The sequence below is a fragment of the Salmo salar genome, chromosome ssa20 (assembly GCF_905237065.1).
Source record: "Salmo salar chromosome ssa20, Ssal_v3.1, whole genome shotgun sequence".
Classification (NCBI taxonomy): Eukaryota; Metazoa; Chordata; class Actinopteri; order Salmoniformes; family Salmonidae; genus Salmo; species Salmo salar.
The window spans coordinates 17561849-17615107 of NC_059461.1; the positions used below are offsets into that span (position 1 = coordinate 17561849).

The window sequence follows — 53259 nt, forward strand, 5'->3', positions numbered from 1 at the left end:
CCTGCTAAGCAGTGGCAGTAGTAGGCCTAGGCTACACTCAACACTCACTCAGTTTATAAAGTTAGCTAGCAGCAATCCTAGGGTGATATGTGAATGAGCATGCGATGCCAATTCCTTCACAAGCTCCCTTCAGCACATTCACGTTGTTAGCCTCACTACTTCATAATATTACTTGCAATTTCATATGAAAGTGAATTGGTATAAAATTGTCAGAAACTTAAAGTTTACTTTCAAATCGTTGCTTGGTTGAACGTATCCAAATACAAATCATTAGCTAACTATGTAGAGAACATCAACGGCAAACATATCGAACGTGTTTTAGTTTGTGCTGTCTTATTATGGTGCTTTAAAGTAAAACACTGACCTCAGCCACACGGAAAGCACGCTACATTTTAACATCATATACAGTCATTGACTTTAACACGCCCACCAGAGACCAAAACGACGCCTTGTTCGAGTTAATTTGAATCTGGTAAGGAGGGAGTGGAGGTCTTCCGCCCGTCCTCTGCACTGCGAGCTGCTATTTCACCCGTTGCCTCAGAACACCACAGTCGATTTCCGTTAGGCACCGACTGTATGGGAAGAATAACAGTTTTCTTTTTGACAGCACTAAGTACCAGTATTTATTCTAATCGAAGACAGTTTGCGAGTAGATAGCTACATATCAACGAGCAATTTTATATTCCTTTCAAGTGTTGTCTGTAGTGAGTATGAGGCAAAGTGAGAAGTAGCAGTTATCTTCGAGGAAATAAAGTCAAAATAAAGATCAGAACCTACAGACAGTATTATCGTTAGTGTTATAAGTCATTTCAAATTTGCCAAATTAGCTAGTTTGATAGCTGGCCAGCACCATGACTCGGAGATCATGTGCAATTTACGCTACTGGGATTCTCTGCGCCCATCTGCTGATAGTGGGCATCGCATTGGTCGTGGCTCAAGTCTTCCAAACAATGATTTACAATCGGCTTAAAAAGGTGAGTTGTAACTTTTTCCCACTTCAAACATGCATTTTATAGTTTTTTGTTGTCTGGTGGCTTTAACTTGTTAACGTCTGTTGTCTTTGCACTGAACAGCAGACGGTGAGTCACATTTCCCATCCCTTCTCGTTACTAGTTTTCAACCTGGACTCAGGAGTAGACGTAACATAGACTCCCATAAATTCACATTGACGATCATTATTTCGTGTGATATGTTATGAATTACAATTTGTATGATATGTTACGGATTACAATTCGTACAATATGTTACAGATTGCAATTCGTACATGTTTGTTACAAATTCTAATTTGTTGTGACTAATGTTAGCTAGGTTGCAAGGTGGTTAACTAGGCTAGGGGTTAGGAGTTAGGTTAAAGGGTTAGAGGATGGGTTAGCTCCCATGTCAAGTAGTTGCAAAGTAGCTAAAAAGTAGTTAGTAGTAGCAAAGTTGTTTGTGATAAGATGCGAACACACAACCTTTTGGGTTGCTAGACATTGAAGTTATACCTTATGTCTTATGTAACCATACCAAATGTAACATAGCTACAAATTTCAGTGTCCTGGTTTACTATGTTACGTCTAGTCTGAGACCAGGCTGGAGCTTTAAAATTATGTTTGCTAGCTAGCTACAGCATTGAGTTCACTCAATCCGCATCTCCAGTCATTTGCCCACCCAACATGGGTCAGTGCAACATACCATGCATTCCAAGGTCGCCAATTTATGTGCTGCATTTTTTTTACCACCAACCAGTGATGGTTTTTGTGGTAGGATCGCAACATTGTATCATTCATAAATCCGCAACATTGATTCAAACCTCTTGAACAGCTCTGCATGTAAACTCAGTGTATTGTAGTAGCCTATGGATGGAATCTCTGGCAGATTTACAATGCGGGGTATGCTCATGTCACAGTGCGTGGTGGTAAAACCATCACCATGGATGGGTGCTCTCAGAGCAAGCAACCTGCTTTATTCCATCAGTACAAAACCCACTATATATATATTTTTAAATCATACTCAGTCAAGCTTTATTATACACGATACAGATTATTTGAATTAGAACTGCTGCACCTTCAACTGCAGTGTATTCATCTTATTTACACGTGTGTCTCACAATATAATTGATTTGGGATTTAAAGTTTTATATGAGCTTTCCAAGTGGCTTATTGGGTTTATCAGTCAGGGGTTGTAGTAGGGTAGGAATCCCGTCAGGGGAGGGTAGGGAGGTGTGTGTGTGCGTGCGTGCGCATGGGTGGGGGGAAGGGAGAGAGATCGTGAAGGCTCGGAGTCCAGCTCCCTTTTGGAATACTTTGCATTTCATTCTTCCCCGTCTTTGCTGACAAGGTTAAATATCACGCTATAAAATAATCTCCCCCCAAAATGTCCTAGAGATCTGAACAGGTTCAATTTCTTTTTCTGAAACTGCGAACCTCAGCAGAAATGTCAAACTGACAGTGAGATTATACAGACAAAAACAGCCCAAGGTTCCCTGCCACAGTTTAATTGCTGTTGTTAAATTCGCTTCTGGGTTTATTTTGGATACGGTAGTGTCATCCTAGACCTAGAATACATAACATCATGAAATGAAACAAACAAATATCAGCCTGATATCAAATATCAGCCTACCAGGCGCTTTACGTTCAATAAAGTGCCCGGACATTGCCGGTGACTGAAAAGATAAATAAGAAATAAAGAAGTTATGTCCATCCACAACTGTACCACTTCTAAAACGGATCTGATGTTGTTTCATGTCATGGTGCACTTTTAGAACAACTTTCCAGTATCCTACCTAGAGGACTTCTGGTAAAAGGGCGTGGATGGGAGAGGAGTGTTAAATTCATGTAAGGAATCTGACGGACTCCTTGGCCTGGAGGCAGGATATTTTTTGGTCAGACAGCAGTCCTCTGTTAACTTGTTGTTTCAGCCCTGGCCTGATCTAGGTCTAGAGGACTGCTCTTCCAGGAAGAAACCCTCTGCCCCTCCTCAAATTATATTTTGGAGGGTAGAGTAAAAAACCTTCACAACAAATTCATGGGTGACAAACCTGTTTACGTTAATTCAAACAGGTTTCTTTCATAATTCATAGATGGGGGAAAAACCAGAGAAAAATATGGCACTGAATGTAATTTCGTATTATATTGAACAGTTATCAAACCACAACTCCTGCTTATATTTTGGCTTAAGTTTTAATTTATTTTTGAGTGACCCTAACAGTTGTTATGTTTTCATGTCCTTACCACTCATGTGACCCACCCCCACCCACCAGCTACATGCACATAGTGAGTTTGATTTATGATAAGATTGATAAACCGCAACCCTCTGTCCCTGCTTGCTTGTGAGATCAAGGTTTTAAGCTTTTCTAAGAGATAAATGATGTGGACATGATGTCTTTAGGTGGCCTTCATTTTTCAAGGTTGGTAAACACAGGACTTCTTTTAATCTAGACCTTGGTTTTAGTTCAAATGTTATACACACAGAAACTGTCACTCTTGAGTTGTATCTGTTTGAAAGGGACTCAGTTTAGTCTCGAAAACAGAACAAACTTCACTGATTGCAAAATGTGGAAACTTGGTGGAACACTCCTGATGACTGAGTCACGTGTTGGTGTTTCCCTCACTCTCTCATATCCTGTATGCAAGCAGTGTTTGGCTTTAAACACATTCAATCCAACCCACAGCATTGGAATAGCTAGCTTACTTTGGCTTTACTTTTTAATTCACACCATTCAGGTGACTCAAATGATCTTGTAAAATAAAAGGAAATGTCTTCAAAGTATCAAATAGGCTTTTTGTTGCCTTTTCCAAAATAACTTGGATATTTTTTCTTTAATGGGAAGCGATATTTGACTCTATAGCAATCATAATTTGCTGTACAGCATTGATTATTCAATTTGAGTTGATTCACGTTCAAGGCTCTAAAGTGCGACCATGTTGGTTGCATATGCTCAGATGTTTTATTTTGGAGTACCAGTGCGACCAGGGAAAAAAAATCCCCCAGATAATAATTATTGTAATGATAGGCTTCACTGTGCAGTTGTTTCCCCGAGTGCCCTAGAGAAGAAAAAAAACGTGAATGCAGATTTGTTCAGTCAAAAGCCTAGATTTTAAAGAATGCATTAGTGATTTTTGTATTTCTTGTAACTTTCTGAAGACATAATGGCATGGGAATGCCTCTGTCAACCACAGCAATGCTGAAACAGTCATTTCTAAAGGTTTTCTCATAAAACATAACAAATTAAATGTTAATTGCAAAGTAGGCTTACCTTTTTGAATGATATGATATCATAAAGATCTGTATCAATCGGGTCGTCTTTTGTTTTGCAAACTCTGCTATTGCGCATGCAGTACAGAAACACTGCCAGCCAAACACCAGCCTCTTGAGGTGTGCAATTGAAATTTAAAAGGCAACAATACCCTCCAAAATATGTTTTAAAAATGTTCTTCCCTAGACCTCAAAAGTGTATTTCAAAACCACTCACGGGCATTTGTTTACACCTTGTTCAGTAATGTTACCTCATTAGCTAGCTTTTGTAGCTAACAACCTGGTTACTTTACCAGTATATCTGAACATTTGACGGCACAGAAAGAAAGCAAAAGGGATAGTTTCTTTAGAAGATTAATGACAATACCAATGAATGAATGACTGGGCTCATGTCGTCACTCAAACTTTACCCTGTTAACGTCAAAGTGTAGAATTTAATGTAATGCATCTCAATAGGTTGCTCTTTTACACAGTGTAGAAACGTAATATTCCACAAATGACTAATTTCAATGACCTGTTTTTGTATCAACATTTTAGCTTTTTATAATAAACAAATGTCTTTACAGAGTTAAATATTAGTTTGTAGAGCACAACGTTTGCTTAAAAAGTAGCTAGAATTTATATAGACCAAATATGCTACATACAGTGCATTCGGGAAGTATTCAGACCCCTTGAACTTTTACACATTTTGTTATAATACAGCCTTATTCTAAAATGGGTTAAATAGTTTTTTTCCCTAATCAATCTACACACAATACCCCATAATGACTAAGCGAAAACAGACTAAGATTTTTTTTTGCAAAAATGAATTACATAAGTATTCAGACCCTTTGCTATGAGATTCGAAATTGAGCTTTGGTGCAACGTGTTTGCATGGATCATCTTTGAGATGTTACTACAACTTGATTGGAGTCCTCCTGTGGTTAAATTTAGGGTCTCTCTGTACTTTGCTCCGTTCATCTTTCCCTCAACCCTGACTAGTCTCCTAGTCCCTGCTGCTGAAAAACATCCCCACAGCATGATGCTGCCACCACCATTCTTCACAGTAGGGATGGTGCCAGGTTTCTTTCAGAAGTGATGCTTGAGATTTAAACCAACAAGTTCAATCTTGGTTTCATCAGACCAGAGAATCTTGTCTCTCGTGGTCTGAGAGTCCTTTAGGTTCCTTTTGGCAAACTCCAAGTGGGCTGTCATGTGCCTTTTACTGAGGAGTGGCTTCCGCCTGGCCACTGTACCTTGTCCTTCTGGAAGGTTTTCCCTATCTCCACAGAGGAACTCTGTAGCTCTCTGAGTGGCCATCGGGTTCTTGGTCACCTCCCTGACCAAGGCTCTTCTCCCCTGATTGCTCAGTTTGGCTGGGCGGCCAGCTCTAGGAAGAGTTTTGGTGGTTCTAAACTTCTTCAATTTAAGAATGATGGAGGCCACTGTGTTCTTGGTGACCTTCTATACTGGAGACATTTTTTTGGTACCCTTCCCTAGATCTGTGCCTCGACACAATCCTGTCTCGGAGCTCTACGGACAATTCCTTCGACCTCATGGCTTGGTTTTTGCTCTGAAATGCACTGTCAACTGTTGGACCTTATATAGATAGGTGTGCCTTTCCAAATCATGTCTAATCAATTAAATTTAGGGTCTCTCTGAACTTTGCTCCGTTCATCTTTCCCTTAATCCTGACTAGTAATTTTACCAAGCTAAAGCTAGCTACCACAGAAGTTGCGGTCAAACAAATTATGCTTTATTACCAGCACGGTATTGTAAACACATAATTCGTGGCCGGTGTTTGCTTGATTGCTGACTTTGTTGTACAGCTTTGACAGTGCTACTGTATCTTTTTTGACACGCAAAGACCCAAACGGCGTTCCGTAGTATGTATGTCGTGAAGCTAATAGCAGTGACGCTTTTACTGTGTAACTCCGGTAGGGCAACATCTGAAAAATAGCGCACTTGGTCGTGTGTACCGGTGCTTGACCAGTCGGCGAAAGCCAACCTTACCCACGACAGAGAACGGTTGATTGTCAAGGGCAATGAATTCCATTATCTTGGCATTAATGGATTTCGCCTTTAAGTTGTCTCGCTGAAAATGTCTTACTCTTTCAAATGACTACTCAATCCACACAGCAGACATTGTGGGCTCGGTTAAGAATGCTGTGCTGCACGTGTAGCGCAACATTTTATGCGGCGTCATTACGTCATATACCTACGTTATATAGGTATGCACGGTTGCTTTAACATCGGTTTTTAACATCGGCGTTAAATTAGATGTCGGGCCGATACCGATGTTGCCATTTTTAGCTAATATCAGCCGATTCCGATATGTTCACCGATATATCGTGCATCCCTAGTTGTGCTCCTAACTTTTTATTAGAACACTGTTTACATGACTTGTGCTGGAAACTAGCCTATTTCACTGCTGCAATATGCCCACTCGAAGTTATGATCATGTTTTAAAACTGACTGGAATCTAAATGAAGCAATAGGCTTCTGTTTTGCCCCTGAGGAGTAAGCCCCCCAGTTCAATGCTCTAGCTAGGGAGTTCTGACCTTTGGCCCAGTTGTATAGAGTGTGTTTCTCAGAATGTGTGTGTATGAGCCAAAATACTGTCCTATCATTTAAGTCTCCATAGGGAGTATGCACCTCCATTGTAATGAGTCATTCTACCATCTTAAATCATGGTTGCACTAAAGTCTTGACAGGAAAGAAGAGTTTGTGCATCCCTGTTGGGCCACACCTTAAAATAAACATCCTCTTTCAATCACCGAGCTTCGCTGAGCTTCGCTGAGCTTCTCTGAGACTTCAGCTGAGTGAGCTGTGTGAATGGTAAAGGCCTTTCTCAAGTACACCTCACTTTACTCAGAGGACAGAGAAAGCAATCAGGAACCCCTTACGTAAAGGACGGGGGAAGTGAGACATTTCTCACTTGAAGTTAGTAATACCGATTTCTCTATACGGTAGGCCCCATTGGCGTCGAGTACTTACCAGTATTTTATGGATCAACAGACCGCTTAACAGTAATTTGCTCTTTAGATTTGGCAACCGTGTTTCAACACGCTTCATTCATTCAAGGTGTTGAATGTCACTGCGTCAGTTTTAATTACAATTGAGTTACCTTGTTGAAGCGACTGTCTTTTCTAGTCCAGGCATGATGGCTAACTTTAACCGCTTTCCTGTATTCAGATGATGACTAATAGGACAGTGATGCTAGTCCATATTGTTTATTCAAACTGTCACGCTGCCACTATGGTGGGTGGTAATTTAGGCTTTTTGAAGATTGTCCTGAGCAAAATGCAAATATCATTCTCATCCTGCTGAAGTCGACAGAGACTCCCCCTGGGCAGTTTTCACTCAGGTTTTCTGCTTGTACTGACAGTTATTCAGCTGTGAAGGACCTTTCCCCCTTACCCTGTTTTGGTGTGCTGGCATAGGGTGTACGCTACATTAATTGCAATGTGTGCTCTCTCCTGGCATAACCTGAAAAGGATTGTTGGTGGATGATGCTGCCGCAATCAATAATGTAATTGCTTTTGAAAGCCAATATATCCTTAGTTTAGAAATGAAAGAAATTGTTTTAAATAGCTTTTTAGGCTAAATAGCTTTCTATCCCTCCGGAATGTACTACCGTAAACAAATTATGCTTGGAGATATCATTGTTGTTTTGGTCTGTCCTCCATCATTAACTGTATTTCGCTCTCTTTTTTTGTAGGAATTGACCTTGACTGAGGCGAGCCGAGTATTTGAGTCGTGGAAGAACCCACCACCTCCAGTCTACATGGAGTATTACTTCTTCAACGTGACCAACCCTGAAGTGTTCTTAGCAGGAGGCAAAGCAGCTGTCACCCAGATTGGACCTTACACTTACAGGTAGATTGACCACAACACTAACTGCTCTCCTTTCAAATGAGATGGCCTCAGTTCACAAAGGGCTTGAGATCAACACTCGTAACTCAGACTTCAGTGGAACTCCTATATCGATACCAATGAAAGGTTTTTGCTAATATTTGTGTTTCGTGTGTATATCTCAAGTTAAGATTCGGTCCACTATGTATTTGTTTTATGATCTGTTTGTTTGATCATGGGAAGCTGGTGATGCAGGTCTTGGGAAAGTCATATGGACTGAATGTTATTCCATGCTGCTGATCCTGCTCATGGACTTGTTTGACATGGGGGGGGGGGGGGGATTGTTTGGAACGACAACCTTTCTACCCACACCTTTCCATAACAGGGAATACAGACCCAGGGAAAATGTAACTTTCCTCGAAAACGGAACCAAGGTTTATGCCCTGAACCCCAAAAGCTTTGTCTTCGTCCCAGAGAAGTCCCGGGGTAATCCAGAGGTCGACATTCTGAGGACAGTCAACATCCCAGCTGTGGTGAGTTAGTGTGTGTGTCTCTCGGTCTCTGCTTGTTACCTCTACATACTTGTAGTCTTCACACATGCACTTTATCTTAGCTGCCATGGACATGGTATATCCGCAATACAGTGTGTTGGGCTGCAGATGGACTAGTGGTTAAGAGCATTGGGTCAGTAACTGAAAGGTCGCTGGTTCGATTCCCGAGCCAACTAGGTAAAACAAATCTGCCGGTGTGCCCTTGAGCAAGGCTCCGGGGACGCATTCAATAATGGCTGATCCCTGGCCGTGACCCCACTCTCCAAGAGGGTCTTCAAGGGGGGAATGGGATTTGCAAAAAACACATTTACAATTCACAATCTTGGTGACTTGTTCCTATAAGCTTGTTACTTTATCACAGAGACTTTTGTGGACTTCATCCAATTTCCAATGACAAGGACCAGACCAGATGGCAACAAAAGCTATGGACTTACAAATGTTGCTAATGATTGTGTTTAACTCTCTCTCTCTCGACAGGCGGTGATGAACGAGCTGAACTCCTACTCTTTCCTGCTGCGCACCTTCGTCTCCATGTGGATGAACTCCATCGGTGTGGAAATCTTCATGACCCGCACCGTTCACGAGGTGCTATGGGGCTTCAAGGACCCCCTGCTCTCCAAAATCCACGCCATGAAACCAGAGGTGGACGAGATGTTTGGACTGATGTGGAAGGTAAGCACTGTTTGTATTCAGTAAAAACCTTGAAATACTGTATGTAATAAGCCATATGCTCACTCAGATTACACTTCAGAGCTGGTCCTTGTTAATACAGTCCTTCACTAAAGTTATGGCCGGTCTTGAAATTGTGATTTTAATAGAAGTTGTGACATTGCGCAATAAATGCCTCATGCAATAAAAAGCAAACAGTCAGATTTAATAAACAAGTTCAGTGCATTATTTGGAAAATCCCAGAAAGAAGTAGACAGTGGGTAGAATTGTACCTGTACCTAAACTTTCAAATCTCAACTGTCAGAGCATTTATCTGGAAGGGACTTTTTATTGTTAGTTTGACACTCTTACGGAGTCTTAATGTTGCCCATTAGGGTTGGGCGCTATCCATATTTTCATACTGTGTATCGTTTCTGTACCATACCGGGGTTTTACTGGAAGTGCACACAAAACAATTTAGGCAACAGGGATCTTGATCCATGAGGGGATTGAATGTCTCTGCTGTAACCAAGAAGCTTGATCTTGACATCTAGCCACTTAGATGGCAAGTTAGCAAACCAAATGCAAAACTGGAGCCCTGTGCTGGATATATTTTATTTGACACATCTTAGGTTTCTTATAGTTATAAATCTAGTTATAAGCAGTGGCGTAGCACACACCCCCACTGCAACCCGCCCCCCCATTTAAAAAAATGGTATTGAAAAGCATACCCTCCATATTTAGAAATACCCCAGCATACAGTATAAACGGTGTATCGCCCAAACCTACTCCCAATAAAACTGTATTATGAGAAAACGGAACTGGATAGGCAGGCTACAGTAATACAGTGGCATTTTTATTTGAGCCTCTAGAGCCCAATATTCCCCGTCAGTACATTTCCAACAACGACAACCAGCCACTTTAAACACAGAAATGACTTCCCAATTCACTTAACATCAATAACGGAAGATGTTCTAACTTTAACTCTGCTTATTAAAGCTCGTTTGTCTGTTTCTAATTCTGGACCTGTCCGCTGTTCCCCTGTTTGTTGGATGTACTTGTTTTGATATGACAGTCCCACTGAACTATTGTTGCTCTCTCTATCCTCCCAGAAAAATGGAACCGACGAAGGAGAGTTTGTGTTCCTGACTGGCGAACGGGACTACATGGAATATGGAAGAATAGACACATGGAACGGGCTGACGTAGGGACCCTTTTCCTCTGTTTTTCTACCTTCATGTTGTTGTGATTTAATGGATAACAAGAAAGTTTCTCATGTCAGCATTTTGCTTTTTGGTCCTTGCCCCGGCCATTGGGTTTACTCACTGAACGGGGATGACTTGGTATCTGTCCAATTCAAGTATTCAAAGTCCAAGGTTATTCCCAGTTGCTCCCTGTCATGACAGAGCAGATTGCAAAATCTTATGTTTAATGGCTTCCAGGCAGTTTAAATGGAATCAATATTTGGTTCCGTTATGTTAGAATAACCTTATGTAGACAAAGGCGCCCTCTTGATGTCTTACCTTTCCCCTATCAACAGTGAAATGTCGTGGTGGTCCTCTAACCAGAGCAACATGATAAACGGCACGGATGGCAGTGTGTTCCACCCTCTGTTGTCCAGGAAAGAGCTGCTGTACATCTTCGCTGCTGACCTCTGCAGGTACGTCACAGTCATATCTCCAAATCTTGTATTATCGGTAGTCTATGATTTGCTTACAGTCAAAGTAGAAAGTACAAAGAGGGGCAGTGGTTTAGGTGACAGCCAGGAATTCTTGGAAACAACAGACTCCTATCCCTCTCAGACTGATAAAACCACTGTAGAAGACGTCACGCCCTGATCATAGTAAACAAGTGTGAGCTGAGCATGGCCCAACCAGCACCATGACGCATGAGGAGAAACTGGGAAAACTGCACATGATATGAAAAGGAAGCTTTGACTCAATCAAAACAGTTGTACATTATCTTCTCATAGTTACCCAATGCTCAGCACAGTATGTGACACATTCTGAGACCGCCGACCTCACACTCTTCTCTGGAAATGACATGTACAACTGAATGAAGAGTTTCAAAATCCTGCCATAAATTCGATATAATGAGAAAGTCCTACTACACGTCTTGTGTCCATATCCTTATTCCCACTTCTCCCTGTGTTCTAGGTCTATCCATCTGGGTTATGTTGAGGACGTGGAAGTGAAGGGCATCCCAGCCTACCGCTTCGCCCCTCCACATGATGTCCTGCAGAGTCCTAAGGAGAACCCTACCAACGCCGGCTTCTGTGTGCCAGCTGGGGACTGCCTTGGCACCGGGGTGCTTAAAGTCAGTGTTTGCCGAGAAGGTACGAGACGGTTCGTCACCCTGTTGCAACCCTGGTTTGCATAACAAAGCATGCGCCCCACTCACCCACTGTTTGATTTGACTAACAACATAACTTAGTGTTTTGGACTGAAAAGAATACCCCAGTCAATCCAATTCTAGCTGCGCTTCCAGCTGCAGTAAATATCAGAAATTCCCATGTTTGACTATCCAGATTTTACAATGGTGTAGATGGTGAATGATTAACTCTGGATGAGGGCTATAAAACACTTGAATTGCCTGCATACCTGTGGACCTGAGGGCTAGGATAAGGCTTATCTCTAAATGGTTTCCTCTCGTAAAACAATCCATGTACAAACACATGGCATATAAATGCACTACTGTAACCCTTAAGTCTCGTGGGGAGAGTAGATATATTTTTAAGTCCTGTACTGTATGTGTGTTAAGGAACATCCGCATTCACGGTGTGGTGCAGCAGAGAAAGTTCAACAGTCTGGATGCTGTTATGACTGAGTAATCTCCGGGCTACAAGTGAACTAGGGCCCTTGTTAATTGCTTTTGTCAGTTTGAATTCCATTTGTCAGTTATTGCAGTTTTGAGTTGTTTCCATATTCCTTAGTGATGGTTATTAACTCACTCAAGTTGTGCCACATAATGAAATGGAACACATTCTATTGTGTCTCTGAGGTTAGTACCTTGTGGAACTTCAGAATGGTCATTATGACCTCAAAGGAATAGTTTTTCTCTTGGGTTTTGAAAAACAGCCATGATTTCACCGTGTCTGCTTATCAGAACATTTCCGGTATGGGCTGTCTTTCCAATGGCTTGTCAGAACATGTCCGGTATGGGCTGCCTTTCCAATTGCTTGTCAGAACATTTCCGGTATGGGCTGTCTTTCCAATGGCTTGTCAGAACATGTCCGGTATGGGCTGCCTTTCCAATGGCTTGTCAGAACATGTCCGGTATGGGCTGTCTTTACAATGGCTTGTCAGAACATGTCCAGTATGGACTGCCTTTCCAATGGCTTGTCAGAATCTGTCCGGTATGGGCTGCCTTTCCAATGGCTTGTCAGAATCTGTCCGGTATGGGCTGCCTTTCCAATGGCTTGTCAGAATCTGTCCGGTATGGGCTGCCTTTCCAATGGCAAGGAGGAACTCTACACATTTTTGCTATCTGTTCCGCTGTCTCTGTGCTTGGGTTATAATACCAGATAGCACACATTAGCAATCTCTCACATCTGTCCATGATATTTCCTTTTTAGACCCTCAATATTCAAACATTTGACTTTGTTTTGCTTAATCCTCCATGATGGCAGTCCAGGATAAGGATCAAGGGTAGTTGATCATATTGGTTGCTTGTGGGGGTTTTTGTCTCTAAGGTCCAATGCAGCCGTTTCTCAATATCAAATCATTTCTGGGTAACAATTAAGTACCTAACTGTGATTTGTATTAAATTAAAATGGTAAAAAAGAAACATAGCTTCTTGGCAAAGAGCAATTTCTCAAGCAAGAATTTTGCTAGGACTGTCTCGTAGTGGTCTGAGTGGGGAGAAAAAAAAGGTGCTGTTATTGGTAGAGAGGTTTGGAACTCTCTTTCTTATTGGTCTGTTAACAAATTTAGCACCAGGTGATGTCACCAGGCAGGCCAAAACTCCATCCCACAAAAACAGGCTGAGATTTCAGGTGCTCTTTTCAAACAGCTCTTACACTAAAGGGCATTATCATAATTTTCACAATTTCATATTATTATTCCAACCTCAGAGTGGAGATGTATATAAAACACAGAAAATGTTTGACTGCACTGGGCCTTTAAATCATGTTTCACCCCTATCTCATTCCTCTTGTCCATAGGTGCCCCTATCGTGGTGTCATTCCCTCACTTCTATCAGGCTGATGCCATGTACGTTAATGCTGTTGAAGGACTGAGCCCCAACAAGGAGGAGCATGAGACTTACCTTGACCTTAATCCAGTATGAACAAACATTTTATCTAACATGTATGTCATAAGGCCAATATGTGGGATCTGTTATGGGCCCTGAACTCGGTGGCCAGTTTATTAGGTACACCCATCTAGTATCGGGTCGGACCCCTTTTTAGCCATGAAGGGATGCACCTGGTCAGCAACAATGTTCAGATGCACTGTGGCGTTTAAACTTTCTCAATTGGTATCAAGGGACCGAACGTGTGCCAGGAAAACACTCCCCACACCAACTCCACCAGCCTGTACCATTGACACTAGGCAGGATGGGGCCATGGACTCATGCTGCTTACGCCAAAGCCTGACTCTGCCATCAACATGACACAACAGGACCTGGGAATTGTGTTCCTGTTTGGCCCGCCTGTTAGCTTACACGATTCTTGCCATTCTTCTTCGACCTCGCTCATCAACAAGCTGTTTTCGCCCACAGGACTGCTGCTGACTGGATGTGTTTTGCTTGTTGCACCATTCTCTGTAAACCCAAGACACTGTCGTGTGTGAGAATCCCAAGAGGCCGTCCGTTTCTGAGCTACTGGAACTGGCGCGCCTGGCACCGACGATCATACCACGCTCAAAGTCGCTTAGGTTACTCGTTTTGGCCGTTCTAACGTTCAATCGAAACAGTAACTGAATGCCTGTTTGCCTGCTTTATATAGCAAACCACAGACATGTGACTCACTGTGTAGGAGCGAACCACTTTCATGAACGGGGTGGTGTACTTAATAAACTGGCCACCGAGTGTATACTGTTTACATAGTCTCAATCTGATTATTAACAGTCTGTATTTAATAGCTATGTGACATTTTGTATTTGTGTGTTTTATGAAGTACCAGTGGATTATTAAAATTAGCTGTCTCCATTTATTTTTATTTCTAGACCACTGGGGTCCCCATCCGTGCCTGCAAGAGAGCCCAGCTCAATATCATTTTGAACAGAGTTCCAGGCTTTCCGTAAGTAAAGACCAGAACAGTTTTACCCACTTTGAAGCCTGATCTTTTCCCACTCAATTAGTATGAAGGATGAGAAGGCCCATTGTTGAACCTTGAGTCCTCATTACATTTTCTCTTCCTCAGCAAAACCAAACATCTAAACGTTACAATTTTCCCTATCATGTTTGTCAATGAGGTAAGACATATCTCCTCCCTCCCTCTCTCCATTATTTTGTGAAATTCAGTCGGCCTCACGTGCAGCCTAGAAATGTCAAATAAAGTTTCAACATTTTGCCAGAGAAAATCCTTTGTTACTGGTCTATTATTAAGACTAGTTAATAACTGGTTTACAGCGTCTGTTTTAATAACACCAGTTAATGAAATAGTAAAGACGGGTTGATAACCGTAGTGACCTCCCCCAGACGGCCACTATCGACGATGACTCTGCTACCCAGATGAGGACCCTGCTGCTCATCGTGACCCTGGTGTCCAACTTCCCTCTGCTCATCGTGGGCATGGGCGCCATCCTGCTCGTAGTCTTCGTCCTCCTGGTCTGCAGGTCTCGCCAGAAGAAGGTAAGACCTCCCCTCTACCCCTGCACTTACTCCCAGGACACCCCAAACAAGAATATTCATTAGCTTCTCTGAAATATGGTGTAAATTGTGCATTTAATTCGCAATTGGGCACTTCACTCACAATGTCAGTTGTGGTGAAGGATTTCATAAGTGGTTATTAGTGTATATAGACCATTTATACTTCTATGTTAACATCACTGGTCTGGTGACTAAGGGTAACCTCCAACTGCTTACATGGTAAAACTCACATGGTCATCATGTCCTACCTCTTGTAATGTCTGTATGAAAAGTAATTCCGGCTGGCCTTTCTAACAATTGAAACCACTGAGGTCAGAACAGGAAGTATATATCTGAGCAGTTCCTCATTGGCAGACAGTCACAATGATGACAGTCTACAGTGATGTACAGGCACTGAACTCTAGTAATCCTGTAGGTTAGCCAGTGTACTTTCAACACTTATCTGTGTTTGTCTTGGTTAGTCGTTCTGACCCCTTGTGCATGACCCCATTCCCCACCCATCAGTCATGACTCAGATAGATAAGAGTTAGCTTAGTATCTTCCCCACATGGTTCAACAACACAGATGTAGGCCTGCCGGCATGTTCATGCTGAGAAACAAAGTAGGAGTTCACATCACAGAGAGAGAATTGGTATTTTAAAGTATTCAGATAAAGCTTGTTTTATCAAATAAAGCTATTGTAAAGAACTGTATAGTTAACATATTATGATAAAGCATTTCTGTAACCCCCCCCCCTTTTTCCTTTCTGTTTTAGAATGAAGTAAAACGTATTGATTTTACTGAAGCTTTTCATTCTTTTACTGTAAGTCTTCATTTTGCTTCGTTTGCTATTTTCTTTGAGCTGTTAGCAATTCTTGCTTGTTGCTTATAATTTAAAATTATCTTTAGGGATTATATATACACTACATGGCCAAAGTATGTGGACACCTGCTCGTCAAACATCTCATTACAAAATCATGGGCATTAATATAGAGTTGGTCCCCCCCTTTGCTGCCATAAAACATCCTCCATTCTTCTGGGAAGCCTTTCCACTAGATTTTGGAACATTTCTGTGAGGACTTGCTTCCATTCAGCCACGAGCATTAGTGAGGTCGGACACTGATGTTGGGCGATGAGGCCTGACTCACAGTCTGCGTTCCAATTCATCCCAAAGGTGTTCAATGGGGTTGAGGTCAGGGCTCTGCAGGCCAGTCAAGTTATTCCACACCGATCTCGGCAAACCATTTCTATATGGACCTCGCTTTGTGCACTGGGGCATTGTCATGCTGAAACAGGAAAGGGCCTTCCCCAAACTGTTACCACAAAGTTGGAAGCACAGAATCGTCTAGAATGTCATTGTAGCATTAAGATTTCCCTTCACTGGAACTAAGGTGCCTATCCCGAACCATGAAAAACGGCCCCAGACCATTATTCCTCCTCCATCAAACTTTACAGTTGGCACTATGCAATGGGGCAGGTAGTGTTTCCCTGGCATCTTCCGAACCCAGATTCGTCCGTTGGACTGCCAGATGGTGAAGCGTGATTCATCACTCCAGAGAACGTGTTTCCTCTGCTCCAGAGTCCAATGGCAGCGAGCTTTACACCACGCCAGCCAGCACTTGGCATTGCTCATGGTGATCGTAGGCTTGTGTGTGGCTGCTCGGCCATGGAAACTAATTTGATGACGCTCCCGACTAACAGTTCTTGTGCTGACGTTGCTTCCGAAGGCAGTTTGGAACTCTGTAGTGAGTGTTGCAATCGAGGACAGATGATTTTTGTGCGCTACGTTTCCACTTCACAATAACAGCACTTACAGTTGACCGGGGCAGCTCTAGCAGGGCAACGGTGCCACATTGAAAGTCACTGAGCTCTTCAGTTAGCCCATTCTAGTGCTAATGTTTGCCTATGGAGGTTTGCATGGCTGTGTGCTCAATTTTATACACCTGTCAGCAACGGGTGTGGCTGACTTAGCTGAATCCACTAATTTGAGGGGGTGTCTACATACGTGTGTGTGTGTGTGTGTATATACTGAACAAGAATATAAACGCAACATGTAAAGTGTTGGTCCCATTTTTCATGAGCTGAAATAAAAGATCCCAGAAATGTTTGTTTATATTTTTAAGTATATATGCATACAGTAGTAGGCTAGAGTCAAACGCAATAACGTTGGCAGATATGTTCTGGTAATTATATGAGCTGGCTAGCCAGCCACACTGAACAAAAATATTAAGGCAACATGCAACAATTTCAAAGAGTTTACTGAGTTACAGTTCATATAAGGAAATCAGTCAATTGAAATAAATTCATAAGGCCCTAATATGGATTTCACATGATTGGGAATACAGATGCATCTGTTGATCAGAGTACTTAAAAAATAATAAAAAAGTTAGGGGCGTGGATCAGAAAACCAGTCAGTGTCTGGTATGACCATCATTTTGTTTCATGCAGCGCGACACATCTCCCTCGCATAGAGTTGCTCAGGCTGTTAATTGTGGCCTGTGGAATGTTGTCCCACTCCTCTTCAATGGCTGTGCCAAGTTGACATGTATGGTGGCCATGGAAGGACTGTGACAGTTTTAGTTTCCAGGAATTGTCTACAGATCCTTGCAACATGGGGCCGTGCATTATCATGCTGAAACATGATGTGATGGCGGCGGATGAATGGCACCACAATGGGCCTCAGGATCTCATCATGGTATCGCTGTGCATTCAAATTGCCATCGATTAAATGCGGTTGTGTTCATTGTCCATAGCTTATGCCTGCCTGTACCATAACCCCACTATGGGCCACTCTGTTCACAACGTTGACATCAGCAAACCGCTCATCCACACAACGTCATACACGTGATCTGCGGTTGTGAGGCTGGTTGGACATACTGCCAAATTCTCTAAAACGACGTTGGAGGCGGTTTATGATAGAAAAATGTACATTCAATTCTCTGGCAACAGCTCTGGTGGACATTCCTGCAGTCAGTATGCCAATTGCATGCTCCCTCAAAACTTCAGACATCTGTGGCATTGTGTTGTGTGACAAAACTGCACATTTTAGAGCTGCCTTTTATTGTCCCCAGCACAAGCTGCACCTGTGTAATGATGATGCTGTTTAATCAGCTTCTTGATATGCCACACCTGTCAGGTGGATGGATTATCTTGGCAAAGGAGAAATGCTCACTAACAGGGTTGTAAACACATTTGAGTGCAACATTTGAGAGAAATAAGCTTTTTGTGCGTATGGAACATTTCTGGGATCTTTTATTTCAGCTCATGAAACATGGGACCATCACTTTACATGTTGCATTTATAGTTTTGTTCAGTGTACATCCATCTCATTCCTGCTTCATATTATATTTGTTCTTTAAGTTGAAAAGTATTTTGGGTTTGGTGGTTTTTACAGTGACATTAATTCATTATATATCCACAATTAGTTTATTCTATAACATTGCATTAACATTTAATTTTCATGTGTACAATATTTCCAATTTAGTTATAAGTATATAACTGGTTGTTGTTTTCATGACGGGATTCTTTTGACCTTTACAAAATGTTTTTCCCTCTTCAGACGGCAAAAGACGAAACTGCCTACACTCAAGTCAGCGACAAACCAGAGGTTGAACCATCAGAAAACAACCACACCAACCAGCCAATGAGGAACGGCTCCTACATCGCCATGTCTCCTGTGGAGGCTCAGAAATGTTGATGGAGGCTGCAGTGTGTGGAGGGGAGGGGCAGGCGGAGCAGCCTGGGCGCGGTATTATAACCAAGGCGGGGTTTTGCAGTGCGGACAGGGGTTTTCACTTTTGGGGACTGTCCTACTCTCCTGCTGAGCATGGCCTTTCTTCCTGCCATAGTGCAAAACAACATCTCCGGTCTACTACTAATGTCACTTGTCTATTTTCTGTCGAGCTCACCGCTGGGTTCATGGCGAAACACTAGTTATCTCAGCCAGGACAATAGGTTTTGTGAGTATTTTCTGCACTTTGAAGTAGAATATCAGTCAGTATTCTCAATGATTAACAACCACTATCAGCCTTCCAACAGGGCTCAAAGAGCACTGACTGACCGTAGTATTTACCTGAACAATGAAGACCAGAAGGTCCTTTAACATTTCTTTGTAACGGTGTTTGTGAGGTTATCTCCAAAACAAGCAACAGATTAAAACCTTTGCTCCTTAAGTGAAATAGTATGACTAGTAGTATTCCCTCCCTCCCTGTAACTGAGTTTTCAGCGATTCAGAATGTGGGTTTGCTAACAAAACTGTGTACTTACTTCCATATCCTTTTGGACTGAGCCAAACTTCATATTATGTTGAGCATTTTCCTGAGATGAATCAGTCAGTTCACATACCCAAGTTGTCATCAAACAGAATTTGTGACTGTGTGTGCATGTCTTACACTGTAGTGTTCTGTTTTGATTGGACTATGGGTTACTTTTTCTTGATGCAGGCACTGTGTAGTATGACAACTGAGAGATTTAGCTTTTTTTTTTACATATTGGAATTTTTGGAAACCTTTTTGAAGACATGTCAAAGTCAGAAGATAACGCGTTAGTAGATGGCTGCTTTTCCCATTATGCGGTGTTAGGGGATTGTACCTATAGCCGAAGTAGAAATACCATAAACTTTAATCTAATATTCAAAATGGAAGAAAAACCTACATTACAAGGGAGACTTGAACCTACTTTCTGCCTTACAATTGTTCAGTGTGTTGATTCTTCATGTGGATACAGTAAAAAGCTGGATATCTTAGTTGTACATATGTAATGGGGAAATGTTAGGCTACCTCTGACCTAATCCAGCAAGTAGTCAAAGGTGTGCCTAAAACACTTTTTTTTAAATTTTAACAACAGTGTCGACCCACGTTGTGTGTCTGTACTGATACTTAGAATAAGCACAAGTTGGATTGCTAATACAGTCCTCATAAGGTAACAGGACTTCACATAGTCTGTACCCTGCTAGAAGCATATTATACATATTATATTTACCATTTAGTTTTTTAACACTGCATTGTTGGGAAAGGGCTTGTAAGTAGGCGTTTCACTGTAATACAATATTTGTTGCATTATGCGCCAAATGGGCTTGTCTACGATTTGATTTGAAGACGATGGGTGCCCTGTAAAGAGAACTTTTTTTTTATTCTAGAATAAACAGTCAGGCCCTGCACACTGCTTCTGCTGTGCATGTTATGTCGAACAGAGTCAACTGGCTAGCCAAGGAGCTTCAGGTATTCAGACAAACATGACACTTGAATCACTATTTGTCTTACTGTATATTTTGTGTTTTTTTGTTGCTGTCGTTGGTCACTAGTCTCTGTGTCGTGTCAAGGCTTTTGGCAGTCGCTTCTGGAAAAAAAATGTCCTAAGTCAATAATACTGTCAACTTCAAAATGTGATTCCTGCACTTTCCAAAAAAAGAGAACTTGCCATGTATTTTTTGGGGTTATGTAAAATGCAATGGTCCTTCGGTGTATTTCAGTGGTTTGACCCAGGGTTGTTTTTCATTGGTTCCTGAGGTGTAATTCTAGATGGACACTTTGCCTTTGTTACTTGCTTTTCAGTAGATAAAATAATAATATTTTTTTATCTATTATTGCTGCAATTAATTACCATAACCTATGGGCTTTATTTTTCTGCGGAGAAACCATCCATGCTCATATTCTGTTTAGGGTTGTTCCAACAAACTGGTATCAACTCTTCTGAATTGTTAAGTCTGGTCTGTGAACTCCTTAAATGTTTAAGAATATTTGAGCACAGGATACAATGCCCAAAACTTGCTGTCATTTACTGGAATTAGCAGATGACTATAGATTGCAAAATTGTAACACCGAGTATCATGGTTTTTAACCCCAGTTCTGTTAACTGATGAGGACTTGATCTCAGTTGTTATTGTAGCAGACCTTAAAGTGGCTGAAGAATTGTCCATATTGAGAATTTAGTTTCTGTGGGTGATGATGGCTTGGGTTGTTAAAACTGGAAACTATTTCTGGAAGTCTAGATGGATACTCTAGTAAACAAATGAGAGTTGTTCAAGTATTAGTTAGTTTGTGCCGTAAGGACGTCTGTCAGACATGGCTTTGGGGATGTACTATGATAAACTGGTCCTGATTTTTTTTTTTTTATATATCATGATTATATATCAAGAACCAATTCACAATAGGCCTTTTCAGTTTGAAACCTACTGTACTTGCAGGCAATTATTGCATTGTGCAAGCATGGCTGTACTTGTATAATCATCACAGTATATCATACTATCCTTTTTTGACTTGAACATATAAGACCTCAAACCAGAGCCATGTGTGTTGTATGCTTAACAGTGTGTGCACACACACACACACACACCTGAGACACTGACTGACTAGTCCCATTCACCTTTGTACCCAATCATTTATGTCCATTCGCTCCTCTGTGCGTGACCAAAGATAACCTACATGGATCTGTTCTAGCTTGTCTACTCTCCTCCGAGATAACGGTTGTGCCACCGCCTACCTAATAGTAATTGCACCATATACCTTTTGTACAGTGCAGGGCCCAAAGGGCTCTGGTCAAAAGCAGTGCACGGTTTAGGGATTAGGGTGCCATTTCAGATGCAAGCCATCTAAAACAGTGCCAGGATCCAATTGCAGTGTATTTACAACAGTGTTTGAGTTGTCTTTTCCCAACAAGATAACAAAAAAAAAGGTTTTTAGAATTCCATAACTATTGTTAATATCAAGAGACTGGGGCGATCTATATTGCTTGTTATGCAAAAATGCCGCTCTAATGTGCGGGAGAAAAAAATACGTTTTATGTATTGACAAAACAATATGTTATGTAAAAACACATTTTATTAAATGTTTTTTTAATCTGACACAATTTATGTATCCATATGTTCAATGTTGTCTTTGTTTTTCTGAATTTATGTTTTTTTTTGTTTGTGGTCCTGTTTCATTTCCTTTATATTTTTTCTGTATAGTAATATTCAACTGGGGGTCATCGAGCACATTTCAGTTGATCATTGAATTTTTCTGTCTCACAAATGTTCTTAGAGAATTCCGAGATGGTCGTGTGTGTGTGTGTGTGTGTGTGTGTGTGGGATGATAAGCTTATGTAGACATTTTTGTACAGACAATGTACTGTTTTGTCAAACTGGAGTGATTTAATTGGAAGGCTGATAATGTGTATGCATGTGGAGGGAGATTGCCTTAGTGCCTGGATGGGTACAAGGGTCGTGTACAAGCAATCTAACCCATAGATGAATGAAGCTCTCCTTCATGGAAAAATAACGGTAATGCCATACCATCCTTTATTTCCTTAATTTGCTTTCAAGTAACCAGTGTAGCAACTGTATCTATTTTTTTCACATTTCATTTTGTGTACGTTTCTAAAGGTCTCAGTCACTATCTAACAGACATTTCATGTTACTTCTGAGTTATTAAATGTTTTTTGCTGCTGAAAATGACAATCGTCATGTTGGGTGAAAAACAATTTCAAATGTAATATACATTAGTTTTAGTTTTGATAATTTACACTGCACAAATGTTTATACAATGCTTTTGTAAACATTTTTAGTGTATTTGCCAAAAAAATAAAGTAGCAAAGAATACAGTTGATGGCTGTGTTTTGCTTTTAACACGATACCAACATTACCATTAAATACTGTTTTTACTTTTAATTAATTAAGACTGTCGTGGCCAAAAGTTGAGAGAAACAAATATTTATTTCCACAAAGTTTGCTGCCTCAGTGTCTTTAGATATTTTTGTTAGATGTTACTATGGAATACTGAAGTATAATTACAAGCATTTCATAAGTGTCAAAGGCTTTTATTGACAATTACATGAAGTTGATGCAAAGAGTCAATATTTGCAGTGTTGACCCTTCTTTTTCAAGACCTCTGCAATCCGCCCTGGCATGCTGTCAATTCACTTCTGGGCCACATCCTGACTGATGGCAGCCCATTCTTGCATAATCAATGCATGGAGTTTGTCAGAATTTGTGGGTTTTTGTTTGTCCACCCGCCTCTTGAGGATTGACCACAAGTTGTCAATGGGATTAAGGTCTGGGGAGTTTCCTGGCCATGGACCCAAAATATCGATGTTTTGTTCCCCGAGCCACTTAGTTATCACTTTTGCCTGATGGCAAGGTGCTCCATCATGCTGGAAAAGGCATTGTTCGTAACCAAACTGTTCCTGGATGGTTGGGAGAAGATGCTCTCCGAGGATGTGTTGGTACCATTTCTTTATTCATAGCTGTGTTCTTAGGCAAAATTGTGAGTGAGCTCACTCCCATGGCTGAGAAGCAACGCCACACATGGTCTCAGGATGCTTTACTGTTGGCATGACACAGGACTGATGGTAGCGCTCACCTTGTCTTCTCCGGACAAGCTTTTTTCCGGATGCCCCAAACAATTGGAAAGGGGATTCATCAGAGAAAATGACTTTAACCCAGTCTTTAGCAGTCCAACCCCTGTACCTTTTGCAGAATATCAGTCTGTCCCTGATGTGTTTCCTGGAGAGAAGTGGCTTCTTTACTGCCCTTGACACCAGGCCATCCTCAAAGTCCTCGCCTCAATGTACGTGCAGATGCACTCACCTGCCTGCTGTCATTCCTGAGCAAGCTCTGTACTGGTGGTGCACCGATCCTGCAGCTGAATCAAGTTTAGGAGACGGTCCTGGCGCTTGCTGGACTTTCTTGGGCACCCTGAAGCCTTCTTCACAACAATTGAACCGCTCTCCTTGAAGTTCTTGATGACCCGATAAATGGTTGATTTAGGTGAAATCTTACTGGCAGCAATATCCTTGCCTGTGAAGCCCTTTTTGTGCAAAGCAATGATGACGGCCCATGTTTCCTTGCAGGTAAACATGTTTGACAGAGGAAGAACAATGGTTCCAAGCACCACCCTCCTTTTGAAGCTTCCAGTCTGTTATTTGAACTCAATCAGCATGACAGAGTGATCTCCAGCCTTGTCCTCGCCAACACGCACACACCTGTGTTAACGAGAGAATCACTGACATGATGTCAGCTGGTCCTTTTGTGGCAGGGCTGAAATGCAGTGGAAAGGTTTTTGGGGGATTCAGTTCATTTGCATGGCAAAGAGGGATTCATCTGATCACTCTTCATAACATTCTGGAGTATATGCAAATTGCCATAATACAAACTGAGGCAGCAGACTTTGAAAATTAATATTTGTGTCATTCTCAACTTTTGGCCACGACTGTAGTAGTTTAACATACTTTTTTTCTGCTCATGATATTTATTGGTGCCTTCACATAGTATGTTTTTAGAATCTCTGCTTTCAGTTATTGAGGATTTAGGATAGGAGAGCTTTGTGTAGCCTAACTATAAGAAATCGTCACAAACTATAGTTTTAACTTATCAAAATAGTCATGTTTTCCTCCTTAGTAACACCTCTAGCTAGGGTTGCAAAACTATTCTAGCTTTCCCAAAAATGTCAGGTTTTCCAGAAATCCCAGTTAATATATTCCTGGAATTGGGAGGAAATAAGCAGGAAATCTGATATCCTTCAACGATTTCTGGAAAACCAGGGAATTTAGAGAAAGTTAACAGATTTTTGGGGGGTTGTGACTGAGAAGAGGGTCGGAGGGCAGGCTGTGCCATGTGTGTTACCTCTGTAGTAGTCAGTCACCTTATTGGCCAGCCAAAGGAACACAGTCAAAACATAAAAAACCTTGCCTTGCTTCCAGCATAGAATAATGCTGTTTGTCCCGTTTCTAACATGACCTCATGTTCAGAATTCCTATAGGCCATCCTATTCTTCCTACAACATTTAAAATGGACACTTATGACATGTTTTTCCACCTCCATATCCTCTACCATAGTAGTTTTGAAAATGGACATACCACCATGCTGAATTTCAGGCATGTTTGGGCACTGTCTGCAATGCCTGGATGTAAGCTTATCTTTTTTTAGTGTTCTCAGGTCCTTATTCCTGTTGAGTTTAGTAATTCAAATGTAGGCATTCAATGAACATCAAATAAAATAAAAAAATGTTCTCCAGAAATCACATCATACATGCAAGCAATAAAACAATATTGATTCATCACGAAAGGCTCATGCAGGAGGAGAGTAGGGCAAATTGTGCACTTCTACCCATGGTTGTATCTAAAGTCTTATGGTCCTCTTTCCTTCCTGATGGCTGATCTGAATGAACATGACAGGTGAAAGAGATGTGGCCCATCAGTAATAATTAAGGAAAGGAAGTAGAGTACTGAAACTGTCTTCTGTCTGATTTGAATATATCCGCGTGAACAAGTAGTGTATGTGCGCCATCTGGTGGTTACTAGTAAAGAGCTCAGTATTCCCATCCTCTTTAAAAAAATATATATATATGCTTTGACCTGCTTGCAGTGTTTCTTATTTACGAACACCAATGTTTTCCTTTGGATGTTTCAGACATTTTTATTTGAATGTATTGTTATATGATATTATGATCTAATATTTGCCACTATTGATCTCCAATAACTGTATTCTGTTGTACCTCTAAAAAGAAACTCATTGTTGCTTCAAACATACTTTTTTTTATGAGTTCTAGAACTTCCATTGTTACATTACTAAGTTTGCTATCATGTCATCAAGATTTTGTGTGTGAAACACACGCACACAAATAAAATACAGAAACATTCTACCTGATATTCCTGGATTCATTACCCACACGTACACAAGCTTAGCATGTTTAGTTAAAAATATTCTTCACTTGTGTTTACATCCAATGCATTCCTAATGTTACCTTCCGATATGTCAAATAACATTCCAGCATCAACAGCAACTTACAGTAATTACAAGTGAATCAAACATCTGGCAAAGTCAAAGGTTGCCCAACAATTGCATTTTTATTTATGATGGCAGGAATTATGGGGCTTAGTAAAAGTTAGGACAATTACAGTGATGGGTCCAAGACAAACAAAAAAGCATTTGGAGAGGTAGGTTCTGCTTCCTTCTCCTGTAGTTGTGTTTATACAGTAAACCAGAGGGTGACACTGAGCTTGAGTTCCGCTCTTGTGAGAAAGGACCGATGTCCCCATGGAGATAATCCTACTGCAACATCCAGTGAACCGGTGTCTGTTGGTAATGGCAGTACAGTCAGTACACTAATAAGAGTTTCACTAAATTGATGGCTTTCCTCACTTTATCACTAAGGCACCAATAATAGTTAGTCTGCTGCAGTAGTTTATGTGTCGGGGGGCTAGGGTCAATCTGTTATCTGGATTATTTCTCCTGTCTTGTCCAGTGTCCTGTGTGAATTTAAGTATGCTCTCTCTAATTCTCTCTTTCTTTCTTTTTCTCTCTCTCGGAGGACCTGAGCCCTAGGACCATGCCTCAGGACTACCTGGCATGATGACTCCTTGCTGTCCCCAGTCCACCTGGCTGTGCTGCTGCTCCAGTTTCAACTGTTCTGCCTGCGGCTATGGAAACCTGACCTCTTCACTGTGATTACTATTATTTGACCATGCTGGTCATTTATGAACATCTTGGCTATGTTCTGTTATAATCTCCACCTGGCACAGCCAGAAGAGGACTGGCCACCCCTCATAGCCTGGTTCCTCTCTAGGTTTCTTTCTAGGTTTTGGCCTTTTTAGGGAGTTTTTCCAAGCCACCGTGCTTCTACACCTGCATTGCTTGCTGTTTGGGGTTTTAGGCTGGGTTTCTGTACATCACTTTGATATATCAGCTGATGTAAGAAGGGCTATATAAATACATTTGATTTAGTCCAGATCTATTTATGTGAGTCTGGCATCAATTGAATTTTTGAAAGTTTCAAATGATGTGCAAGTTACTCTGCTTGGAATGACGACGTTGTGTATATTGCTCATTGGCCTCTGCATATGCGTATGGACTAAATGAATCCAAACCACATCCCTCTGTGGTGTCTTCTTGAACTTCAACCTATGATGAAAATTATATCCATCCATCTCTCTAATCACCAAGGAGATGAATTGGCTTCTATTCACCTTCTAGCCTGTAACATTCCATAGTGTCAGTGTCTCAATGTGCGTCAACGAGATCAAAGCAGCTTGTTGGTTGATTCGTTTGTTCTCGATTCCTAGTCCCTGAGGTAATGAACAAGCAGTCTCTTCCATCCTCTCTCTCTCTCTCCATACTGTACTACTCCCACTAGTAGTAGTTCCTGGTCTTGGGTGTATTGGGTCTTGAGTGTCTGCTTTTTTCACTTATTCCCACAACTCCCTCATATATTGGGGTCCCCCTCCAGCCCCACTACTCCCTCATATATTGGGGTCCCCCTCCAGTTTTGTCAGGTCAGTGGCGGTCCCCATGAAGCTCCCCTATCCAGCCGGCTCTTATTGTCGGTCAGCAGGAAGGCCTCCTTGAACTCGTCAATGTTGGTGTCTATGGTGATTGACAGGTCTGAGATGGCCTTGTCAGTGATCTCCATCTTTAAGTAGGCACTCAGCAGCTCCCACATCTGATGGAAGCCCTCCATCGTGATAAACCCTGGAGGGAAGAGGGCCAGAGAGCTGAGGAGGAAGGGAGGGAGAAGCAGGAGAAAGGGGGAGAATGAGAGAGAGGGAGGAGAGAGGGAGAGCCAGTGGGAGGAGGGGAGAGATGGGTAGCAGGAATGGCTTCAGTTGGCTGGATGTGACACTAGGAGATCAGTGGGTTAATTCTCAACTTGGAGAGTCAGCCACCACCTGCTGCTGACATTAGCTTTAACCCCTCACAGACGGATTACAGGGTGATTGGCTTCTAACTACGGCGTCTGAGTGTACGCACGCAACCCACACATCCCAAACAAATAACCGAGTCAACACAGGTAACAGATGGTTGACGTCACATCTTGTGGGATCAAAACATTCACCTGAAGAAACAACACATGGACTGAAAGTGGAGTAAAACAGTATTGTTACCCGAGTTGTCTAAGTCCACTATTCTGAAGATGGTCTCCAAGGTTGCACGATGGTACATTGTCTCCAGCAAACCCTGTTTGATGTGCTGAATGGGCAGACAAGGGGAGAGTTGTCTGTGACACACAATATTTTCTTTGGCATCAGGTTTTTGAAACAGAGGTGTCATGACATAACAGGTGGGTTCCCTCAGAATGCTATATAACCACAGTATGCTTGGACAGGACACACAAACACAATTAGCCTGTTGGGAGAGGAGTATGTACATTCATTAGGATTTAATCAAATTTTATTTGTCACATGCGCCGAATACAACAGTGAAATGCTTACTTACAAGCCCTTAACCAACAATGCAGTTTTAAGCAAATACCCCCCCCCAAAAGTAAGAGATAAGAATAACAAATGATTAAAGAGCAGCAGTAAATAACAATAGCGGGGCTATATACAGGGGGTACCAGTGTTGAGGTAATATGTATATGTAGGTAGAGTGACTATGCATTGATAATAACAGAGTAGCAGCAGCGTAGAAGAGGTGGGGGGTGGCAATCTGGGTAGCCATTTGATTAGCTGTTCAGGAGTCTTATGGCTTGGGGGTAGAAGATGTTTAGAAGTCTCTTGGACCTAGACTTGGCACTCTGGTACCGCTTGCCGTGCGGTAACAGAGAGAACGGTCTATGCCTAGTGTGGCTGGAGTCTTTGACAATTTTTAGGGCCTTCCTCTGACACTGCCTGGTATAAAGGTCCTGGATGGCAGGAAGCTTGGCCCTGGTCATGTACTGGGCCGTATGCACTACCCTCTGTAGTGCCTTGCGGTCGGAGGCCAAGCATTTACCATACCAGGCAGTGATGCAAGCCATCAGGATGCTCTCGATGGTGCAGCTGTAATACCTTTTGAGGATCTGAAGACCCCTGCCAAATCTTTTCCGTCTCCTGCGGGGGAATAGGTTTTGTTGTGCCCTCTTCACGACTGTCTTGGCATGCTTGGACCATGTTAGCTTGTTGGTGATGTGGACACCACCACTTGAAGCTCTCAACCTGCTCCACTATAGCCTCGTCGATGAGAATGGGGGTGTGCTCAGTCCTCCTTTTCCTGTAGTACACAATCATCTCCTTTGTCTTGATCACGTTGAGGGAGAGGTTGTTGTCCTTGCACACATGGTCAGGTCTCTGACCTCCTCCTTATAGACCAATCGTTGTCGGGGATCAGGCCAACCACTGTTGTGCCATCAGCAAACTTAAAAAATATATATATAATTTCACCTTTTATTTAACCAGGTAAGCTAATTGAGAACAAGTTCTCATTTACAACTGCGACCTGGCCAAAATAAAGCAAAGCAGTGCGACACAAACAACACGGAGTTACACATGGAATAAACAAGCGTACAGTCAATAACACAATAGAAAAAAATAAAGTCTATATACAGTGTGTGCAAATGGCGTGAGGAGGTAGGCAATAAATAGGCCATAGTAGCGAAGTAATTACAATTTAGCAGATTAACACTGGAGTGATAAGTGAGCAGATGAGGATGAGCAGATGCAAGTAGAGATACTGGTGTGCAAAAGAGCAGAAAAGTAAATAAAAACAATATGGGGATGAGGAGGTAGGTAACTTAATGGTGTTGGAGTCGTGCCTGGCCGTGCAGTCATGAGTGAACAGGGAGTACAGGAGGGGACTGAGCACGCACCCCTGAGGGGCCCCCGTGTTGAGGATCAGCATGGCGGATGTGTTGTTACCTACCCTTACCACCTGGGGGTGGCCCGTTAGGAAGTCCAGGATCCAGTTGCAGAGGGAGGTGTTTAGTCCCAGGGTCCTTAGCTTAGTGATGAGCTTTGAGGGCACTATGGTGTTGAACGCTGAGCTGTTGTCAATAAATAGCATTCTCACATAGGTGTTCCTTTTGTACAGGTGTGAAGGGGCAGTGTGGAGTGCAAAAGAAATTGCATCATCTGTGGATCTGTTGGTTCGGTATGCAAATTGGAATGGGTCTAGGGTTTCTGGGATAATGGTGTTGATGTGAGCCATGACCAGCCTTTCAAAGCACTTCATGGCTACAGATGTGAGTGCTACGGGTCAGTAGTCATTTAGGCAGGTTACCTTAGTGTTCTTGGGCACAGGGGCTATGGTGGTCTGCTTGAAACATGTTGGTATTACAGACTCAGACAGGGAGAGGTTGAAAATGTCAGTGAAGACACTTGCCAGTTGGTCAGCGCGTGCTTGGAGTACACGTCCTGCTAATCCATCCGGCACTGCGGCCTTGTGAATGTTGACCTGTTTAAAGGTCTTACTCACATCGGCTGCGGATAGTGTGATCACACAGTCATCCGGAACAGCTGATGCTCTCATGCAGTGTTGTTTGCCTCGAAGTGAGCATAGAAGTTATTTAGCTCGTCTGGTATGCTCGTGTCACTAGGCAGCTCTCAGCTGTGTTTCCCTTTGTAGTCTGTAATAGTTTGCAAGCCTTGCCACATGACAAGCGTCAGAGCCAGTGTAGTACAATTCGATCTTAGTCCTGTATTGAAGCTTTGCTTGTTTGATGATTCGTCGGAGGGCATAGCGGGATTTCTTATAAGCGTCCGGGTTAGAGTCCCGCTCCTTGAAAGCAGCAGCTCTACCCTTTAGCTCAGTGCGAATGTTGCCTGTAATCCATGGCTTCTGGTTGGGGTATGTACGTACAGTCACTCTGAGGATAGAATTATGGGCAGATTTGCCAAATGGAGGGTGAGGGAGAGTTTTGTATGCGTCTCTGTGTGTGGAGTAAAGGTGGTCTAGAATGTTTCCCTCTGGTTGCACATTTAACATGCTGATAGAAATTAGGTCAAACTGATTTAAGTTTCCCTGCATTTAAGTCCCCGGCCACTAGGGGCGCCGCCTCTGGATGAGCGTTTTCCTGTTTACTTATGGCGGTATACAGCTCATTGAGTGCTGTTTTAGTGCCAGCATCAGTCTGTGGTGGTATGTAGACAGCTACGAAAAATACAGATGAAGGTAGATAGTGTGGTCTACAGCTTATCATGAGATACTCTACCTCAGGCGAGCAGCAAAACCTCAAGACTTCCTTAGATATCGTGCACCAGTTGTTGTTTACATATATGCATAGTCCCCCAGCCCCGTGTCTTACCAGAGGTTGCTGTTCTATCCTGCAAATAGACTGTATAACCCGCAAGCTGTATGTTCTTAATTTCGTCCTTCAGCCATGACTCGGTGAAACATTAGATATTACAATGTTTAATGTCCCGTTGGTAGGATATACATGCTTTCAGTTCGTCCCATTTATTTTCCAGCGATTGAACGTTAGCTAGCAGGACGGAAGGCAAAGGCAGATTAGCCACTCATCGCCTGATCCTCACAAGGCACCCTGATCTTTTCCCGCAAAATCTCCTTTTCCTTCTCCAGCAAATGACGGGGACCTGGGCCTGGTCGGGTGTCTGTAGTATATCCCTCCCGTCCGACTCATTGAAGAAAAACTCTTAGTCTAATCTGAGGTGAGTAATTGCAATTCTGATGTCCATAAGCTCTTTTCGGTCAGAGATGGGAGCAGTAACTTGTACAAAACAAGTTACGAACAACGCAAAAAAATTGCGTGGTTGGTTAAGAGCCGATAAGATGGCAGCCATCCCCTCCGGCGTCATCTTTATTCAGTAGGGTCAATATGGAAGTTAAATAACAGATTTAACATGCCATGACCTCCATATCCTGTTTGGGAAAGGGGGCAGTATTTCCACCTCCGGATGAAAAGTGTGCCCAAAGTAAACTGCCTGCTACTCAGGCCCAAAAGCTAGAATATGCATATAATTGGTAGATTTGGATAGAAAACACAAATAATGTCTGTGAGTATAACAGAACTGATATGGCAGGTGAAAACCTGAGGAAAATCCATCCAGGAAGTGCCATTATTTTGAAATGGGTGTTTTTCCATTGAAAGCCTATCCACCATATAAAGGGTTATGACCCAGATTGCGTTCCCTATGGCTTCCACTAGATGTGAACAGTCTTTAGACATAGTTTCAGGCTTTTATTCTGAAAAATGAGGGAGAATGACCACTTTCAATGAGTGGACTGTGGAAAGTCCCAGACCTGTTTGGTGCGCACGCCCTAGAGCGCACCTTTCCTGTTTTTCTTTTATATTGACCGGTTGAAATATTATTGATTATTTAGATTTAAAAAAACTTGCGGATTGATTATAAACATCGTTTGACATGTTTCTACGAACTTTACTGGTACTATTTGGATTTTACGTCTGCCTGTTGTGACCGCCTTTGAGCCAATGGATTACTGAACAAAACGCATCAACAAAACTGAGGTTTTTGGACATAAAGAGCAACTTTATCAAACAAAACAAACATTTATTGTGTAACATGGAGTCTTGTGAGTGCAACCATATGAAGATCATCAAAGGTAAGTGATTAATTTTATTGCTATTTCTGACTTTCGTGAGTAATCTACTTGGCTGGAAAATGTTTGTATGGTTGGTTGTGTGTGCTGGGCGCTGTCCTCAGATAATCACATGGTTTGCTTTCGCCGTAAAGCCTTTTTGAAATCTGACACAAGCGGCTAGATTAACAAGAAGTTAAGCTTTATTTTGATGTATTACACTTGTGATTTTATGAAAGTTAAATATTTATAATAATTTAATTTGAATTTGGCTCTCTGCAATTTCATCGGATGTTGTCGAGGTGTCCCGCTAGCAGCACGCCTTTCCTAAACAGGATATTTGTCTTTTTATGGATAGTTCCCAGAACTACTCCTGGTAGTCCAACATGCCCCCCGTGGTCTCAGCTAGCTAGCCCGGAGAGCAGCATCCTTCAGGACAGGCCTAGACGCAGCACATTTTCTACCTCCGTGGCAGAGTCATTCAGAGACACCTGCCCTGTGTTGAGAAGAGGGAATTGCTTAATGTTTTAGTCTGTTTATTTCTTATGAAATATGAGCACAAACAAGTGAAAGGGGTGTTGGTTGGATTAACCCACAAACTCATAATCCTTTGGAATAATATTTGATCATGTCTATACTGAGGTTATAACGCCTGTTTTGTCTTTGTCAAACTCTTGAAAGGCACTGACGAGGTCCGACTTGTGTGAAAACAACTGTTCCAGCAGGACCTTGAGGGCTGAATATTCCCGCCTTCCGCACACTGTAAGCCAGACAGGGAGAGCAGATCAAACTTTTTCCTTGTGACTTGAATAATCTAAATACTTTGTATGTAGGAACAATCTTGTTTACATGTATGCATGCGTAGTTGTGTACAAGCTATTGTCTGATCCTTAATACAAGAGACCAAAGCATTCTCTCGTGGAGTGTCATATCAGTCTCTATATAATTACAGTCTTGGATGTTAAATATCACAGCGCAACGTTCTCAGGGAAACTATACATAATGTAATTTTCCATTGTCTGTTGTATCTTACTTTTTCCTCAGGGTGAGTTCGAGTCATACTGCTAGCCTGATACTGAATCAAGTAAGGCACAAGGTCTGGTCCCAGTTTCATGTAGGCCCCCCTGTTGCAGCCCACTTCACACTAGTTGGAGGCAGAGAATGGGGTGAGGACATGTTGTACAGAAGTAAACTATACATAATTACCATACAGTGTAAAGCAGTGTTTTAGTTAGTTGCACATGTACCAGAAACCTCTTGTACTGCACTTCCAAAGCAGACACATTTAAGTTGACTCAGGTAAGTGAGAAGCTTTACATCTCTTAACTCTGCAACTCCTCCCGTCTGCCAAGTGAGATAATACCATAGTGTGGGCCTATGCCATGATAAGTCAGTGGGCATATTAGCATTATGGGCCTAAAGAGATGTAGCTTTAAAAATACCCCATTACCAAGCCCAGGAGGTTCTTCCTGGCTACATACTGTAACCTGACCAGGGTCCATATCCACAGTTTCTCAGAGTAGGAGTGCTGATCTTGGATCAGTTTTGCCTTTTCAATCATAATGAATAATATCATATGGAGAGATCCTAGATCAGCACTCCTACTCTGAGATGCTTTCTGGATACCGACCCAGGACAAACTCTGAGCCAAAGTTATAGCTTATAACGAGGGTCTAGAATCTTTCATGATCCGGTCACATGGTCAGGAAAAACTCTTGGGCTCGGCTCAGTAGTGCTGATCTGATGTCAGTTTTGCCTTTTAGATCATAATGAATAAGATTATATGGACAGGTGGGAAGTGATACTAGATCCACAATCCGACTTTGAGACACTTTTTGAATATGGGTCATGGTCTTACCCATCCTATGTAAACCCTTAGACATCTGTAGCCTGACTGTTCTCACCCTGCGGTTGTGGCAGAACTTGTAGCCGTCCTGCTTGCACCCATGGGAGCGGCTGATGAGCTGCATGTTGTGTCTGTTGAGGAAGCCCTGGGTGACATCTGGCCCCCAGGAGCAGCCTCCTCCCCACACCTCGCTGGGCACGCAGCCATTCTGAGGCATGGGGTCACTCCACAGCAGGTCCAGGATCTAATCATTTTTTTCAGATCCAAAGACTTTACAATAGGCAATTATAAGAAAAACAAAAACAACAGTAAACAAATGACTGGTATATGGATATAAGGGGATATAGAGAAGACCATGTCTGCATCTCAAATGGCACTCTATTCCCTAAATAGTACACTACTTTTAGCCAATGCTTATACCCAATCCACATCGACGGGACAGTAGTGGAGAAGGTGGAAAGTTTTAAGTTCCTCGGCGTACACATCACGGACAAACGAAATGGTCCACCCACACAGATAGCGTGGTGAAGAAGGCGCAGCAGCGCCTCTTCAACCTCAGGAGGCTGAAGAAATTCGGCTTGTCACCAAAAACACTCAAACTTTTACAGATGCACAATCGAGAACATTCTGTCGGGCTGTATCACCTCCTGGTATGGCAACTGCTCCGCCCACAACCGTAAGGCTCTCCAGAGGGTAGTGAGGTCTGCACAATGCATCACCGGGGGCAAACTACCCGCCCTCCAGGACACCTACACCACCTGATGTCACAGGAAGGCCAAAAAGATCATCAAGGACAACAACCACCCGAGCCACTGCCTGTTTACCCCGCTATCATCCAGAAGGCGAGGTCAGTACAGGTGCATCAAAGCTGGGACCGAGAGACTGAAAAACAGCTTCTATCTCAAGGCCATCAGAATGTTAAACAGACATCACTAACGTTGAGTGATTGCTGCAAACATACAGACTCAAATCTTTAGCCACTTTAATAATTAAAAATTGGATGTAATAAATGTATCACTAGTCATTTTAAACAATGCCATTTTATATAATGTTTACATACCCTACATTACTCATCTCATATGTATATACTGTACTCTATACCATCTACTGCATCTTGCCTATGCCGCACAGCAATCACTCATCCATATATTTAAATGTACATATTTTTATTCGTTCCTTTACACTTGTGTGTATAAGGTAGTTGTTGTGAAATTGTTAGATTACTTGTTAGATATTACTGCATGGTCGGAACTAGAAGCACAAGCATTTCACTACACTTGCATTAACATCTGCTAACCATGTGTGTGACAAATAAAATTTGATTTGATTTATCATATGAGAATATACTGAACTCTGAAAACACTATTGGCGGATTCAGTTGACTAACTCTTGTACTGTAAAATCCCTTTCATAAATCCCTTTCATACACAGACCAAGATCCCACGAATGTACCATGCCTGCTTCTTGGTATATCTGAAAGAGGTAGGGGTAACAGCAAATTCCTCCAACAGAAAAAAAATTATGTATTTAAGTTATCAGCTCGCCATTCTTGTAAATCATTTGTAAATGATTAACTTGTAATGTGTTCATTTCTAGTTATGTTGAATAAAAAGTAGGCTAGAGTCAAACGCAATAACGTTGGCAGATATGTTCTGGTAATTATATGAGCTGGCTAGCCAGCCACACTGAACAAAAATATAAAACGCAACAATTTCAAAGATTTTACTGAGTTATAGTTCATAAAAGGAAATCAGTCAATTGAAATCAATTCATTAGCCTCTAATCTATGGAGTTCGCATGACTGGGAATACAGATATGTATCTGTAGGACACAGATACCTTTAAAAAAAAAGGTAGGGGCGTGAATCAGAAAACCAGTCAGTATCTGGTGTGACCACAATTTTCCTCATGCAGCGTGAAACATCTCCTTCGCATCTTAAACATGCTCAATGGGTGACATGTCTGGTGAGTATGCAGGCCATGGAAGAACTGGGACCTTTTCAGCTTCCAGGAATTGTGTACAGATTCTTGCGACATGGGGCTGTGCATAATCATGCTGAAACAAGAGGAGATGGTGGCGGATGAATGGCACGACAATGGGCCTCAGGATCTCATCACGGTATCGCTGTGCATTCAAATTGTCATCGATGAAATGCAGTTGTGTTCATTGTCCGTAGCTTATGCCTGCCCATACCATAACCCCACCACCAACATGAGGCACTCTGTTCACAACATTGACATCAGCAAACCGCCGTCTGCTCAGTACAGTTGAAAGAAGGATTCCTCCATGAAGAGCACACTACTCCAGCGTGCCAGTGGCCATCAAAGGTGAGCATTTGCCCACTGAAGTCGGTTACGACGGCAAACTACAGTCAGGTCAAGACCCTGGTGAGGACGACGAGCACACAGATGATCTTCCCTGACAGTTTGTGCAGAAATTCTTCAGATGTGCAAACCCACAGTGTCATCAGCTGTCTGGGTGCCTGGTCTCAGACGATCCCGCAGGTGAAGATGCTGGATGTAGATGTTCTGAGCTGCCATGGTTACACGTGGTCTGCGGTAGTGAGGCCGGTTGGACATACTGCCAAATTCTCTAAAATGACATTAGAGGCGGCTTATGGTAGAGAAATTAAAACTTGAGACATCTGTCACATAAAACTGCACATTTTAGAGTGGCCTTTTATTGTCCCCAGCACAAAGTGCACCTGTGTAATAATTTTTTGCAGGTAAATTAATTAACACTTCCAATGTTTTAACACCTCCCAAATGTAAAATTCAAACAGCCCCCATGGTTTAACAACACCCCCCACCCAGTTAAGCTGTCCACATGCTTCCCTTCTGAAACAGTTCGGAACAGTTTGTTCATACAGTACCAGTCAAAAGTTTGGACACTTTAGTAACCAAAAAAATGTTAAACAAATCAAAATATATATATATAGCCACGCTTTGCCTTGATGAAAGCTTTGCACACTCTTGGCATTCTCTCAACCGGCTTCATGCGGAATGCTTTTCCAACAGTCTTGAAGGAGTTCCCACATATGCTGAGCACTTGTTGGCTGCTTTTCCTTCACACTGCGGTCGAACTCAATTGGGTTGAGGTCGGGTGATTGTGGAGGCCAGGTCATCTGATACAGCAGAATTCTGTGGTAGCCATGCTGGTTAAGTGTGCCTTGAATTCTAAATAAATCACTGCCAGTGTCACCAGCAAAGCACCGCCACACCATCACACCTCCTCCTCTATGCTTCACGGTGGGAACCACACATGCGGAGATCATCCGTTCATCTACTCTGCGTCTCACAAAGACACAGCTGTTGAAACAAAAAATCTCAAATTTGGATTCCACCGGTCTAATGTCCATTGCTCGTGTTTCTTGGCCCAAGCAAGTCTCTTCTTCTTACTGGTGTCCTTTAGTAGTGGTTTCTTTGCAGCAATTCGACCATGAAGGTCTGATTCACGCACTCCTCTGAACAGTTGATGTTGAGATGTTCATTTGTGGAATTTATTTCCTTCTTAATGCGTTTGAGCCAATCAGTTGTGTTGTGACAAGGTAGGGGTGGTATACAGAAGATATTTGGTAAAAGACCAAGTCCATATTATGGCAAGAACCACTGAAATAAGCAAAGAGAAACGACAGTCCATTATTACTTTAAGACATGAAGGTCAGTCAATCTGGAACATTTCAAGAACTTTGAAAGGATAAGTTCATTAGAGTTAACTGCACCTCAGATTGCAGCCCAAATAAATGCTTCACAGAGTTCAAGTAACATTTTACCAAATAGAGCTATCTTCTGTATACGACCCCTATCTTGTCACAACACAAATGATTGGCTGAAACGCATTGAGAAGGAAAGAAATTCCACAAATTAACTTTTAACAAGGCACACCTGCTAATTGAAATGCATTCCAGGTGATAACCTCATGAAGCTGGTTGAGAGAATGCCAAGAGTGTGCAAAGCTGTCATCATGGCAATTTGTTGAACACTTTTTGGTTACTAAATGATTCCATATGAGTTATTTCATAGTTTTGTTTTCACTATCATTCTACAATGTAGAAAATAGTAAAAATAAAGAAAAACCCTTGAATTAGTACTGTAGGTGTGTCCAAACTTTTGACTGGTACTGTATAGGCCTAAGACTGAGACAATAAGAAGATACAGTGGCAGAATAAATTCAACCACACCTTTGTTTCATCAGAAAACTGAAGAGCAACATCTGTCCGGTGAGGTCCACAAAGCATACTGCATGTAACAAACAGTTAAATGACCTACAGAATAGTCAAGCAAGTTATTAATGTTTCCAACATTTTCGGACTACTAAACAACTATTGATTTAGAACAACAGAGAGTTACCACAAGTCGCAAAGAAAACAGGAGCTGCCTTCATGTTGCCGAAACAGTCTATGACTGTCATACAGTACTCACTTTTAGTTTTTGTTGTCCTAGGCTACCTGGCTAAAATGCTTGCTCGCTAGCCTAACTTCCTTTCATGGGCAACGATGAGCCAGCTAGTTAACATTAGCCTACTAGCCTAGATCTAACTACATATTGAAGTTCCATCCTCTCAGGCCAGGGGCACAATGTGTGAATTTATGTTTGGATCAGAATCGCCATTATAGTCATTGGCCAGTACAAAGAAGTCCAAATCCCTATCTCCATCCATGGATAATTTAGAAAACGGTCAATTTTTGCTAGCTAACAGTAGCCAACGGAGAATAATGACACAACGAGATGCAGCAATCAAAACAAATTCTGTCAATGATGTTTGGCTTTTGATGTTAAACTGGTTTCCTTGACACTTTTTTTTGGTGCGCCAGGACCATTCACAGTTGAGCTCACTCAGTTTAGCTCAACGCTGATTGGCTATTATTTGAAACTTTTATTTATCAAGGGAGGTCAAGCGCTCACTCGCATTCCTTCCATTCAATGCTAAGGGCGGCAACAATGCCATACTCTTTTTGACCAGACAGCATCAGATAGGTGGGCTACACATAGAGAGACAGAGGGGCAGTGTTTCGCTCACTCAAATGCTTTCTCCTGTGAGATACATTGTCTCTTGTGAATTGAAGGAAAATTATGAAACACAGATAGTTTATCTTTCGTCTATTTTATATGTATTTTTGGGGGAAGCCTGGCTTTCCTTGCCGTCCATGAATACATGCCACAGACAGGCTTATATGTTCTTTTGGACTGTTGTTTGAGATATTTGATGTTATTGGTGCAAACACAATTATTTTGACAGTCTGGGAGTAAAAGTATAACTGGTTACCTTATAAAGTGGTGGAATTTTCTTTGTAATATGTTTTATTTTTAACACTTGACCTCAGAACGCAAATAGCTGTGCTTTTATGATATAACCTATGTGTGGTATTGTATTAGTTAGGCTTGTGTTCCACACACTATCAAAACCAGTTTAGTTTAATTAACAAACATTATGACTGGGGCTTTTTTTATTGCTAATCTGAAGGCTACCAATTCAATATTTATTTCAGAATACACACACTAATGATACATTTCTTCAATGTGATGCTTAGAGTATTCATTATTATGTATAGTCTATTGAAGGCAATTAGCTATGCTTGTATGATTTGTTGATGATGTTACAAAGTGTGAATTGACAGCTCTGGCTAGGTTCACCAAGTGTCCAGTAGAGGGTGCAGCTACTCCAGGAATCCACTGAGGTGAAGCCTAGCCTCCTGACTTCACTACTCATGAAGCCAATGCAGTAAAAAACACTAATCTGATCAAGCTTTCCTGTCAATTCAATTCTGGTCTGTATCAGCAAGTATCCCCGCAAAAAGACAAACATGTGAAGCTATACAATCAAAACAGTGTTGAACTTGTGATTGTTGCAAAATGTGTTGTTTACTCAGCTAATGTTGCTAGCATGCTAGCTAGTAGTAATCGTTTTGCTGGCGCTAGCCACCATAGTACCTGATCTTGTTATTAGGGCTAGCTAGCCCAATAATATATATCTAAGGACTGCAGTAACTACGTACACGCCACACCAACTGGGTACTTGTAACAGTACGACGGCCATTAGCATTACTACATGCACGCTAGCTAGTACACCCTTGCTAGTACAACACTAGCGAGCTAGTACCCTTATCTGCTGGAGCCAGACCCTATTGAACCCAACTCTCGTGTGGCACTACTTGGTAGCCAGCTGGCTTTTTTGCTATGTTAAATGTTTTATTTGTTCTAATGAATGTCTCCAATTCATGAATGTTGAATGTCAAAACGTAGTCTGCTAAATCACTGACGGGGAAACGGTCACTCATCATCCACACAATTCATAATGATCTGACTATCGAGCATCACTTTACTCAAACATCTCAAAACAGTCGACAGACCCTTTGCCTCTCTGAATGGGACTACAAGAACCACACCAAATATTTGATTGGATTCTGACTTGGATGTCAATCTGTCCGCAGAGAAAGATGATTATCTTGCGATATCGAATGGTTGTGCTCTCTAGCTGTTCCCTGGGAGAAACTTTTTCATTCTGAAATCCTCAGAGTAGAAACCCTAAGCAATTCCAACAGTCTCTGCTCCGGTCATCCTTCTGAACCGGTGAGACACACCTGGAATAGATACTCTCAATAAGTCAAAGATATGATTATAGAAAATGAGGATAGTCGTTCTTAGCAGGTTGTTGGACAACTCTGTAACTACCATTTTTTTGGTGTCATTTGTTACTGGAGTGTACGATCATAATTGTGCAGGCAATAAATGGTGGTACATCACTGAGCATTAGCAGTCAATGTCACCTCAAATTCACAATGAGTGCATGCTATGCTTTTGATTAATGCAATGATCTGAAGTTACTAGTTTCAAATATAAAGAAACGAATAACCTACTTTAAAGATACGGATGTTATAGTTAGGTTGATTTGTTGCTCCCATTGCAATGTACTTTAAAACTGAGATGCTGATGTAATCAGTCAATGCTGTTTTGAGTAGAGAAAATAGCAGTGTGTTAATGCAACTGTAGAGACCAGATGTTTACCCATGCTAAACATCAATATCATCCTGTTCCTAGCACTCTGAACACAGAATACGGCTTTCAGATATCCTGTGTTTTTGTACAAGCTTAGTTTATATTCATGGTTTACAATGTCACACTAATATTAGATTAGATGCATATAGCTTCAGGGTAGTGGAAAGCATGAGGGACAATTGTTGCCCTTTTTCCCTCCTCTGAACAAAATGCATTTGATCGCCTTTTCTGCACAGCGAAGTTGATCCACTGGGCACACACTGGATGGAACCACAATTTCAATTAAATTACGTTGAATTGATGTCTGTGCCCAGTGGGGAATGTTATGTAGGCCACCATGTAAAAATCTGAGTAATGTTCCCCTTATTCACTTGTTGCAGGTGCCGATGGGAACCACTTTCAGACATAAGTTCCTGTGGGGGGTCTGAACCTGTAAAGAGAGCCTCGGATGGAGGGGGCTGGACTGGCCTCAGAGGGAGAAGTGGAAAGTTATGTTCGCAATCCAACACTGACTCAGACAACAGTAAAGCTGTGTAATGTAACTCAGAAGACCGTCACTGACAATGAGCGTTTGATCAAATCTAGATAATGAATCTGAGATTCCCACCATTTGCTTGAGTAATGTATTGCTACACAAATTTGTTGAAGTTGCTCTCCATTTCAGTAGAGAACTCCAAGCTCGAGTTCTCTGGAAACAGGGACACTGCTGTCAACTGGTATCTCAGATCTTCATACAAGGATTGTGTCACCTGATCGTTTTCCAATTTTACAGCACAAATAATTACAATCCTGGACAAATAAGTTGTTTATCAGATCTGACAAACGTTACAAGCACAGTTTCCAACATTTGGAATGACCCTGGTCTGTCGGTCTCTGCTAGACCTGGGCTGGGAGAACTGGATCTACCCAGAGCACATCACCGTCACCCAGTGTGCAGCCCACAGTGTGGTGCACACCTTTACCCCCAGGACTCCCCTCAAGAGGTAACACATGGAACCCTGGCCTCTCAACCAAGAATGTCAAAGTTGCACTTAAAAACATTGAAACTTCGTCACACTGCAAAAGCATTGAAGAGAAGTGATAACAGTTGGCATATGATTTTAAGTTTACAGTCAAATGCAGTTACGCACACTTCTTGGAGGGAACGCAACACTTTGTTACACTAAACTCCCCGTGGAGTGAAAGGTATGTGACTGTAGTTGTGGGTAAGGATGACAGAGGCAGAGAATATTACCGTTTACAGGGAATTTATTTCCTTAACATGGTAAAAAATGTGGGGAAAAGGGGCTGGATGGAACCAAAGCAAAGAAAGTAAAAGTTAGAGTACCCTCTCCTACCCACTATTTACCTAACCTTAACGCAACCTGGCGTGCTAACCAAAATACAGGGGGTGGTCCGCCCAGGTATTACCTAGTGTGCATAGACAGACTACATACTACAGGTATATGTATGCCTGCAGGCCTCTTGCCTAAGCACTCCCAAGATGCCTTCCCCTTCCCCCTGGGAACAAATGAAACAGAATACAAACTTAAAGTGAGCAATTTCAATAATCAAAAACACTATCCTTTTGGCATACACATACCTCAGCAGGACCAGCTACAAAATCCTTCACAGAAACTTATACAAACCAACAACTAAAGGCAGCACATACAAAGAAGCTCTCTCTCCTATATAAAATTTAAAAAAAGGAACACTGGGTTTATCCAGTTGCAGAATGAGTTTGTAATTGCTGACAGCTGTATCCCCTAACGAGAGGGCGGGATCAGAGCTCCAATCTGCAATGGGGCCGACCAATCAGCTGCTTGGGGGAATCCAGGAAGCCATCCTGAAACATACACACACACACACACACACAAATAAACCCAAAACAGCACAGAAACTGGGGAATGTAACATGCACATTTTGCAAACACAATGTATATGTGCGTCTATTCCATCTGATTCCATAGAAGTAGCTACCTGTGCTTTGTCTGAACAAGTGATAAAATAGAATGTGTTATGCATCTCTCAGTACAAGGTCACAGGTTTAAGGGTTAGTACCTTGTTCATCTAATTGGTTCTCACATTTGTTCAGCCAGGAAATGGTAGACTCAAGCAGACAGAGCAGATGTCTTAACAACCAAATATGATTTAAGGGTAAAATTAGGACACTATTGCGACCAACCTGCCTCTTATTTTTTTACCACAACTCAGATATTGCCCTTCATTTTTTTTGTTTTCTTCTCCCTTTCTACTCCCTGAGCAAATCTGCTACTGGACAGATCATACCTGATTACTTCATTGTATTACTATAGTCTTCCATTTCAGATGATCAGCCTCTCTAAGAAGCATAATGATATCAATATACTGTATGAGTTTGTTGGTCACATAGACAGATTACAGCCTTGAGTCTTCTTGGGTATGAAGCTACAGGTTTGGCACACCTGTATTTGGGGAGTTTCTCCCATTCTTCTCTGAAATTCCTCTCAAGCTCTGTCAAGTTGGATGGGGAGCGTCGCTGCACAGCTATTTTCTGGTCTCTCCAGAGATGTTCCATCGGGTTCAAGGTTCTGGCTGGGCCACTCAAGGACATTCATGACATTGTGTGCTTAGGGTCGTTGTCCTGTTGGGAGGTGAACCTTCGCCCCCAGTCTGAGGTCACGAGTGCTCTGGAGCAGGTTTTCATCAAGGATCACTCTCTACTTTGCTCCGTTAATCTTTCCCTTGATCCTGACTGGTCTCTCAGTCCCTGCAGTTGAAAAACATCCCCACAGCATGATGCTGCCACCACCATGCTTCATAGTAGGTACAGTGTCAGGTTTCCTCCAGACGTGACGCTTGGCATTCAGGCCAAAGATTTCAATCTTGGTTTCATCAGACCAGGGAATCTTGTTTCTCATGGTCTGAGAGTCCTTTAGGTACCTTTTGGCAAACTCCTACCTTCTGGTTATAAATTAAGGCTACCCAGCAATGGGTTTACCATGCTGTTTCCTTTACTGCTAGCACGCAAGGTTCATCTGGCAACTGCACGGGTTTGGTAGCACTCAGTTTTCATACATTTTTTATTCAAGTGCCATTTTACGTCTCTTCCTACAGTTTCTATGGTAGTGTTGCAATAGTGCCTGATTTCAGATCTCATTTTGGGTTAGACAGTTGGCTCTGAGTACGGGTTTACTACGGACGCTACCTATCCTTTGGGGAGACTTTCAGACTAGTAGTCCACAGGTCATAGTTTTTTTTTAACTTTACGGATAATAATTGGTTAATCTTTAGTGGGCCTCAACCTCATAGACCTAGCGTCAGCATGTAACACACTAGGCGAATCACATGAGTCAGGCACTACTATGCTGAGTTGCTTCCTCATGTGCCATCTTTTCCCGTTACATCCAATCAGCACAACTGTTCATTGCAACACAATGTTTCATCTCTACCCTAAGCTACTTGCTATGTCCTATTTTCCAGTATATGCTCACAGCTTCAGACGAGTGTGCAAAACCGTCATCGAGGCAAAGGGTGGCTACTTTGAAGAATCTAAAATATAAAGTGATTTGTTTAACACTTTTTTGGTTACTACATGATTCCATATGTGTGATTTCATAGTTTTGATGTCTTCACTATTATTCTATAATGTAGAAAATAGTCCAAATGAAGAAAAATCATTGAATGAGTGGGTGTGTCCAAACTTTTGACTGGTACTGTATATATTTCTCACACTGACTGACTCACCCAGTTCTGCCCCGGATATGGAGAAATCTATGTCCAAAATGACCCCCTTCTGGACCCTCTGGGCATTGGAGTTGGCCTTAGCTCTATGCCCTCCTGGATGGCCTTGTAAATAGCTGGATCCTTACTGGCTATAATCTCAGAGGCCTTGGTTGCCATGACACCACGCTGCTGGCAGAACGCCAAGGCCTCTGGGGTCAGCTCGTCCGTCGGATAACCGTTGTCGTCGACTACACACTACGGAGGGAGAGTGGGGTCAAAGGTTAGGAGTGATCCAGGAATCTTTCTGGCAGAGCCTGGTTCCAGATCTGTTTGTGCTGTATGATTCTATTTGAATTGCGTAATAATTCTTAAGCAAAAATTCTAAAGCATGTCAATGAACATAGGAGTTGGCAATACAGTCCACATCTAATGTTTGAGGTCTTACTTTGAGTGTGAGCATCATAGAGAGGAATTTGAGCTTGTCTCCGAGCAACATTGCGTTGCTGATGATTGCGGTCTCTGCTTTCACTGCATCCTCAATGGGCACAGGTGGAATATTCTCTCCTCCTGCTGTTATGATCAGCTCTGCAGGACAAGATATGGCATACTTAGCTAGATATTTAGATCATAGATCTACATGATGTTCAACGATGATTATCTTGTATATCCAGGCTCAAGGTAGGAGTTACCCTTAGGCACAGACTTAGGATCAGGGGAAGGTACACAAAATTTACCTTAGATTGGTGTCTTGAGGAAACAGCATCTTACTCCCATCAACACCCAACACTGGCAGCCATGTTGTGTAATGGCTATATACAGTACTGTACATCTAGAAAACAAACTAGAAATAAGTACTATACCCTTTATCCTCCCCTGTGATGAACAGGAAGTTGTCCTTGTTGTGCTTGCCCAGGTCTCCAGAGTGCAGCCAGCCCTCCTGGTCCAGGGCCTCCTCAGTCTTTTCTGGCTCATTCAGGTAGCCCATGAACACATGACGCCCCCAGAAACAGATCTCACCATTCCCATCCTCATCTGGCTTGTCCAACTTTGTCTGGCAGCCATTCACCACCTTTCCACAGCTGAGGACAACATCATGATATTTTTTGTTGTTGACAGTTTTCTGTCAATTCTTTATACCGTGAGACTGCAAAGCAAGAAAGTATTAAATGTCATTTTTATATCTGATGGCTTATTGGTATCAATTCATGTTTTGCTATCACAATGCTAGCTTTGTCAACTACAAATTAATGAATGTAAACAGTCATTAAAAATGGCAGTGGACATCCTAGTTTTCCAGTTGCTGACCTCATGATCTTGAAGTTATTCTCCCAGGAGATGGTGTGAGGGCCGGTGCTTTCACTCATCCCATACAGCTCATACAAGGGGAGGCGAAGGCTCATGAAATACTCCAGGGTCTCCTTAGTGATGGGTGCGGCCCCTGTTAAGCAGTTCCTGCAGCGGTCCAGGCCCAGGGCCCAGTGAACCTTCTTAAAAGCCAGGTTGTTTGCCAGCATGAAGCCCCAGGGCAACAATATTTTTTATTTGTTTAGCACTTTTTTGGTTACTACAAGATTCCATATGTTTTATTTCATAGTTTTGATGTCTTCACTATTATTATACAATGTAGAAAATAGTGCATCCAAACTTTTGACTGGTACTGTTCATCTTAAATCTTCCAGAAAACAGTTGCTTTCAAAATGTTGATTTAATTGCTAATTGAGGGAAGACAGAATACAATATGGAATTTTATTGAATAGTTTGAGGTAAACCTCATCCCCAAGGAATGCTGGCTTTGAGGGGCACTTTGAAGGCCTACCCCAAACTATTCAATAAAATTCCATATTGTCTTCTGTCTCTGTAGTCATTCAGTTAAGTCTGTACTCACTTGAACTCGGGTTGTAAACAAACTTCTGCAATTCAGGTTTAGGCTACAGAATCAAATGTCATTCAGATAATTCTGATGCTTGTCTATTTTACATTTTGAGACCAGCGTTATAAACCCAACTTTTGGAGAAAATTAGGCTACTAGAACTTCTGTAAATGGGTCATTCTACAAAAATGTCACGGGTTTAATATATTGTAGAACACTATCTGTACCATGAAACTGGCTTGTACCTGAGTCTTGGTTTAGTGACATATTTAGAGTTTTAAAAAATTATATTCTCCCACATTAAATGTTAAAATGCAAAAGCAAATATTAGCATTATTTAGTGGATTACATAAAGGCCCAATGCAGACGTTATCTCAGTATCAAATCATTTCTGGGTAACAATCAAGTAACTTACTGTGATTGTTCCCAGTCAAAAATAAACAAATTCCCAGCTAGCACATAACATTCTGAGAACCATGTTTCTTAGATGGGAATTTCATTACTTCAACATATTGTTTTCTACAGGTTTCATCATGGTTTTGTTTAAAGTCATGTTCTCAGAACATTAAGAGAACTTTCCGTAAAGACCACAAGAAACGCTCTATGAATGTTATTTAAAAACATACATTACGTTCTCAGCATCAACAAAACTCAGGTTCAGGTGTGTTGGCCACGCCCACTAATTGGCCACATCTGATCTTAATGAGTGCTTGTTTCCTTTGAAATGGGGTCTGTTTGAATAGACTAAAATGAACAGCTTTGGTGCAGTGGACTAATTCCAAAGGATAGAAAACAGAAGATTATAGGTTTCAATCAAACTGATGCTGTGGCACATACATTTCTTAAAATTTTTGCATGATTAATGTTTAAGCAGATTCATTTTCATGTGTCCTATCTGTGCTTGGAGTTCAAAACAGTTAACCCAAAATAAGCTAGCAGTGTTACTAAAAGTCGTATTGAAACAAACTCAGCAACAACAAAAAAAATCAGCAAAAAAAGAAACGTCTCTTTATCAGGACCCTGTCTTTTAAAGACAATTCGTAAAAATCCAAACAACTTCACAGATCTTCATTGTAAAGGGTTTAAACACTGTTTCCCATGCTTGTTCAATGAACCATAAACAATGAATGAACATGCACCTGTGGAACGGTCGTTAAGACACTAACAGCTTACAGACGGTAGGCAATTAAGGTCACAGTTATGAAAACTTAGGACACTAAAGAGGCCTTTCTACTGACTCAAAAACACCAAAAGAAAGATACTCAGGGTCCCTGCTCATCTGTGTGAATGTGCCTTAGGCATGCTGCAAGGAGGCATGAGGACTACAGATGTGGCCAGGGCAATAAATTGCAATGTCCATACTGTGAAACGCCTAAGACAGCGCTACAGGGAGACAGAACGGACAGCTGATCGTACTCGCAGTGGCAGACCACGTGTAACAACACCTGTGCAGGATCGGTACATCCAAACATCACACCTGCGGGACAGGTACAGGATGGCAACAACAACTGCCCAAGTTACACCAGGAACGCACAATCCCTCCATCAGTGCTCAGACTGTCCGCAATAGGCTGAGAGAGGCTGGACTGAGGGTTTGTAAGGCAGGTCCTCACCAGACATCACCGGCAACAACGTCGCCCATGGGCACAAACCCACCATTGCTGGACAGACAGGACTGGCAAAAAGCGCTCTTCACTGACGAGTCGTGGTTTTGTCTCAGGATTGATTTGGAGGTGGAGGGTCCGTCATGGTCTGGGGCGGTGTGTCACAGCATCATCGGACTGAGCTTGTTGTCATTACAGGCAATCTCAACGCTGTGCTTTACAGGGAAGACATCCTCCCTCATGTGCTACCCTTCCTGCAGGCTCATCCTGACATGACCCTCCAGCATGACAATGCCACCAGCCATACTGCTCATTCTGTGTGTGATTTCCTGCAAGACAGGAATGTCAGTGTTCTGCCATGGCCAGCGAAGAGCCCGGATCTCAATCTCATTGAGCACAAATCTGGTGCAGTCCATGAGGAGGAGTGGCACTGCAGTACTTAATGCAGCTGGTGGCCACACCAGATACTGACTGTTACTTTTGATTTTGACCCCCCCTTTGTTCAGGGACACATTATTTCATTTCTGTTAGTCACGTCTGTGGAACTTGTTCAGTTTATTTCAGTTGTTGAGTCTTGTTATGTTCATACAAATATTTGCACATGCTAAGCTTGTTGAAAATAAACACAGTTGACAGTGAGAGGAAGTTTTTTTTTTTTTGCTGAGTTTAGTTGCTTTGACCGTAACTCCTCAAACAAGCTCCAGCTGCTACTAACTGCTAATCATCTTCCACACCTGTTCTCACTCTCCTTAATCACCACTACCACCCTACTTAAACCTAACCAAACAGTTGTTTCATCATCTCAGCCTAATGACTACTGCATGATACCATACTGAGTCAAACCCTCTAGTTCCTTCATCTGCACCCCTTGGCTTCATACGGTCCATTCTCATGTCCCCACTGAATCCTCGTTCTCACATCTATTTCCTCAAATATTCTAAACCCATTTCAAGTCTGGTCCTTAAACTTGTGAAATTCATTATATTTATTTTGCCAAGTGTCATGATGAAATAGCTGTTTTTGGATCCACTGGACAGACAGGGCAGTATCTGGTGAACCAGGCTCTACAGCAGGGTCACTGCCATTGTCGGGAACCCAGGGACATTGACAGTGCAACATGAGAAATTAAAGGCAAATAATGTAATGTCTTGTCTGAGCACCAAATGTATGTTTTTTACATTTCCTCTGCGTTGCATTCAGTAGCACTGTTTTTGTTAGAGGTTTCATGAAATGTGTTACCTTGCCCCAGGCCTGACAGCCTACCATAAAATTGCTGTTTTGTCAGGTGGTTGAGGGCAATATTTTCTTGAAATACAGCCTAAAACCTCACTTCCAAGGACAAGATGTGTTATAGCCTGCCTGGGGTTCCCTGTATCCTTTCTCGCCGTAGTCACTGGCCACACCTTCTCTATGAGGGCCACAGTCAGCAGGGGGGGCTAGTTACTCCATGTTACCTTAAATGTATTTACACTGGATTCAGCCAAATGTTTCAATGTTTTAATTCACACATTTAATACATTTGTGATGTGGAGATGTGCAGCATAGATTGTTTATTTGACCCTATAAAAACACAAGCTACATTTTGGTGACTTGAATTAAGCAAACATTTAAAATGGTAGAATGAGTCATTGAAGGTATAGGGCTAGGCTGTCGAACATACGAATCAATCAATCCAAAACCGTCATAAATGATTGTTACAAAAATAAAGTCGCACACTCTAAATATGTGCCCAACAATTGAATGGGTATAACCACGCAGTGCCTTCTTCAGATTTGTAATTCTTTTTATACAGCTTACTTACTTTAGTCAGCACCTCTTAAAAAAAATGGGTGTGCATTAGCATATGTTCTTTTTAATAGGATCAATGATTGTTACCACATGGGGGCATTACAGTATCAAAAACTGTAACTAATGTGTGTGTATAACTTTTTCATATGGTGTAAAAGAAATGTTCCATTTTGTAGTTATTCATTAATGATAGTCAGATATTATTGATTCAATGATTAATTGAATACTGTAATACGTAAACACATTTTGAACATAATAATGAACAAATATTAACCAAAGTAGGCCGGCATTCTGCGGTGTGTAGTTGACAATAGGTTCCCGGTGCAGGTGTGAATGTTGGTCAATAAGGAGCTCACTGCTCTGTCGATGGATCATTTGATTGACTCATTACATAAAATCATTTCTTTGGGGATTTGGCTTATATTCAACCTCAGAAATGGCAGTTGCCTATCTATAGTAATTTTTTTCTTGAGATGGCAAAACTTGTTTTATTAAGTTGAACATGTGCTCTATATGAAATCATTTTAAAATTAGGTGAAATCAAGTTTCTTTTCACAAAGTTACACATCTCAAAAGGCACCAAATTGGTGGAACAACCAATATATTACTTACCTAACCAATCCTGTTGAATCTTTGAGGGGAAAAGTGGTCATTTTAAAAACGAGTGATAATTTGATGGTAATTCTTGTGTTAAGAATTTAAGAGACGTATTTGTGTGGAACCTCCATGTTTATGGCTTCAGTTCTTAGAATTAGAAACTTTGCCGTGGGTTCCTGTGGTTTGGTGACATCAATAGGTTCAGATACAGTACCTGATACAGTACCTGAAGAAGACCAACCAGTGGTTTGTGTCACTGTTTGCCAATACAGTGCATTCAGAAAGTATTCAGACCCCTTGACTTTTTCCACATTTTCTTACGTTACAGCCTTATTCTAAAATGGATGAAATTGCTAATTTCCCCCTCAATCTACACACAATAACCCATAACGACAAAACAAAAACAGGTTTTTAGAATTTTTTGCACATTTATAAAAAAACTACTGAAATATCACATTTACATAAGTATTCATAGCCTTTACTCAGTACTTTGTTGAAGCACCTTTGTCAGGTATTACAGCCTTGAGTCTTCTTCAAGCTATGTGGTGGCAGCTAGCCTAGTGATTAGAGCATTGGGCCAGTATCGGAAAGGTTGCTGGATCGAATCCCTGAGCTGACAAGGTAAAAATCTGTTGTTCTGTCCCTGAACAAGGCAGTTAAACCACTGTTCCCTGGTAGGCCGTCATTGTAAATAAGAATTTGTTCTTTACTGACTTGCCTAGTTAAATAAAGGTTAAATTAAAATGTAAAAAATGTATTCCTTGATGAAAACCTGCTCCAGAGCGCTCAGGACCTCAGACTGGGGGTGAAGGTTCACCTCCCAGCAGGACAACGACCTTAACCACATAGTCAAGACAACGCAGGAGTGGCTTCAGGACAAGTCTCTGAATGTCCTTGAGTGGCCCAGCCAGAGCCCGAACTTGAACCCGATCGAACATCTCTGGAGAGACCTGAAAATAGCTGTGCAGCGACACACCCCATCCAACCTGACAGAGAATAATGGGAGAAACTCCCCAAATACAGGTGTGCCAAGCTTGTATTTTTTGTAATTTTATTTAACCTTTATTTAACTAGGCAAGTCAGTTTAAAAAAAAAATCTTATTTAAATGACGGCCTAGGAACAGTGGGTTAACTGCCTTGGCAGAACAACAGAATTTGACCTTGTCAGCTCACGGACTCAATCTAGCAACCTTTCAGTTACTGGCCCAACGCTCTAACCACTATGCTACCTGCCGCCCCAGGATCTCTCTGTACTTTGCTCCTTTCATCTTTCCCTCGATTCTGACTAGTCTCACAGTCCCTGCCGCTGAAAAACATTCCCACAGCATGATCCTGCCACCACCGCACTTCACCATAGGGATGGTGCCAGGTTTCCTCCAGACGTGACGCTTGGCATTCAGGCCAAAGAGTTCAATCTTGGTTTCATCAGACCAGAGAATCTTGTTTCTCGTGGTCTAAGAGTCTTTAGTTGCCTTTTGGCAAACTCCAAGTGGGCTGTCATATGCCTTTTAGTGAGGAGTGGCTTCCGTCTTGCCACTCTACCATAAAGGCCTGATTGGTGGAGTGCTGCAGGGATGGTTGTCCTTCTGGAAGGTTCACCCATCTCCACAGAGGAGCTCTGGAGCTCTGTCAGAGTGACCATCGGGCCACTGTGTTCTTGGGGACCTTCAATGCCTTAGAATGTTTTTGCTACTCTTCTTCTGTGCCTCGACACAATACTGTCTCGGAGCTCTGCGGACAATTTCTTCGACCTCATGGCTTGGTGTTTGCTCTGATATGCACTGTCAACTGTATAGACAAGTGTGTGCCTTTCCAAATCATGTCCAATCAATTGAATTTACCAAAAGTGGACTCCAATACAATTTTAGAAACATCTAAAGGATGATCAATGGAAACAGGATGCACCTGAGTTCAATTTCAAGTCTTATTGCAAAGGGTATAAATATTTATGTACCGTAATTTCCGGACTATTAAGCGCACCTGAATATAAGCCGCACCCACTGAATTTAAAAAAATATATTATTTTGAACATAAATAAGCCGCACACGTCTATAAACCGCAGGTGCCTACCGGTACATTGAAACAAATGAACTGTACACAGGCTTTAACGAAACACGACTTGTAACAAAAATAAACAGGCTTTAACGAAACACGGCTTGTAACAAAAATAAATAGGCTTTAACGAAGCACGGCTTGTAACAAAAATAAGTAGGCTTTAACGAAACACGGCTTGTAACAAAAAATAAAAAATTAGCAGTAAACAGTAGCCTACCAAGAAAGTCATTGGTCACTATCTTCCTCCTCCTGTGCACTGAAACCATCTCCTTCGGTGTCGGAGTTGAATAGCCTCAGAATTGCTTCATCCGATATTGGATCGTTATCATTGTCGCTCTCGTCACTTTCATCCGGAGGCAAATCCCCCGCTGAGCCCTCTTCAACACGCAGCAGTCCAGCCTTTCGAAACCCGTTGATGATAGTGGATTTTTTGACAATGCTCCACGCTGTCAGGACCCACAAATTTGAAAGCGGGAAAAATCCATATATTAGCCGCGTCATTGTTTAAGCCGCGAAGTTCAAAGCGTGGGAAAAAGGTT

The 53259-nt window shown here is 41.9% G+C and overlaps 2 protein-coding genes and 1 pseudogene across 3 annotated transcripts; 1 reads left to right on the plus strand and 2 right to left on the minus strand.

Annotated features, from left to right (window-relative positions):
- The first annotated feature begins 223 nt into the window (after positions 1-223).
- Positions 224-22637, plus strand: LOC106580040 (lysosome membrane protein 2). 2 transcript variants are annotated; one of them, XM_014160602.2, is made up of 13 exons: positions 458-974; positions 7937-8094; positions 8456-8603; positions 9099-9293; positions 10382-10473; positions 10810-10929; positions 11426-11604; positions 13432-13550; positions 14435-14508; positions 14632-14683; positions 14910-15062; positions 15835-15882; positions 18619-22637. In XM_014160602.2, the coding sequence occupies exons 1-13, from the start codon at positions 852-854 to the stop codon at positions 18754-18756; spliced, it is 1599 nt and encodes a 532-aa protein (XP_014016077.1). In that variant the 5' UTR covers positions 458-851; the 3' UTR covers positions 18757-22637. The 2 variants fall into 2 exon arrangements, with proteins under 2 accessions (XP_014016078.1, XP_014016077.1); XM_014160603.2 differs by lacking the exon at positions 15835-15882 and having other exon boundaries at positions 224-974.
- Positions 22638-32572: 9935 nt separating this feature from the next.
- On the minus strand, positions 32573-34550 carry LOC106580041 (serine/threonine-protein phosphatase with EF-hands 2). The gene is made up of 3 exons (XM_014160605.2): positions 34188-34550; positions 33317-33427; positions 32573-33043 (listed from the first exon to the last, which is right to left on the minus strand). The coding sequence occupies exons 1-3, from the start codon at positions 34344-34346 to the stop codon at positions 32927-32929; spliced, it is 387 nt and encodes a 128-aa protein (XP_014016080.1). The 5' UTR covers positions 34347-34550; the 3' UTR covers positions 32573-32926.
- Positions 34551-44724: 10174 nt separating this feature from the next.
- On the minus strand, positions 44725-46336 carry LOC106580226 (long-chain-fatty-acid--CoA ligase ACSBG2-like; annotated as a pseudogene).
- Positions 46337-53259: the final 6923 nt, after the last annotated feature.

Bases quoted from the DNA above. Each gene is read 5' to 3' on its own strand.
- LOC106580040 (XM_014160602.2), top strand. From the start codon at position 852: ATGACTCGGAGATCATGTGCAATTTACGCTACTGGGATTCTCTGCGCC. The intron at 15,063-15,834 runs GTAAGACCTCCC...TTTCTGTTTTAG, and splicing joins GCAGGTCTCGCCAGAAGAAG to AATGAAGTAAAACGTATTGA. The intron at 15,883-18,618 runs GTAAGTCTTCAT...TTCCCTCTTCAG, and splicing joins AAGCTTTTCATTCTTTTACT to ACGGCAAAAGACGAAACTGC.
- LOC106580041 (XM_014160605.2), bottom strand. From the start codon at position 34,346: ATGCCTCAGAATGGCTGCGTGCCCAGCGAGGTGTGGGGAGGAGGCTGC. The intron at 33,428-34,187 runs GTGAGAACAGTC...GCCTCCAACTAG, and splicing joins AGTTCTGCCACAACCGCAGG to TGTGAAGTGGGCTGCAACAG. The intron at 33,044-33,316 runs GTAAGATACAAC...TCTGGCTTACAG, and splicing joins GAACTCACCCTGAGGAAAAA to TGTGCGGAAGGCGGGAATAT.